Source organism: Triticum aestivum, chromosome 1B, assembly GCF_018294505.1.
Source record: "Triticum aestivum cultivar Chinese Spring chromosome 1B, IWGSC CS RefSeq v2.1, whole genome shotgun sequence".
In the NCBI taxonomy this organism is placed as follows: domain Eukaryota; kingdom Viridiplantae; phylum Streptophyta; class Magnoliopsida; order Poales; family Poaceae; genus Triticum; species Triticum aestivum.
This window is the reverse complement of record NC_057795.1, coordinates 158,013,213-158,085,301: the sequence shown is the minus strand read 5'-3', so window position 1 is coordinate 158,085,301 and position 72,089 is coordinate 158,013,213. Positions and strand designations below refer to the sequence as shown.

The 72,089-nt window shown below is 46.1% G+C and overlaps 1 protein-coding gene and 1 long non-coding RNA gene across 3 annotated transcripts; one reads left to right on the top strand and one right to left on the bottom strand.

Annotated features, from left to right (window-relative positions):
- The first annotated feature begins 29,669 nt into the window (after positions 1 to 29,669).
- LOC123113347 (uncharacterized) lies at positions 29,670 to 31,321 on the top strand. The gene has a single exon (XM_044534563.1). The coding sequence runs from the start codon at positions 30,293 to 30,295 to the stop codon at positions 31,001 to 31,003; it is 711 nt and encodes a 236-aa protein (XP_044390498.1). The 5' UTR covers positions 29,670 to 30,292; the 3' UTR covers positions 31,004 to 31,321.
- A 327-nt stretch (positions 31,322 to 31,648) lies between these two features.
- LOC123113356 (uncharacterized) lies at positions 31,649 to 35,132 on the bottom strand. 2 transcript variants are annotated; one of them, XR_006455993.1, is made up of 2 exons: positions 34,600 to 35,132; positions 31,649 to 34,028 (listed from the first exon to the last, which is right to left on the bottom strand). It is a non-coding gene; the product is annotated as an uncharacterized lncRNA (long non-coding RNA). The 2 variants fall into 2 exon arrangements; XR_006455992.1 differs by having other exon boundaries at positions 34,606 to 35,132.
- Between the last annotated feature and the right edge of the window lie 36,957 nt (positions 35,133 to 72,089).

The window sequence follows — 72,089 nt, the reverse complement described above, 5'->3', positions numbered from 1 at the left end:
CTCCCATGCATCAAAGTGGCGGCCGACAAACAACACGCTCCTCGGGAGATCTGCGAAGGCCTCTACGGATTGCCACAACTGAGTGAACTCAACGAACCCCTTGCGGCCAACACCACATTGAAGTAAACAAGCGCAGCTTCTTGAGCTTTGTGCTCGCCCCCTTATCCTTGTTCTAAAGGTCGTCATGCTCCTGGTACACGCCCTTCAGGGTCTCCTCTACTTCCAGGACCCGCACCTGGTCCTTGCCCGTAGCCACCTTTTTGGCGTCCAGATCCTTCTTGGCCTTGGTGGCCGCAGCCTTCTTCTACTCGGCCTCCTCCCGAGCTTTTGCCAGCTCAACCTTGAGCGTCTCAAGCTCTGTCCTAGCAAATGTCATGAAAAACATAGATGCGTCAGCATTAACAATTCAAGCGCATTTCAAAGTAAATTTGATAACCTTGCAACTTTTTAAGCTTACCTTGGGATAGCTCGATCTGCTTTTGCATCAGATCGAGGTCCTCCTTGGGCCTCTTAAGCCTCTGGTTCATCTCCGCTATCTCCTTAGAAGCAGAGTTCGGAGTCGAGGTTGATACCTGCAATCATAAACTCACGCCTTAGTCCTTGTTTCCAACTTCGATCCCCTGGTCGGTCCTTTTTGAAGGTTGGCCAGAGCCTTGGGGGCTACTGAATCAACGCCTTGTAATATGCTTCAATCCCGAAACCAGTTTCTTAAAACTAGCTTTGGGCTCGGGGGCTACTTGTTTTCTGTGCTTTACAAGTGCTACGCTACGATATAAGCAAAAAGTCTTCAGAAAAAATCTGTTTCCACAGGCAATTCTAAGCATGGAGGTTGTTCGTAATACAAATACAAAGAAGCATACCTCGAAACTCTTGATGAGGCCTTTGAAAACCTCCTGCATTCCGGCCTCTACGGACCGGAAGCCGTGCAGCGCTGTGCCAATCATGGCGCGGTGCTCTTCTACGATGGAGGAGCCCGTTAGGGCAGCCTCTATCTCCTCATTCCATCCCGCGGCAGCCCACCCTGGGGCGGGATGCGAGGGCGGCATAGCCTCTGAACCCACCACCTAGGTGCTAGGAATGATGGATCCCGGATCCGACATTAGTGTAGGCTGGGCCACTGTCTGGCCCAGCCCTTCCTTGGGGACCACGGGGACTGCATCCCCTTGGCCCTGTTTTGTTGAGGTGTAAACCTCGACCATGATGACTGGTACCTCAGCCCCCGTTGTGTTTGTTGGCAAACGTAGCATGCAATTTAAAAAAATTCCTACGCTCATGCAAGATCTATCTAGGAGATGCATAGCAATGAGAGGGGGAGAGTGTGTCCACGTACCCTTGTAGACCAAAAGCAGAAGCGTTTGTTAATGCGGTTGATGTAGTCGAACTTCTTCTTGTTCCGACCGATCAAGCACCGAACGTATGGCACCTTCGAGTTCTACACATGTTCAGCTCGATGACATCCCTCAAACTCTTGATCTAGCAAAGTGTCGAGGGAGAATTGCGTCAACACGACGGCATGGTGACAGTGATGGTGAAGTGATCCGCGCAGGTCTTCGCCTAAGCACTACGTGAATATGACCGGAGGCGTAAACTGTGGAGGGAGGCGCCGCACACGGCTAGGAATCAATGATGTGTGTTCTAGCGGTGCCCCCCCCCCCACCTCATATATATAGGTTCGAGGGTAGAAGAGGTAGCCAAGGGGGCACCCCAAGTAGGAGGAATCCTACTTGGGCACCTCCCAATTCGGCCTCCCCCCTTCCATATTCATCCGGAGGGGAAAGGAGGAGGGAGGAGAGAAGGAAGGGGGAGGCCGAATCCCTCCCCTTCCTTTCTCCATTCTCCTCTTTCCTTCCCTCCTATTTCAGCCTAAATGGGGCGCACCAACCACCTAGGGGATGGTTTGTCCCCTTCTTGACCCATTAGGCCCACGTAGTTGCCGGGGGGATGCCCGGAACCCCTTCCGGTGACCCGATATGTACCCGGTACCCCTAAAACACTTCCGGCGTCCGAATATCATCGTCCTATATATGAATATTTACCTCTCGACCATTTCGAGACTCCTCGTCATGTCCGTGATCTCATTCGAGACTCCGAACAACATTCGGTCACCAAATCACATAACTCATATAATACAAAATCGTCATCGAACGTTAAGCGTGCGGACCCTACGGGTTCGAGAACTATGTAGACATGACCGAGACACCTCTCTGGTTAATAACCAATAGCGGAACCTAGATGCTCATATTGGCTCCCACATATTCTATGAAGATATTTATCGGTTGAACCGTTATGACAACATATGGTATTCCCTTTGTCATCGGTATGTTACTTGCCCGAGATTCGATCATCGGTTTCTTCATACCTAGTTCAATGTTGTTACCGGCAAGTCTCTTTACTCATTCTCCAATGCATCATCCTGCAACTAACTCATTAGTCACATTACTTGCAAGGCTTCTTATGGTGTGCATTGCCGAGAGGGCCCAGAGATACCTCTCTGATACTTAGAGTGACAAATCCTAATATCAATCTATGCCAACCCATCGAAACACCTTTGGAGATACCTGTAGAGCATCTTTATAATCACACAGTTACGTTGCGATGTTTGATAGCACACAAGGCAATCCTCCGGTATCCGGGAGTTGCATAATCTCATAGTCGGAGCAATATGTATTTGACATGAAGAAAGCAGTAGCAATAAAACTGAACGATCATTATGCTAAGCTAATGGATGGGTCTTGTCCATCACATCATTCTCCTAATGATGTGATCCCGTTCATCAAATGACAACACATGTCTATGGCTAGAAAACTTAACCATCTTTGATTAACGAGCTAGTCAAGTAGAGACATACTAGGGACATGGTGTTTTGTCTATGTATCCACACATGTATCAAGTTTCCGGTTAATACAATTATAGCATGAATAATACACATTTATCATGAATAAGGAAATATAAAATAACAACTTTATTATTGCCTCTAGGGCATATTTCCTTCAGTCTCCCCCTTGCACTAGAGTCAATAATCTAGTTCACATCGCCATGTGATTTAACACCAATAGATCACATCATTATGTGATTAACACCCATAGTTCACATCGCCATGTGACCAACACCGAAAGGGTTTACTAGAGTCAATAATCTAGTTCACATCAAAATGTGATGAACACCCAAAGAGTACTAAGGTGTGATCATGTTTTGCTTGTGAGAGAAGTTTAATCAACGGGTCTGCCACATTCAGATCCTTATGTATTTTGCAAATTTCTATGTCTACAATGCTCTGGACGGAGCTACTTTAGCTAATTGCTCCCACTTTCAATATGTATCCAGATTGAGACTCAGAGTCATTTGGATCAATTTCAAAGCTTGCATCAACGTAACCCTTTACAACAAACTCTTTGTCACCTCCATAACCGAGAAACATTTCCTTAGTCCTCTTTAGGTACCTAAGGATAATTTTGACCATTGTCCAGTGATCTACTCCTGGATCACTATCGTACCCCCTTGCCAAACTCATGGCAAGGTACACAATAGGTTTGGTTTACATCATGGCATACTTTATAGAACCTATGGTTGAGGCATAGGGAATGACTTTCATTCTCTCTCTCTATCTTCTGTCGTGGTCGGGTTTTGAGTCTTACTCAACTTCATACCTTACAACTCAGGCAAGAACTCCTTCTTTGACTAATCCATTTTGAACTCCTTCAAAAATTTATCAAGGTATGTACTCATCAAAGGATTTATCAAGCGTCTTGATCTATCTCTATAGATCTAGATGCCCAATATATAAGCAGCTTCACCGAGGTCTTTCTTTGAAAAACTTCTTTCAAACACTCCTTTATCCTTTCCAGAAAATTCTACATCATTTCCGATCAACAATATGTCATTCACATATACTTATCAGAAAGGTTGTAGTGCTCCACTCACTTTCTTGTAAATACAGGCTTCACCGCAAGTCTGTATAAAACTATATGCTTTGATCAACTCATCAAAGCGTATATTCCAACTCCGAGATGCTTGCACGAGTCCATAGATGGATCGCTGGGGCTTGCACATTTTGTTAGCACCTTTAGGATTGACAAAACCTTCTAGTTGTATCATATACAACTCTTCTTTAATAAATCCATTAAGGAATGCAGTTTTGATATCCATTTGCCAGATTTCATTAAATGCGGCAATTGCTAACATGATTCGAACAGACTTAAGCATCGATATGAGTGAGAAAATCTTATCGTAGTCAACACCTTGAACTTGTCGAAAACCTTTTGTGAAAATTCAAGCTTTGTAGATAGTAACACTACCATCAGCGTCCGTCTTCCTCTTGAAGATCCATTTATTTGTCAATGGCTTGTCGATCATCGGGCAAGTCCACCAAACTCCACACTTTGTTCTTATATATGGATCGTATATCAGATTTCATGGCCTCAAGCCATTTATCGGAATCTGGCCTCATCATAGCTTCTTCATAGTTCGTAGGTTCGTCATGGTCTAGTAACATGACTTCCAGAACAGGATTACCATACCACACTAGTGCGGAACGTGCTATGTTCGACCTACGAGGTCTAATAGTATCTTGATCTGAAGTTTCATGATCATCATCATTAACTTCCTCTCTAGTTGGTGTAGGCATCACGGGAACAGATTTCTCTGATGTGCTACTTTCCAAATTGAGAGAAGGTACAACTACCTCATCAAGTTCTACTTTCCTCCCACTCACTTCTTTCGAGAGAAACTCCTTCTCTAGAAATATTCCATTCTTGGTAACTAAAGATCTTGCCTTTGGATCTATGGCAGAAGGTGTACCCAATTGTTTCCTTAGGGTATCCTATGAAGATGCACTTCTCCGATTTGGGTTCGAGCTTATCAGGCTGAAGCCTTTTGACATAAGTGTCACAACCCCAAACTTTAAGAAACGACAGCTTAGGTTTCTTGACAAACCACAGTTCATATGGTGTCGTCTCAACAGATTTAGACGATGCCCTATTTAACATGAATGCAACTGTCTCTAAAGCATAACCCCAAAACGATAGTGGTAAATCGGTAAGAGACATCATAGATCGCACCATATCTAATAAAGTATGGTTACGACGTTCGAACACACCATTACACTGTGGTGTTCCAAGTGGCATGATTTGTGAAACTATTCCACATTGTTTTAAATGAAGGCCAAACTCGTAACTCAAATATTTGCCTCCGCGATCAGATCGTAGAGACTTTATTTTCTTATTACGATGATTTTCTACTTCACTTTGACATTCTTTGAACTTTTGAAATGTTTCAGACTTGTATTTCATCAAGTAGATATACCCATACCTACTCAAATCATCTATGAAGGTTAGAAAATAATGATAACAGCCACGTGCCTCAACACTTATCGGACCGCATACATCGGTAATGTATTATTTCCAATAAGTCATTAGCTCACTCCATTGTTCTGGAGAACGGAGTTTTAGTCATCTTGCCCATGAGGCATGGTTCGCAAGCATCAAATGATTCATAATCAAGTGATTCCAAAAGTCCATCCGCATGGAGTTCTTCATGCGCTTTACACCAGTATGATCAAAAATGGCAGTGCCACAAGTATGATACACTATCATTATCAACTTTGCATCTTTTGGCATCAATATAATGAATATGTGTACCACTACGATTGAGATTCAATAAACTATTTATATTGGGTGTATGACCATAGAAGGTTTTATTCATGTAAATAGAACAACAATTATTCTTTGACTTAAATGAATAACTGTATTGCAATAAACATGATCCAATCATATTCATGCTCAATGCAAACACCAAATAACATTGATTTTAGGTTCAACACTAATCCCGAAGGTAAAGGGAGTGTGCTATGGTGATCTTATAAACCTTGGAATCACTTCCAACACACATCGTCACCTCGCCTTAACTAGTATCTGTTCATTTTGCAACTCCTATTTCGAGTTACAAATCTTAGCCACTGAACCGGTATCAAATACGCAGGGGCTACTGTGAATACTAGTAAAGTACACATCAATAACATGTATATCAAATATACCTTTGGTCACTTTGCCATCCTTCTTATCTGCCAAGTTTTTGGGGCAGTTCTGCTTCCAGTGACCATTTCCTTTGCAGTAGAAGCACTCAATTTCAGGTTTGTGTCTAGCTTTGGGCTTCTTCACGGGAGTGGCAACTTGCTTGCCATTCTTCTTGAAGTTCCCTTTCTTTCCCTTGCCTTTTTTCTTGAAACTAGTGGTCTTGTTAACCATCAACACTTGATGCTATTTCTTGATTTCTACCTTCACCGATTTCAGCATCGCGAAGAGCTTGGGAATCATTTTCGTTATCCCTTGCATATTATAGTTCATCACGAAGTTCTAGTAACTTGGTGATAGTGACTAGAGAACTCTGTCAATCACTATCTTATCTAGAAGATTAACTCCCACTTGATTCAAGCGATTGTAGTACCCCAGACATTCTGAACACATGCTCACTTTCTTAGCTATTCTCCTCCATCTTGTAGGAAAAGTACTTGTCAGAGGTCTCATACCTCTTAACACGGGCATGAGTCTGAAATATCATTTTCAGCTCTTGGAACATCTCATATGTGATACGTCTTCGTCGTATCTACTTTTCCAAACACTTTTGCCCTTGTTTTGTACTCTAACTTGCATGATTTGAATGGAACTAACCTGGACTTACGTTGTTTTCAGCAGAACTGCCATGGTGTTATTTTTGTGCAGAAAGAAGTTCTCGGAATGACCTAAAAATCCACGGAGCAACTTTTTGGATTTAATAAAAAATATTGGCAAAAGAATCAACGTCAGGGGGCCCACACCCTGTCCATGAGGGTGGGCCCCCCCTAGGGCGCACCCCCCTGCCTCGTGGGCCCCCTGAAGCTCCACCGACCTCCACTCCAACTCCATATATTCACGTTAGGGGAGAAAAAAATCAGAGAGAAAGATTCATCGCATTTTACGATACGGAGCCGCCGCCAAGCCCTAATCTCTCTCGGGAGGGCTGATCTGGAGTCTGTTCGAGGCTCCGGAGATGGGGATTCGTCGTTGTCATCATCATCAACCATCCTCCATCACCAATTTCATGATGCTCACCGCCGTGCGTGAGTGATTCCATCGTAGGCTTGCTGGACGGTGATGGGTTGGATGAGATTTACCATGTAATTGAGTTAGTTTTGTTAGGGTTTGATCCCTAGTATCCACTATGTTCTAAGATTGATGTTGCTATGACTTTGCTATGCTTAATGCTTGTCACTAGGGCCCGAGTGCCATGATTTCATATCTGAACCTATTATTTTTTTCATGAATATATGTGAGTTCTTGATCCTATCTTGCAAGTCTATAGTCACCTATTATGTTTTATGATCCGTTAAACCTGAAGTGACAATAATCGGGATACTTACCGGTGATGACCGTAGTTTGAGGAGTTCATGTATTCACTAAGTGTTAATGCTTTGGTTCGGTACTCTATTAAAAGGAGGCCTTAATATCCCTTAGTTTCCAATAGGACCCCGCTGCCACGGGAGGGTAGGACAAAAGATGTCATGCAAGTTATTTTCCATAAGCACGCATGACTATATTTGGAATACATGCCTACATTACATTGATGAACTCGAGCTAGTTCTGCGTCACCCTATGTTATAACTATTACATGAGGAATCGCATCCGACATAATTATCCATCACTAATCCAATGCCTACAAGATTTTCACATATTGCTCTTTGCTTAGTTACTTTACTATTGCCACTATTACAATTACTACGAAACTGCTACTGTTACTTTTGCCACTATTACTGTTACTTCCATACTACTTTGCTACTAAACACTTTGCTGCAGATACTAAGTTATCCAGGTGTGGTTGAATTGACAACTCAACTGCTAATACTTGAGAATATTCTTTGGCTCCCCTTGTGTCAAATCAATAAATTTGGGTTGAATACTCTACCCTCGAAAACTATTGCGATCCCCTATACTTGTGGGTTATCAAGACTATTTTCTGGCACCGTTGCCGGGGAGCATAGCTCTATTCTTTGAGTCACTTGGAATTTATATCTGCTGATCACTATGAGGAACTTGAAAGACGAAAGAACTAAGATTTATCCCTCAACTACGAGGGGAGGTAAGGAACTGCCATCTAGCTCTGCACTTGATTCTACATCTGTTATGAGTAAGCTTGCGACACCTAAACCAGCTTCTGCTATTAATTCTGATATGTCGCATGTTATTGATGATGCCACTTCTGCTATGCATGATACTTATGATGAAACTACTTCTGTTCTTGATACTACTGTGCCATTAGGTGAATTTATTGATGAACAACTTGCTAGTGCTAGAGAGAATGAAATAATCGAAACTGACTGATGAAAGTGATGATGAACATTCTCCCCCTAGATATGAATTGTCTGTTGTTCCTGAGGGTTATGTTATGGATGAAGAAACTGAAGGAAATATGCCCTAGAGGCAATAATAAAGTTATTATTTATTTCCTTATTTCATGATAAATGTTTATTATTCATGCTAGAATTGTATTAACCGGAAACATGATACATGTGTGAATACATAGACAAACATATAGTCACTAGTATGCCTCTACTTGACTAGCTCATTAATCAAAGATGGTCATGTTTCCTAACAGTAGACATGTGTTGTCATTTGATTAATGGGATCACATCATTAGGAGAATGATGTGATTGACATGACCCATTCCGTTAGCCTAGCACTTGATCGTTTAGTATGTTGTTATTGCTTTCTTCATGACTTATACATGTTCTTGTAACTATGAGATTATGCAACTCCCGTTTACCGGAGGAACACTTTGGGTGCTACCAAACGTCACAACGTAACTGGGTGATTATAAAGGAGTACTACAGGTGTCTCCAAAGGTACATGTTGGGTTGGCGTATTTCGAGATTAGGTTTTGTCACTCCGATTGTCGGAGAGGTATCTCTGGGCCCTCTCGGTAATGCACATCACTATAAGCCTTGCAAGCAATGTGACTAATGAGTTAGTTGCGGGATGATGCATTATGTAACGAGTAAAGAGACTTGCCGGTAACAAGATTGAACTAGGTATTGGATACCGACGATCGAATCTCGGGCAAGTAACATACCGATGACAAAGGGAACAACGTATGTTGTTATGCGGTTTGACCGATAAAGATCTTCGTAGAATATGTAGGAGCCAATATGAGCATCCAGGTTCCGCTATTGGTTATTGACCAAGAATAGTTCTGGGTCATGTCTACATAGTTCTCGAACCCGTAGGGTCCGCACGCTTAAGGTTTCGATGACAGTTATATTATGAGTTTATGAGTTTTGATGTACCGAAGGAGTTCGGAGTCCCGTATGAGATCGGGGACATGGCGAGGAGTCTCAAAATGGTCGAGACGTAAAGATTGATATATTGGACGACTATATTCGGAGTTCGGAAAGGTTCCGAGTGATTCGGGTATTTTCGGGGGTACCAGGGAGTTACGGGAATACGAGGAAGAAGCAATGGGCTTCATGGGCCAAGTGGTGGAAGAGAGGAGGCAGGGCACGCTGCCCCCTAGCCCAAACCGAATTGGACTAGGGGGCCGGCCCCCCTTTCCTCCTTTTCCTCCCTCTCCTCCCTTCTCCTTCTCCTTCCCTTCCTTCCCCTCTCCTAGTTGGACTAGGAAAGGAGGGAGTCCTACTCCCGGTGGGAGTAGGACTCCTCCCTGGCACGCCCTCCCTTGGCCGGCCGCCCCCTCCCCCTTGCTCCTTTATATACGGGGGCAGGGGGACACCCCATGACACACAAGTTCATCTACGTGATCGTTCCTTAGCCGTGTGCGGTGCCCCCGTCCACCATATTCCACCTCGGTCATATCGTTGACACTTTGCTGGATCGGAGTCCGGGGATCGTCATCGAGCTGAACGTGTGCTGAACTCGGATGTGTCGTACGTTCGGTACTTGGATCGGTCGGATCGTGAAGACGTACGACTACATCAACCGCGTTGTCATAACGCTTCCGCTTACGGTCTACGAGGGTACGTGGACACACTCTCCCCTCTCGTTGCTATGCATCACCATGATCTTGCATGTGCGTAGGAATTTTTTTTGAAATTACTATGTTCCCCAACAGAAACTGCTAGAGATTTTCTTGCTTGTAATGATAGATCTGATCTTATGAAGTTATTAGCTAAGCTGAAATAGAAGTCTCTGAATGCTAGAATGAAATATGACCCTACTTTTGCTACGTCACCTATTTGTGTTACCGATAAGGATTATGATTTCTCTATCGACCCTGAGATAATTACTTTGGTTGAATCTGATCCTTTTTATGGCAATGAATCTGAAACTGTTCTGGCACATCTTACTAAATTGAATGATATAGCCACCCTGTTCACTAATGATGAGAAATCTTGCTACTACTATATCCTTAAGATATTTTTGTTCTCATTAAAGGGTGATGCTAAAACTTGGTTTAATTCTCTTGATCTTGGTTGTGTGTGTAGTCCCCAGGATATGATTTACTACTTCTCTGCTAAATATTTCCCTGCTCATAAGAAACAAGCTCCCTTGATGGTATAATTTTGTGCAAATTGAAAAAGAGAGTCTCCCACAAGCTTGGGGGAGGCTTCTCTGATTACTTAATGCTTTGCCAGATCATCCTCTTAAGAAAAATGAAATACTTGATATCTTTTATAATGGACTAACCGATGCTTCCAGAGACCACCTGGATAGTTGTGCTGGTTGTGTTTTCAGGAAAAGAACAATCGATCAAGCTAAATTGCTATTGAATAATATGTTGACTAATGAAAATAATTAGACACTTCCCGAACCAACTCCTAAGCCAACTCCGAACAAAAGAAGTGTTCTATTTTTCAGTCCTGAAGATATGCAAGAGGCAAAGAAATCTATGAAAGAGAAAGGTATTAAAGTTGAAGATGTTAAGAATTTACCTCCTGTTGAAGAAATACATGGCCTTAATATACCACCTATCGAAGAAATACATGGTCTTGATAACCCGACACAGCTAGTAAAGGTAAGTTCTCTCTATAGATATGATAAAGTTGAAATCCTGTCTACTAAGTTTGCTAGCCAATGTTTGGATGAATTTGATGACTTTATGGCTAGACAAGAAAATTTCAATGCTTATGTTGGTAGACAATTGAAGAGTAATGCTTATATGATTGGACACTTGAGTGATTATATGTATAGAGTTAAGAATGAACTTAAACTCATTAGTAAACATGCTTCTATGGTTACCACTCAAGTAGAACAAGTACTTAAGGATCAGAATGATTTGCTCAATGAATATAATAATAAACATGATTTTGCTGTTAGAGTAGCAACTAGAACGGGTAAAATGACTCAGGAACCTTTGTATCCTTAGGGCCACCCTAAGAGAATTGAGCAAGATTCTCAGAGAAATAATGTTCATGCACCTAGTCCTTCTAAAAAGAAGAAAAATAAAGATGATAGGACTTTGCATGCTTCTAGTGAACCTGTTGTAGACACACTTGAGAATCCCAATGATATTTCCATTTATGATGCTGAGACACAATCAGGTGATGAACATGAACCTAGTAATAATGTTAATGATAATGTTCATGTTGATGCTAAACCTAGCAATAATGATGATGTAGAGATTGAACCTGATGTTGATCTTGATAACTCACAATCAAAGAATCATTGTTATGATAAGAGAGACTTTGTTGCTAGGAAGCACGGTAAGGAAAGAGAACCATGGGTTCAGAAAACCATGCCTTTTCCTTCTAAGCCATCGAAGAAAAAGGATGATGAGGATTTTGAGTGCTTTGCTAAAATGATTAGACCTATCTTTTTGCGTATGCGTTTAGCTGATATGCTTAAAGTGAATCCTTATGCTAAGTACATGAAAAATATTATTACAAATAAAAGAAAGATACCTGAAGCTGAAATTTCCACCATGCTTGCTAATTATACCTTTAAAGGTGGAATACCAAAGAAACTTGGAGATCCAGGAATACCAACTATACCATGCTCCATTAAAAGAAACTATGTTAAAACTGCTTTATGTGATCTTGGAGCCGGTGTTAGTGTTGTGCCTCTCTCTTTATATCGTAGACTTGAATTGAATAAGTTGACACCGACTGAAATATCTTTGCAAATGGCTGATAAATCAACCGCTATACCTGTCGGTACTTGTGAGGATGTGCCTATTGTGGTTGCAAACGTTACTATCTTAAAAAACTTGGTTATTCTTGATATTACCGAGGATGATAGTATGTCGATTATCCTTGGTAGACCCTTTTTGAATATTGTAGGGGCTGTTATTGATTGCAACAAAGGAAATGTCACTTTTCATGTTAATGGTAATAAGCATACGGTACACTTTCGGAGGAAACAACCTCAAGTTCACAGTATCAATTCTATTGGAAAAATTCCATCAATTATTATTGGAGGTTTTGAATTTCCTCTTCCTACTATCAAGAAGAAATATGATATTCTTATTATTGGGGATGTACATATCCCCGTTGAGGTAACCTAGTGCTATTCGAAATTTCTCCGGTTCCATGTTATTCGGAATGAGTTCGGTAACAAGACTTGATCAACCTTGTTAGTGGATTCCTTTTAATGATCATGAGATGGATGAAGTTAGAAAGCACAACCTTTTGTACCCTCTTTTTAATTTCTGTTATTTAGATTAAATAAAGCAAAAATAGTATTTTCTGTCTAATTTTCTGAATTATCCATGCAATAAAAAATACCCTCGAAATAAAAGTTCTCCAAATGCCCTGCAAATTAAATATGATTTTTCTGAAATATTTGAGAATATCTGGCACTGAGAACACAACAGGGGGAGCAAGCACTTGGCCACGAGGGTCAGGGGCGCGCCCTACCCCCCTGGGCACGCCCCCTGCCTCGTGGGCCCATGGTGGGCCCCCTCCACTTATTCCTGCACCCATACTCTTCTTCTTCCTCCCAAAAAAATCACTATCCAGCTCAAGCACGAGTTCTAGCTCATCTTGCTACCATTTTCGATCTCCTTGCTCAAAGCTCCATTCACAAAACTACTTTGGGGGATTGTTCTTTGGTATGTGACTCCTCCAATGGCCCAATTAGTTTATGTTCTAGTGCTTTATTCATTGCAAATTTTTGCTGCCTAGGTGACCCTGTTCTTGAGCTTGCATGTCAAATTTATATGCTCCCAAGTAGTTCTAATGCATGATATAGTCTCTAGGCACTTGTGGGAGTAGTTGCTATCAATTTTGTTGAATTCGGTTCACTTTTATTTCGAGTTACTAGAAATTTCAGAAATTTTTCAGAGGAAGAAATATGTCTAGGAAAATGTAACAAGGTGGTTCTTCAACGAAGCAAGGACCCAGGCTCGCAATACGTGAGCAGGACGATGAACCACCGAGGGAAGCTTACGTGCGGCCTTGCGAATGGCCGTCAGAGGAGTTTATGGTCAGAGCAGGCATTAAGGATGAATTTGATGCGTATGTCCGTAATGCTGACCTCGAGGACTTCATGCAAGATAAGTGCCCTCAATACTACTATTTAACTGATTCCTTTGTGAGAAGGTTTAAATTTACATCTTCGCGTAATTCTCACAATGTCATGTTTGATCTTTATGATAAATCTTATACCATGGACTTAGAAGATTTTACTACTGCCTGTAAACTCCCGCAATGGGGTAGTGTCAATGAACCTCGTAAATCTGAATATAAAGACTTTCTTGCTAGTATCACTATGGGGGAATCTAGAGAAATAGCACAAGCTACCATAGGGAGCATTCATTTTCCTGCCATACATTATTTTGCTCTCTTTATAGGTAGATGTATAAATGGTAAGGATGAAGCTTGTCACATGTGTGTTCCGGATCTTAGCGTTCTCAAGAGTGTTGTATTAGGTGATAAACAATATAACTTGGGGGCAATTGTTGCACGTAGGTTGCATAATAATGGTTTAGATGGAGACTTGTTTGGAGGGATTTATGCAACCCGTGTGGCTAATTATCTTGGTATACCCGCACATGAAAATGATATGGAGTTGCCTCCCGCTTATTTAGATTATAATGCCATGGTTAATCATCATTTTCTTGAGAGGAATGAAAAAATCCTCCAGTATCGACTAATCTTTGACAGACGTCGCGCTGTCCATATTACTCTCCCTGCTCCCTCCTTCTTTGACTATCAGGCAAAAGGAAGATATGTTATCATGAGGGAGGAGGTGAACGAGTATGAGAGGAGGACGGAAGCAGCTCGCCTCCAGGCTGCAGCTCGTGAGGCAATGGTTGCTGCATCTCAGTAAGACCCCGGTTACAACTTCGGATATCCGCCAGGCCATCCATGGGCATGGACCAACTTAGGCCAAAAGCCTAAGCTTGGGGGAGTACGTATTTCTCACTGACATTACATTCATGTTCACACACTCATTCTAGTTGTCAGTGCTCATACTTTTTCATTGTACTATCCATGCTAGTTTATTTTATTTTTCTTACTTTCTTCTTGTGTGTTTGAACAACCTTAAGAAAAAACAAAAAAAAATAGTTGTAGCATTTAGCTAGTTTACTTTCCATGCTTGTAGTAGTATAATTAAAAGAAAACCCCAAAAGATTTCTCGTTCTTATTTTACTTGTTGCGAGCTTTCCCGTGTAAATAGTTTTATTTCTTTTCTTTGGGGGTCGAGAGGAGAAGACCATGAAAATGTTGAGTGGCTCTCCTATGCATTATTGTTGATTTAACCAAGAGCCCATATTACCTTGTCTTCTCCCTTGAATTGAATGCTTGCAGATTCCAGCTTAGTCCAATGCACGTGCACTATTATTATTATCCACACCGTTCGGTCGTGCAAGTGAAAGGCAATAATGACGATATATGATGGACTGATTCAGATGAGAGAAGCTGGTATGAACTCGACCTATCTTGTTTTTGTAAATATGATTAGTTCATCGTTCCTGATTCAGCCTATTATGAATAAACATCAATGACAATTAGAGATTATAGTTTCTTATGCCATGCTTAATAGCTAGGAGCTTATAATGGTTAACCTTGCGTGCCAACATGCTATTAAAATGGTTGTGATGTGGTATGATAGGGTGGTATCCTCCTTTGAATGATTCAAGTGACTTGACTTGGCACATGTTTACGCATGTAGTTGAAACAAAATCAACATAGCCTTCACGATATTTACGTTCATGGTGGATTATATCCTACTCATGCTTGCACTCAGTGTTGATTAATTTTAATGCATGTTCATGACTGTTGTCGCTCTCTAGTTGGTCGCTTCCCAGTCTCTTTCTATCCTTCACTTGTACTAAGCGGGAATACTGCTTGTGCATCCAAAATCCATAAACCCCAAAGTTATCCCATATGAGTCCACCATACCTTCTTATATGCGGTATCTACCTGCCGTTCCAAGTAAATTTGTATGTGCCAAACTCCAAACATTTAAATGAAATTCTGTTTTGTATGCTCGAACAGATCATGTATCAACTAGGGTTGTCTGTATCTTCCATGCTAGGCGGGTTATTCTCAAGAGGAGTGGACTCCGCTCCTCACTCACGAGAAAATGGCTGGTCACCGGGATGCCCAGTCCCATGCTCAAATCAAATCAAAATAATTGCAAACAAAACTCCCCCGGAATTGTTGTTAGTTGGAGGCACCCGTTGTTTCGGGCAAGCCATGGATTGATGCTTGTTGGTGGTGGGGGAGTATAAACTTTACCATTCTGTTTGGGAACCGCCTATGATGTGTGTAGCATGGAACATATCGAGATCTCTTGGTTGTTATGTTGACAGTGAAAGTATACCGCTCAAAATATTATTTATCTCTATTTCAAAATCGAGCTCTGGCACCTCCACAAATCCCTACTTCCCTCTGCGAAGGGCCTATCTATGTACTTTTATGTTGAGTCATCACCCTCTTATTAAAAAGCACCCGCTGGAGAGCACCGCTGTCATTTGCATGCATTATTATTAATTTATATTGGGTGTGACTATGACTGGATCTCTTTTACCATGAATTACAATGTTTAGTCAGTCCTTGATCTTTAAAGGTGCTCTGCATTTATGTTTTGCGGTCTCAGAAAGGGCTAGCGAAATACCATCTTGTTATATCATATTATGATTGTTTTGAGAAAGTGTTGTCATCCGAGATTTATTATTATCGCTCGCTAGCTGATTATGCCATTGATATGAGTAGACATGAGATTTAAGTGTTATTGTGAATATGGTTAGTTCATAATCTTTGCTGAAAACTTGAATGCTGACTTTACATATTTGCAACAACAAGAGCAAACAGAGTTTGTAAAAGTTTTTCTTTATCACTTTCAGTTTGTCAACTGAATTGCTTGAGGACAAGCAAGGGTTTAAGCTTGGGTGAGTTGATACGTCTCCATTGTATCTACTTTTCCAAACACTTTTGCCCTTGTTTTGGACTCTAACTTGCATGATTTCAATGGAACTAACCCGGACTGACGTTGTTTTCAGCAGAACTACCATGGTGTTATTTTTGTGCAAAAATAGAAGTTCTCGGAATGACCTGAAAATCCACGGAGCAACTTTTTGGATTTAATAAAAAATATTGGCGAAAGAATCAACGTCAGGGGGCCCACACCCTGTCCACAAGGGTGCCCCCCTAGGGCGCGCCCCCTGCCTCGTGGGCACCCTGAAGCTCCAACGACCTCAACTCCAACTCCATATATTCACGTTTGGGGAGAAAAAAATTAGAGAGAAATATTCATCGCGTTTTACGATACAGAGCCGCCGCCAAGCCCTAATCTCTCTCGGGAGGGATGATATGGAGTCCGTTCGGGGCTCCGGAGAGGAGGATTCGTCGTTGTCATCATCATCAACCATCCTCCATCACCAATTTCATGATGCTCACCGCCGTGCGTGAGTAATTCCATCGTAGGCTTGCTAGACGGTGGTTGGATGAGATTTACCATGTAATTGAGTTAGTTTTGTTAGGGTTTGATCCCTAGTATCCACTATGTTCTGAGGTTGATGTTGTTATGACTTTGCTATGCTTAATGCTTGTCACTAGGGCCCGAGTGCCATGATTTCATATCTAAACCTATTATGTTTTCATGAATATATGTGAGTTCTTGATCCTATCTTGCAAGTCTATAGTCACCTATTATGTGTTATGATCCGTTAACCCCGAAGTGACAATAATCGCGATACTTACCGGTGATGACCGTAGTTTGAGGAGTTCATGTATTCACTAAGTGTTAATGCTTTGGTCCGGTACTCTATTAAAAGGAGGCCTTAATATCCCTTAGTTTCCAATAGGACCCCGCTGGTAGGACAAAAGATGTCATGCAAGTTCTTTTCCATAAGCACGTATGACTATATTCGGAATACATGCCTACATTACATTGATGAACTAGAGCTAGTTCTATGTCACCCTAGTTATAACTATTACATGAGGAATCGCATCCAACATAATTATCCATCACTGATCCAATGCCTACGAGATTTTCACATATTGCTCTTTGCTTAGTTACTTTATCGTCGCCACTGTTACAATTACTACAAAACTACAACTGTTACTTTTGCTACTGCTACTGTTACTTCCATACTACTTTTCTACTAAACACTTTGCTGCAGATACTAAGTTATCCAGGTGTGGTTGAATTGACAACTCAACTGCTAATACTTGAGAATATTCTTTGGCTCCCCTTGTGTCAAATCAATAAATTTGGGTTGAATACTCTACCCTCAAAAACTGTTGTGATCCCCTATACTTGTGGGTTATCAATATGCTCCATGGCGTTTAAAACATTTTTGAAGTCTCGGTTCTAAGTCGTAAAGCATGGTGCACTAAACTATCAAGTAGTCATCATACCGAGCTTGTCAAATGTTCATAACGTCTGCATCTGCTCCTGCAATAGGTTTGTCACCTAGCGGTGCATCAAGGACAAAATTCTTCTGTGCAGCAATGAGGATAATCCTCAGATCATGGACCTAGTCCGTATCATTGCTACTATCATCTTTCAACTTAGTTTTCTCTAGGAACATATCAAAAAATAAAATAGGGGATCTATACGCGAGCTATTGATCTACAACATAGATATGCAAATACTAACAGGACTAAGTTCATGATAAATTAAGTTCAATTAATCATATTACTTAAGAACTCCCACTTAGATAGACATCCCTCGAGTCATCTAAATGATCACATGATCCAAATCAACTAAACAATGTCTGACCATCACGTGAGATGGAGTAGTCTTCAATGGTCAACATCTCTATGTTGATCATATCTACTATATGATTCACGTTCGACCTTTCGGTCTCCAGTGTTCCGAGGCCATGTCTGTACATGCTAGGCTCATCAAGTTTAACCCGAGTATTCCGCATGTGCAAAACTGGCTTGCACCCGTTGTATGTGAACGTAGAGCCTATCACACCCGATCATCACGTGGTGTCTCATCACGAAGTACTTTCGCAACGGTGCATACTCGGGGAGAACACTTATACCTTGAAATATAGTTAAGGGGTCATCTTGTAATGCTACCGCCGTACTAAAGAAAATAAGATGCATAAAGATAAACATCACATGCAATCAAAATACGTGACATGATATGGCCATCATCATCTTGTGCTTTTGATCTCCATCTCCAAAGCAACATCATGATCTCCATCATCACCGGCTCGACACCTTGATCTCCATCGTAGCGTCATGGTCGTCTCGCCAACTATTGCTTCTACAACTATCGCTACCGCTTAGTGATGAAGTAAAGCAATTACATGGCATTTGCATTTCATACAATAAAGCGACAACCATAAGGCTCCTGCCAGCTGTTCATAACTTTTATAAAGCATGATCATCTCATACAACAACGTATATTGCATCATGTCTTGACCATATCACATCACAACATGCCCTGCAAAAACAAGTTAGACATCCTCTACTTTGTTGTTGCAAGTTTTACGTGGCTGCTATGGACTTCTAGCAAGAACTGTTCTTACCTACGGCACAAAGCCATAACGGTGATTTATCAAGTTTGTTGTTTTAACCTTCAACAAGGACCGGACGCGGTCAAATTCGATTCAACTAAAGTTGGAGAAACAGACAACCGCCAGCCACCTTTATGCAAAACTAGTTGCATGTCCGTCGATAGAACCGATCTCATGAACGTGGTCATGTAAGGTTGGTTCGGGCCGCTTCATCCAGCAATACCGCTGAATCAAAATAAGACATTGGTGGTAAGCAGTATGACGATCACTGCCCACAACTCTTTGTGTTCTACTCGTGCATATCATCTACGCATAGACCTGGCTTGGATGCCACTGTTGGGAAACATAGCATGCAATTTCAAAAAAAGTCCTACGCTCACTCAAGATCTATCCAGGAGATGCATAGAAACGAGAGGGGAAGAGTGTGTCCATGTACCCTTGTAGACCGAAAGTGGAAGCATTTGTTAACGCGGTTGATGTAGTTGAACTTCTTCTCGTTCCGACCGATCAAGCACCGAACGTACGGCACCTCTGAGTTCTATACACAGCTCGATGACGTCCCTTGAACTCTTGATCCAGCAAAGTTTCGAGGGAGAGTTGCGTCAGCATGATGGCGTGGTGACGGTGATGGTGAAGTGATCCGCGCAGGGCTTTGCCTAAGCACTACATGAATATGACTAGAGGCGTAAACTGTGGAGGGAGGCGCCGCACATGGCTAGGAATCAATGATGTCTGTTCTAGTGGTGCTCCCCCTCATATATATAGGTTGGAGGGGAGAAGAGGCATCCAAGGGGGCGCCCCAAGTAGGAGGACTCCTACTTGGGCGCCTCCCAATTCGGCCTCCCCCCTTCCATATTCATCCGGAGGGGGAAGGAAGGAGGAGGGAGGAGAGAAGGAAGGGGGAGGCCGAATCCCTTCCCTTCCTTTCTCCCTTCTCCCCTTTCCTTCCCCCCTTTTTCGGCCTACATGGGGTGCACCAGCCCCCTAGGGGCTGGTCTGTCCCCTTCTTGGCCCATTAGGCCCATGTAGTTGTCGGGGGGATGCCCGGAACCCCTTTCGTGACCCGATATGTACCCGGTACCCCCAGAACACTTCCAGTGTCCGAATATCATCATCCTATATATGAATCTTTACCTCTTGACCATTTTGAGACTCCCCGTCATGTCCGTGATCTCATCCGGGACTCAGAACAACATTCGGTCACCAAATCACATAACTCATAATACAAAATCGTCATCGAACGTTAAGCATGCGGACCCTATGGGTTCGAGAACTATGTAGACATGACCGAGACACCTCTCCGGTCAATAACCAATAGCGGAACCTAGATGCTCATATTGGCTCCCACATATTCTACAAAGATCTTTATCGGTCAAACCATTATTACAACATACGTTATTCCCTTTGTCATCGGTATGTTACTTGCCCAAGATTCGATCGTCGTATCTTCGTACCTAGTTCAATCTTGTTATCGGCAAGTCTCTTTACTCATTCCATAATGCATCATCCCACAACTAACTCATTAGTCACATTGCTTCCAAGGCTTCTTATGATCTGCATTACCGAGAGGGCCCAAAGATACCTCTCCGACACTCAGAGTGACAAATCCTAATCTCGATCTATGCCAACCCAACAAAACACCTTCGAAGATACCTACAGAGCATCTTTATAATCACCCTGTTACGTTTTGATGTTTGATAGCACACAAGGCATTCCTCTGGTATTTCGGGAATTACATAATCTGATAGTCGGAGGAATATGTATTTGACATGAAGAAAGCAGTAGCAATAAAACTGAATGATCATTATGCTAAGCTAACGGATGGGTCTTGTCCATCACATCATTCTCCTAATGACTAATGATGTGATCCCATTCATCAAATGACAACACATTTCTATGGCTAGGAAACTTAACCATCTTTGATTAACGAGCTAGTCAAGTAGAGGCATACTAGGGACACGGTGTTTTGTCTATGTATCCACACATGTATCAAGTTTACGGTTAATACAATGCTAGCATGAATAATAAACATTTATCATCAATAAGGAAATATAAAATAACAACTTTATTATTGCCTCTAGGGCATATTTCCTTCAGTGTTGAGTGGGGGACGGACCGGATGATGCTTCCCCCAACCCCTCGGGAGCTGGAGGGGTCACAGCAGGCTCAGACTGGAGGAAATATGCCCTAGAGGCAATAATAAAGTTATTATTTATTTCCTTATATCATGATAAATGTTTGTTATTCATGATAGAATTGTATTAACCGGAAACTTAGTACATGTGTGAATACATAGACAAAATAGATTGTCCCTAGTATGCCTCTACTAGACTAGCTCGTTAATCAAAGATGGTTATGTTTCCTAACCATAGACATGTGTTGTAATTTGATGAACGGGATCACATCATTATGAGAATGATGTGATGGGCATGACCCATCCGTTAGCTTAGAATTATGATCGTTATAGTTTCATTGCTACTGCTCTCTTCATGACTTATACATGTTCCTCAGACTATGAGATTATGCAACTCCTGAATACCGGAGGAATACCTTGTGTGCTATCAAACGTCACAACGTAAATGGGTGATTATAAAGATGCTCTACATGTTTCTCCGAAGGTGTTTGTTGGGTTGGCATAGATCGAGATTAGGATTTGTCACTCCATGTATCGGAGAGGTATCTCTGGGCCCTCTCGGTAATGCACATCACTATAAGCCTTGCAAGCAATGTGACTAATGAGTTAGTTGCAGGATGATGCATTACGAAATGAGTAAAGAGACTTGCCGGTAACGAGATTGAACTATGTATGATGATACCAACGATTGAATCTCGGGCAAGTAACATACCGATGACAAAGGGAACAACGTATGTTGTTATGCGGTTTGACCGATAAAGGTCTTCATAGAATATGTGGGAGCCAATATGAGCATCCAGGTTCCGCTATTGGTTATTGACTGGAGATATGTCTCGGTCATGTCTACATAGTTCTCGAACCCGTAGGGTCTGCACGCTTAACGTTCGATGACGGTTTGTATTATGAGTTATGTGTTTTGATGACCGAAGTTTGTTCAGAGTCCTGGATGAGATCACGGATGTGACGAGGAGTCTCAAAATGGCCGAGACGTAAGGATCGATATATTGGAAGGCTATATTCGGACATCTGAAAGGTTCTGAGTGATTCGGGTATTTTTCGGAGTACCGGGGAGTTACGAGAATTCACTGGGGGAAGTAGTGGGCCTTAATGGGCCATACGGGAAAGGAGAGAAGGGCCTCAAGGGGTGGCCGTGCGCCCCCCCATGGGCTGGTCCGAATTGAACTAGGAGGGGGCGGCGCTTCCCTCCTTCCTTCTTCCCTCTTCCTCCTTCCCTTCCTTCTCCTAGTTGGAATAGGAAAGGGGCGAATCCTACTTCAGCACAACAGCGTGGCGACGATGATGATGAAGTTACCGGCGCAGGGCTTCGCCTAAGCACTACGATGATATGACCGAGGTATGTAACTCTGGAGGGGGGCACCGCACACGGCTAAGACAAATCTTGGAGTGCCTTTGGGGTGCCCCCTGCCCACGTAGTCCAAGTAGGACTCCCCCCTTTGACACGCCCCCTCTAGACCGGCCTCCTCTTACTCCCTCCTTTATATACGTGGGCAGGGGGCACCCCAAAGGCACTCCAAGATTTGTCTTAGCAGTGTGCGGTGCCCCCCTCCACAGTTACATACCTCGGTCATATCATCGTAGTGCTTAGGCGAAGCCCTGCGCCGGTAACTTCATCATCATCGTCTCCATGCCGTTGTGCTGACGAAACTCTCCCTCGGCCTCAACTGGATCAAGAGTACGAGGGACGTCATCAAGCTGAACGTGTGCTGAACCCGGAGGTGTCATACGTACGGTACTTGATCGGTTGGATCGTGAAGAAGTTCGACTACATCAACCGCGTTATTGAAACGCTTTCGCTTCCGGTCTACGAGGGTACGTGGACACACTCTCCCCTCTCGTTGCTATGCATCACCTAGATAGATCTTGCATGATAGTAGGAATTTTTTTGAAATTACGGCGTTCCCCAACAGTGACATCCGAGCCAGGTCTATGCGTAGATGTTATATGCACGAGTAGAACACAAAGATTTGTGGGCGATAATAGTCATACTGCTTACTAGCATGTCATACTTTGATTCGATGGTATTGCTGGATGAAGCAGCTCAGACCGACATTATGCGTACGCTTACACGAGACTGGTTCTACCGACGTGCTTCGCACACAGGTGGCTAGTGAATGTCTATTTCTCCAACTTTAGTTGAATCGAGTGTGGCTACGCTCGGTCCTTGTTGAGGTTAAAACAGCACACTTGACGAAAAATCATTGTGGTTTTGATGTGTAGGTAAGAATGGTTCTTGCTAAGCCCGTAGCAGCCATGTAAAACTTGCAACAACAAAGTAGAGGACGTCTAACTTGTTTTTGTAGGGCATGTTGTGATGTGATATGGTCAAGATGTGATGAGATATAATTTGTTGTATGAGATGATCATGTTCTGTTAAAGTTATCAGCAACTGGCAGGAGCCTTATGGTTGTCTCTTTATTGATAAGATGCAAGCGACATATAATTGCTTTACTTTATCGCTATGCGATAGTAATAGTTACAAAAGCAATAGTTGGCGAGACGACCATGTGATGACACGTTGATAGAGATCAAGATGATGGAGATCATGGTGTCATGCTGGTGACGATGGAGATCATGACAGTACTTTGGAGATGGAGATCAAAGGCACAAGATGATGATAGCCATATTATGTCACATATTTTGATTACATATGATGTTTATATTTTATGCTTCTTATTTTTCTTAGTTCGGCGGTAGCATTATAAGATGATCCCTTACTAAAAATTTCAAGGTATAAGTGCCCTGAGTATGCACCGTTGCGACAGTCCTTCGTGCCGAGACACCACGTGATGATCGGGTGTGATAAGCTCTACGTTCACATATAACGAGTGCAAGTCAGTTTTGCACACGCAGAATACTCGGGTTAAACTTGATGAGCCTAGCATATGCAGATATGGCCTCGGAACATTGGAGACAGAAAGGTCAAGCGTGAATCATATAGTAGACATGATCAACATAGTGATGTTCACCATTGAAAACTACTCCATCTCACGTGATGATCGGACATGGTTTAGTTGATTAGGATCACGTGATCATTTAGATGACTAGAGGGATGTCTATCTAAGTGGGATTTCTTAAGTAATATGATTAATTGAACTTTAATTTATCATGAACTTAGTCCTGATAGTATTTTGCAAATTATGTTGTAGAACAATAGCTCGCGTTATAGCTTCCCTATGTTTTTTATATGTTCCTAAAGAAAACTAAGTTGAAAAATGATAGTAGCAATGATGCGGACTGGGTCTGTGATCTGAGGTGTATCCTCATTGCTGCATAGAAGAATTATGTCCTTGATGCACCGCTAGGTGACAGACCTATTGCAGGAGCAGATGCAGACGTTATGAACGTTTGGCTAGCTCAATATGATGACTACTTGATAGTTTAGTGCACCATGCTTTATGGCTTAGAACCGGGACTTCAAAAACATTTTTGAAATGCCACGGAGCATATGAGATGTTCCAAGAGCTGAAATTGGTATTTCAGACTCATGCCCGTCTATGATTTTTTTTGAAATTACTGCGTTCCCCAATACAGACTCCCAATGTCAGTCAGAGATAGCCCGCTCGAGGTGTTGCCTCTAAGGTGTACCTTCGGTGGGCTGGAAAATGCCTCTATAAGTTTCATTTGATGAACAGACTTTTGAAATTCAAATCTGGCTACAATAAAATACCTCCGGGGTGCCGGCTTCTCCCTCCCCATCTCGAGGAGGTCCTCGTCCTACTCATCGGAGAAGTTAGCCTTCTTCAGCAGGGTGGGCTTGCCGACAGGTTCAGTGAAGGCCTTGCATGGCCTCTTCAGGCCTTTTGGCTGCGCTTCCTCCTCGGCGCCCTCAGACGCCGCCCTCTTCCCCTTGAGGGAAGGGTTTCCTTCCCCTGTGTCCTCCTTCGCATCATCCTCATGGGTGGAGGAGGTGTGGGTCTCCTCGGATCGGGTTTTTTTAGCAAGAAAGCTAGGTCTTTATTGGTTAATACCAATGTTTACAAGAAAAGCAATTGGGTCACTCGATGTGCCCAACCAAATATGGCGTTGATAAGGGAGAGAAGCACCTGACCTAGCTAACCTATGAGCTTTAGTGTTTGAAGCTCGAGGTTCAAAAATAAAATTACAAGAAGTAAAATTTCTAGTAGTTCCTAGGGTCTCTCTAATAACACTTCCATAGCTTCCTCCCATGCCCTGGTGAATATGATTCACAACATGTTTACAATCCGATGCGATTTGGAGATGTTGCATACCCAAGTCTTGCGCCAATGAAATAGCGTCTTGGCAAGCTAAAACTTCCAAACTAGCTGGATTTGCTATGCCTTGGATCGGGTGACCAAGGTCTTCCTTGCTCGCAGGCCCGCTCTACCCCTCGGAGGTTTTGACTCCTTGGGGAGCACCACATGCGGCTCCTCTTAAGAGGGCCATAAGTTGGGACCAGGCAAAATTGTCCTTCTGTAGTACATCATGGAGGGGCCTAGCAATAATTCCAAAAATCCTTCACAAATATCCTATAATAGTCACAAAGGCCCAAGAAAACCCTAAGCTGGGTAACTGTGTTAGGAGTTACCCACTCAGCAACATCATCAACTTTAGTTTGGTCAGTGGATACCGCCTCACTAGAGATGATGTGGCCCAGATATTCTACTTGTGAAACAACAAATTGGTACTTAGATAACTTGACACATAGTTGTTCTTTCTGCAAAACAGATAGTATTGCCTCTGAATGTTACAGATGTCCTTCCAAGGTTTCACTAAAAATGAGAATATCATCAAAGAAAATCATGTGTGTTTCCTGAGAAAATGTGACAATATGTTGTTCATCAAGGCCAGAAAGGTTCTAGGTGCATTTGCTAGACCAAAGGGTATAACTAGACACTCATAATTCCCAAAATGAGTGATAAAAGCTGTTTGCGAATGTCCTTTTCACTCATTCTGATTTGTGATAACCAGATCTTAAATCCAAATTTGTGAAAAAAATTAGCTCCAAATAATTCAGCAATCAGATCTTCAATCACAGGAATGGGATATTTGTTTCTGATGGTCACGACATTGAGCTTTCTGAAATCCAGACATAATCTCCAACTTTTGTCCTTTTTGCCAACCAAGATAGCTGCTAAAGCATAAGGGCTTTGGCTCTCTCTGATCATACCAGATTTTAGAAGATGTTGCACTTGGTGTTCCATCTCATTTGTATGCTGATGAGGTAGTCTGTACAGCCTAGAGTAGGGGGGAGTTGTTCCTGGCTTGAGAGGGATTTCATGATCGAAGGCCCTAGCAGGTGGCAGTCCTTTGGGTTCAGCAAAGATAGTAGGGAATTTTTCCAAGAGTTCTGCAACTGGATCGGGGATTTTTGATTTTGTGAGAGCAGAATAGGAGTTGGAGGTGTTGAGTAGATAAATAGAAAAACCAGTTGCTCCTTTGTTGAGCAACTTTTCCATGACATTTGCATTTATCTCAGTTGCTTCTGCAGTTGATTGGAATGTGAACTTGTTCTTTGCCATCTTTCATAATAGTGATAGATCTGTTGATGTGGTCCAATGTAGTAGGACTGTGTTTTGCTAACCAATCACAACAAAGCACTATATCATGCCCAGGTAGGTCTAAAATCCTGAATGTGTGTTGGAATTTGTCTTTCCCCATAGAGAATGTTGTGTCTGGGATATAAGCACCAGACCAAACCACCAGCAGCTGCTACAGGTCTTGACTTTTCCTTAAGTACGTGTGTGATGTTTTTAGAGCAAATGGCAAATTCATAAATGTGGAGTTGCTCCCAGAGTCCACTAAAGCCATTGCTTGCTTTCCTCCAATTGAAATTAAGTTTGACATGGTGTTAACACTATCAACTTCCATAACCTGGAGTGAAATTATCATACATCTGTCCTGAGCATCTTGTGGAGTTTCCTACTCCTCGTCTGATACAGTCTCCTGATCTTCAGTCTGGTCGGTAGGTTCTTCTCCTGTTAACATGTTAATAACAGGAGCTTGCTTACATTTTTGCCCATGAAAGCATCACCACATCTCCAGCAATTTCCAGGCTCCCTTGCTCTTTGAGTGGTGGTTGGTAATTTTTGTTCTGGTAGTTTAGCTTCAAACCCGGTAGTTTTGAAGTTGTTGTAGGTTTTTTTATCCGCTTATAGTCTAGAAATTAGCGTTCTTGGGGGGGATAGATTGTTCCATATCCACTGGCAACCGATATGCACTAGTAAGTGCAGGAGGTCTGAGAGGTCTCAACTGGAATTTGATGTGAGATCTCATCCCATTCTGCATAGCATTTAATGAGCCATTATTCTGCTAGAGTATGGTTTTCCTCCTGCATTTTAGCCATCAGGGACTCAAACTGGTCTATGTATTCAAAAATAGATATGTTTCCTTGCTTGAAAGAGTTGAACCTTTCTGTTAAATCATATGACCTTGTTAGTGAAAACGTTTTAAGCACTTCCTCACAGAACTGGGGCCAAGTAAGATGTTTCTTGAGTAAGCCACATCTTCTAAGCCAAAAAATCTGCCTTGTCAACCACATACCGTTGTGCCAAACAAACCTTGTAATCGTTAGGTGCTCCTAACATCTGGCAATACTTCTCACACTGCCTGATCCAACCATCAGGATTGTACCCATCAAACTTGGGAAACGCCATCCGAGGGGCCTTAATGATGTTCTTGAGTAATTGTGTTCTCATTTCCTTCTCGTAGTTTTTGTAGTACTCGTCCCAAATTACATTTACTTCATGTGGATTGGACATGGGAAATGCAGTGGTTCTTGCTGTTTTCATTTGAGCAGTAGGAGATGCTCCTTCAAATTGAACATCTTGTGGATTGGCTCGACTAAACCCTGGAGGAGCTGATTTTTGTGCTACCTGGATAGGAGGAAGTCTATGAGCATTTAAGAGTGTGTATAGTCGAGTCTTTTCTTGTTCCAACAAGAGGCGCTTGTGCAATTCTTCTGGCAATGATCTTGGAGGAATGTCAGGTGTTTCCAGTGGAATTTCAGTTGATGGAGCTTGGTCTCTGCTAATCTCACCAGTAGTTGGTTGAGCTGAGGTGGAAGCATCATTGGAGCCCAATGTTTTCAACACGTCAGTGATAGTGGACAGTTGCTGACTTAGAGGATCTACAGCCGGACTTGGAAAATCCGGCCCCCTATATGCCCGCGGGTGTGTCCGGGCGCGTCCGCGGACAGCGCCCACCGGCCCCTCATATGTTGTGCCGCACATCCACATAACTCAAATTCCAATCCTCAAATCCATGCACGTCGATCATACGATACAAATCGTCTGAATTCAAAAGTTTGAAACAAAGCAAAGCAAATCATAGTTCAACAAATCGGACATGCCAAAATGAAATCAATGTCTGAGCATGACGGATGGCCTTCGATCACTGGTCGGACGCCGTAATCTGCCTGGGTGCTCGAATGGAAGGGGTGCGGAGATCCGGGCGCGACAAAGGAGATAGCTGCTCCACCATGTCTGAACCTCCCTGCGACGCTGTCGCCGCCTCCCTCTCTCGTTGCCGACGTCACCACAACTTCTGGGCGATGTTCTCCGCCTTGCAAGTCGCAGCCGATGAAGGGACGCCGACGGATGAGGCAGACCGCGTCTCTGTCGCAGCGGTCTAGTTCGGGCTGGACGACATCTCCGGCGATGGATCGGGACCGGTGGTGAGGATTGGGAGCAAGCATGGAGGACGGCGAGGGTCCGGGCACATGAAAGGTTGGAGGGCGGCGGGAGGAGGAGGAAGTGTTCGATGGATTTGGTGCAATTTTTGATGGGGTCGGGCTGTCGGGCCGACGTGGCGGGTGCCCCCCCCCCCCATATTTGGGCTGGATATGAGGGGTGTCAGTCAGCCCGGCTGTTTGGGGCCAGTTTAAAGAGCCCGTCTGGGTCAAAAAATCGTGACCGGGCGGCCCGTCCGGGCGTATGAGATGGGTTTGAGGCGCCTGGTTGTAGATGCTCTTAGAGTCATAACTACTGCTTGTATAGTATCAATCACTTTACACATATTATCTTGCTTAGAATTAATCGGCTTCACATCCTTGCCCAACATCCTCCTTAAGTTCATCTGTTTCTCCCTTGTGGGCAGCAAAATATGCTTTCATAGCTAACAGATCTGCTACTTCTGCCTCATCGATGACAGACTTGGTTAAGTCCCATCTTGTATCACTGACTCTGAGAGGAATTTTACTGTCGTACCACGATAACCCGAACAGAGGAGTGATACATATCGCCTCCGTAGAAGACTCCTCCAATTGCAGCATCACTCGCCATTGTTCCTGGGATTTTACCCCGAAACAAAGTGTTTTGGTAACCAGAACACGAACAGGAGCTGCCGCCGGATGATTTCTACCGCCGCCAACCATGCCCGATGGTCACCACCGCTAACGCCACCCAAAAACACCGTTGCCAGACATTGCCGCCGCCGCCGCCCAACACCGAATTAAGGGAGAGGTGGGTGGGATGATCTACGGTGAGACACACATCTCAAGCTGCCGAGGAAAGCATGTGCTGTGATTACCAATTGTCCTGTGGAATCAGGGGATCGAGGGAGCTCGCTAGGGTTTCGATGTGGATCTCGGCTAAGAGTATACGCTGGGAATATCCATGTCTACTATAAGATGAATGTTTTAAGTGTATAATTGAGTTCAACTCGGCAGAATAGATGATGGTACAAGCGCTGTGCACCAGCTCTTATATAGCCCGACAATGGTATGAAAGTAAACAGTACAGGCAATAGTGAAAGGGTACTTACCCGCAAAAAAAATAAGTGAAACGGTACAGTAACACGCGAGCACAGGAGCCATTGGATCCTCATAGCCCAGATGCTTCATAACCGTTGGATAACTGAACTTGGATAGAGTCATGTAACAGGTTCAGAACCCTGACATCCGATTCCGGCCACGACTCCGGTATATGGGATTTCTGGACTGCTCGTCCGAGTCGAGTTCGGCTCCCACTTGTTTCAACCGCCATGACCCTTGAGCTATATAAGCAGGCCCCGGTTCCGCTCTAGGAGCACAGCCTGCGACGTTCTCGCACTCAATCAAATTACTCATCAGCGTCCAAGTTCGTCCGCTGGTGTACGCGCAGCTAGAGTAGACATGGCCACCGCCGTGAACGAGCACGTCCTGCTCAGCCATCCCGACAAGCTGGTCCTGCTCGCCGAGATCCCGGCCGCAGACTCGTGCGGCTCGTCGTCACGTTCCGGCTGCTCGTCGAGCAATGCAGCGACTACGGCGGCGGTCCCGTGGACGTCGACACGATGGAGGACGTGTCCTGCCGCGTGCCGCTCCGCGACCTGGGCCGCCGGGGCGCCGCGGACCGGGTGTTCACAGACCTCGTGGCCAGGCTCGACAACCCGATGATACGCCCGGAGGTCGCGATGGAGGCCAGGAGGGCGGCGGAGCGCGTCGGGGCGAGACGCGGCGCGCTCGACGAGCTCGGCGGCATGGAGTTCCGCCTCCGCGTGGTGTTCGTCGACGATGACGCGTCCGAGGAGCAGGCAGCGTCGGACGACGACGACGATGAGAGCGGGAGCGACATGGAGTTCGGGGAATTCGACCTGAGCGGCGCGCGGAGCCTGCACGGCGAGCGGGCCGTCGCCGCGTACGAGGACGACGACGATGACGAGGACGGCTGCGGCGCCCAGTTCACGGTGCGCCAGTACCGCGGCGCCCGCGCGGGGGAGGGAGCGAACCTGCTGCTGTCGGGCTTCGAGGCGCGCTCGGACGGCCCCGAGCTGACCGAGCAGCACGAGCTGACGTCGCATGACATGCACCGCCTCGTGCACCTGGCGCTGGAAGGGGGCGCGAGCATGGAGGACGACGAGGCCTACCAGCGAGCGCTGGCCGGCGGCACGGCCGTGTCCCGGGCGTCGCGCGCCGCCATGGTCGACCAGGCGCTGCAGTCCGCGAGCCAGCAGCAGCAATCCAAGTCACCGAGCCCGATCTTTCCGATGCGTTCCGGATTCTGATGCCTGCCGGATTGCAACAAACTTTTCCTTTTTACGCGTCTTTTGGTTGGAAATCCCGACTTCTTTCGGGGAAGTTGGAAATTGGAATACTCTTTGTGTGTCTCGTGAAACCTAGCTGAATCACATTGTAACAGTATGGCTCTATCGAGTAATGACGTTTTTTTAAGAGAGAGAGTTGATTACTGATGTTCTACCCGTTGATGTTCAATTATTTTCTTTATTTATACAGGGGGAAAAAGCACTTGCTTCTTACTCCCTCCGTTCATTAATACTACTAGTGGACCCGTTGCGCCAAATGGCGCAAAGACCTGATGATTCCATGTGCGCGATGAAAAGAAATCCATGATTTAGTTAATTTAGTTATGGATGAGCACATATGACTAACAAATTTAATCTCCTTTAGTCAGGAAAAGCAATGACTTTGTCTACAATGAGATGTTTGTATATACAAATTTTAATTTGGTACCGTCGAGTCTCATTTGAAACAAAATCTATGTTTTAGTTGGTTTAGCTTTAGGGAAGCACATATGGCAACAAATCTAATCCCCTTTGATAGCAAAAAAAAGGTGATTTGTTGTCTACAATGAGATGTATATACACATTCTAATTTGGTAGCGCAATATCCCATTCAAAATCATGCCACAATGAAAATATTTCCATTTTATAGTAACTTTGTGGTTCAGAAACTACACTCGGCAAGAATTTAGATCTTAGTCACATTGGAAACCATATGACCTTAGTTATTCTGTTTACAGAGACATAAATGGGGCAGGCAGCAAGGACTTTTAATAGAGTCGTCATCAGCTCTCACAACCTGGGTCACCCTGTGTTTTCCGAAAGTCCTTCTTAACTTATTTTCTTAGCTGATCACCCTGTGTTTGAGTTTTTGTGCCACCTTCTCAATGCTGATAAAAGGTCCGTTTATAAGCGGATCTATGGGTTCAATACCCATCTGTTCACTTTTATAAGACGTTTTAGAAAGTTCAGACAGCTCCAAAAATAGTTCAAAATCAGCTGTCTAAACTTCTTATAAAAAGGGACGGCGGGAGTACTGTAAATCAAGTCTTCGGAAGGTTGCAGAGCTCTACATTTCTCTGGAATAGCTGCAACAGATAAGACTAAACCATACCATACTCAAGTTGACCAGTGCAAAGCTCGCTATAAAATAGAAACTTCAAAGACCATATCAGGTAATATGTTGATAGGATTTAGAAAACAATGTCCGAAAAACAAAAATATTTCTCAGTATATAGTAGGATATCATGCATGCAGCAATCATGTACATAGGTGTTCTCATCAATGAACTAACATCAAGCAGAAAAACTAAAAGGCGCCATTCTAGGAAAGTCTGTATATTCTACATGCATCGACCACCACAAAACTGAAAGGGAAAGCAATATTATTAATCAACAAAAAACAATTTTTTTTTCAGAATCCATGAGAATGAATGGAGTGGAAGGAGAAAATATTTATAAATCTTTGAAGGATATGAAAGAACTGCAATATTATAGGCTAACGGAATTGATCTTTTCCAGAGATGATCTTTGCTAGAAGGAAAAAACAGGTTTAACCTTGGAAGAGGATTATTTTGTTTATGGTGCAATGTAGCTTGCTAGCATTATGCAATGCAATAAAGGAGAAACTACTCTATTAACGGCAAATTATACAGTGATAGGTGGTGTTGAAAACAAAAATGATATAAAATGTACATGCCAATGTATCTTAATCATAGCAAACAATAAACAACCAACAATGAGAAAATGCATACCACATCCCAACAGCCAACAATAAGCACATGCATCACCTGCTGCTGTGAAAACAGACTCATCCCGTTGGAGAGAAGCATGGTGGAGAAAATCAAAATCCACCAGAATCAAAAAGAAATCAAGCACGCATTACACATAAAACATTTACCCTAAGTTCATGCATTAGAAAAATAAGCGAGGGCACCACATTTTCTAAAACTATAGTTTAAAGTTAGCAATCTGAACACATATCCTAGGTGCGAAGAGTATCTTAACCACGGCTCTGGTTTTAGCTGAAACTTGCTTTTTTAGATATAGCAATACATAAAAACACAATGAATATCTGAATAAGAATTTATTCTTCTGAAATTAATACGGCATGGGATTGCTATGGACAATGACGGAACATTTATGATGACACAGTTTTCAGAAATCTTTTTCATTGTCATAGTGGATCTTAGGGAAAATGGACTTTCAATCAACTGTAGATGATCACAAAATCCCAAGATGTTAGCTACCAATTCCTATTCCAATCTGTAAGAATCTTTAGGATACAAAAAATTTCCTATGCCACTAATTAAAAATCCTATTATACAACACCGACAAGTGCGACCATGTTTTCATCAAAACAATATTACCAATTCTTTTGGTTGCAATGAAACACCGAAAACCTGGCTCGAGTACATTTGAACAATAACATTGCGACTATCTACATACCTGTAAAATTACATACTCATATATCAAGCTTTCAAACTATAAGTATTTTTCAGGTCTGGACAGATTCAAGCGACTGAAAGAATATTATCCTTTTTAGTTAAAATTAAATAGCTTAATCTTATATCACATTTACATGGGCCTTAGGGTCTAGAACAGACTTATAGTTGGATAGTAATTCGTGAAAACAGAGTAACCAGTGATAATCAAATCCATTACTGCATCAAGGTACTTTTTTCACATGATCATGCCATAAAGGCATTCCAGATTTGCAGAAGAAAGGTAGGAAACTCCTACAAAGCAGCAAGCAAAACACCCAGATTCAGAGCAGCTGGGAACGAATAAATTCAGAAATAGATAATTAGTAAACATTGAGATTGCATGTGTTCTATTGCTACCTGCCTTCTCTTGTTAAGTAACTCATTCAAAGACAGATAGTAGCTCACTGATTAGTAGATGGTGGTGTTCTAGATGCTCGTCCCTTCTCACCTCGGGCTCTCTGAATAAGTGATTATGTATTACCAAATCCAATGATGGCTAGCTCCATGAAGATCACACCTGTACCACTGCAAGCAAGCAAGCCAGCTGTTAGATCTATTTGTCCATATAAGATAAGAGTAGGAATACATGCATATCTTGCTATATATGTCATACAAAATTTCATTTTTCGAATATGCTAGCCTGCTAATTGCATTGGGACAAATTTGTAGAAGAAGCTAATCAGGGCATCTCCAATGCAAGAGTGCTTGTTCTGTGCTTAGGCAATAAAAAATATAATAACGGAAGTAGCATCGATCTAGCAGTCTATCTCCACAAGGGCCTTTAGTTGAGCGCTAATCTAATTGTGTTCGCCTAAAATAAGGCAGCGCTTGTAAAAAAGGCCCAGGTGAAAGAGAAAAGCAACGAAGCGCCGGGCGCTGGGCTCGACATCGACGCTAGGAAAAATCCTCTGATCGATCGGGATTCAGCCATAACAGCCAGGAATTGAAGCATGGCGGCCCTCACAATTAATTTAACCTCACCATCCAAAGAACCAATCGGGAGATAAACCAATGATTGAGGAGGTAGCAATTGCGATGGGTGATAATAATCTTGGGAAGGAAAAAAAATTAAAAACAAGGAAAAGGAACGGATCACCAGAACCACTGCCTGATGTTGCTGGCCCAACGCCGCTGCCTGGAGCGTCGCCTTCCTCTCCTCTCCCGAGCACTTGCCTCCGACCTCCGTGCCCTTGCTTCTGGCCTCACTGCCTCCCCTGCGGGCTTGCTTGCCCGGCGGACTGGTGAGGCACGGGCGAGCCGAGGACCTGCACGAACCCCCATGCGCCGCTGCTCATCGTCTTCTCCTCCCCGTCACCCACAAGTTAGGCTGCGGCAGGAGGAGTAGCAGGCAGCCAGGCAGCGCGCGACGCGAGAGAAGAGGTCGCAGATTCGGTCGATGGAGCGGCGGGCGCAGCGAGGCCGTGGCGGCGGCAAGCCATCTTCCTCGCTAGCTCCAGCCTTCCCTCCTAGATTTAGTCGGAGGAGCAGGCGGCTTGGGAAGAGAAGAGGGGGAGGTGAGCAAGCGTAGGCGACCAGGGCTCGCTAGATATTTTGGCAGTCCATCTTCTCTCTCCAGCCGCAGACGAAGGTGAGGCACGCACGACTCGCGCACGATGCATTGGTCAGCCAGGCCCCACGCGCACATGCATCGGTCAGCCCAGCCTCTCAGGGGTGGGCGCTGTCACACCGAAAACCGAAAAACCAAACCGAACCGAACCGATCTAACCGGTTTATTCATTTATTCAGCGTACGGTTGTTTGGTTCGGTGGCAACTTTCATATCTATTCGGTGTTCGGTGTTCGATCGGTTTCCAGCGCCCACAAACCGTAATCACCGAAGAAGCCGAAATTAATTATGATGCCTGGTTTCCTGAGGCCGTACATGAGTTATTTTTGGGAGTAAAAGGCCGTACGTAAGTGTGACGTTGACTCTGTGACCGCAGCCCGTTTGTCCATCGGCCCAACACCCCCGGGTTTACTAATGCCTAATGTAATCACTCCACGTTCACAAGTATTCCCTCCGTTCGAAATTACTTGTCACAAAAATGGATGTATCTAGACTTATTTTAGTTCTAGATATATCTATTTTTAAGACAAGTAATTTCGAACGGAGAGAATACATACATCTAGCCATCACCCATCTCTCCATCCGGCGGTGCCCTGTCGGCCTCTCCACTCAAACCCTAGGCGTGCGATCAACGACTCATACAGCAGAGTATCCTTGCGGCAAGTATTTATACGATTTCGATTTGCGGATATTCTTGTGTACATGTGCAGTGTGCGTGCCTACTGAAACAAGTGGTTTAGTGCATGTGCTTTCTGATCCATATATTGTTAGACATAAGCCAAGACGCCAAGAAACGATCGAATTGGTCGCTAGCTACAAGCTCATGTACTTACGTGAGTACGTATCAGCTAAACGTGATGTAGCGGCTGCTGGAAAATCAATCAAGCTCATTATTTTATACATTATGTACTACTACAATGCAAGTCGCTGCTCATCAGTCAGGACTCTTACACATAGACAGTGAGGTGCATATACTTCGGTTTTTCGGTTAACTGAACAAACCGAACCGATATATTTTGGTTAATAAGGTTTGGTGGCTAATTTTTGTGTGATTATTTCGGTTGCCGTTTCTCCAAAACCGAAATTAGAAAAAACTGAACAAACCGAACCGTATTAACCATATTAACCGAACGCCCAGCCCTCTCTCTAGAAGCATAGATGAGCAACGCAGCACGCACCAATAACAGACAGATGGGACCAGACCGAAACAACGCCCACCTGCAGGGAAAGAAACAGGCGCACACGCAGCAAAGGAAACCATCCGCGGCTGCCGCGCACTCTCCCACAAACGGCGCGAGATGCATGCGGCGTTCAGGGAGAGGGCGCACACGCACCTCGAAAAGGTTGACCCAGCCAACCAGCCCACTGCGAGAGCCCACCCGTCATTGGTCAATGCGAGCTCACTGCGCGGTGAAAACGAGCAGCGAAAATCTAGCGGCTGAAACGAAGCAGACGACCGAATTGACCAGCATCCAACCAGCAAGAATGCATGCGATCGAGGGACAACCGTGGGAACGAGTGCTCCCGGAACCTTATATGTTAAAATAAGATGCTCTAACTTTTTTCTAAATCAAATGTACTTAGGCACATTTTAGTGTGTTTGTTCTGTATGTAGTTTATATTAAAATATTCAAAATATTTTATACGTATTTGTGAACGAAGGAAGTACCAATTACCATACGTTACGTATAGAACCAATATTACATTTATGTTGCATCAGCAGTTGAAAATGTGCATCTTTTCTACCAGACGTACTTACAAAATTATCACAATAGACCCGCAATAAAAGTCTGAGGTAAGCTATCGAAGAACGAAGCTACAAGAGTGAGAGGTGGCGTACATACTACAATAGCATGCAAGGAAACGAATCAAAGAATGACAAGATACACAAGCGGTCCTAACCTGTTTTGAACAGGTTTCTGGCATGAAAATTATCTACACCAAAAGTAAACTGATACCAATTAATATTGAATGGGAAGAGTTCTAGGAATTCACTAGCCTGCTAGGCCGTAGTGGTGGAAGCTTTCCCATCAAATATTTGTGGATCCCCCTCCACCATGACAACCTGAGGAGGGAGGATATACAACCTCTAATTGACAAAAATATGAAGTGGATTGCTGGATGGAGAGAAAAGCTCCTTCCTTGTAAAGGCAGGCTAATTCTGATCCAAGCCTGCTTGGCCAGCATTCCAATCTATTTGTTATCATTTTTCAAATTCCCTAAGTGGGCTATAGATTTGATCAATTCCCGGATGGCGCACTGTCTTGGAAATGATTTTGAGGGACATAGGAAACTTCATTTAGCTAATGGGAAACTTGTTTGTATGAAGAAGGAATTTTGAGAGCTTGGCATTCCTAACCTTCGGGAAGTCTGTTTAGTAGGGTCATGGGTCAAGAGATACTATGAAGAGGAAAGCAAACCTTGGAAAAAGATTATTGACCACAAATATATGTCTAATAGACCTAATATTTTCTCCCAAAATCCTAACCCAAACATTTTCAGATCCTTGGAAGGGGTCAGTGAGGGAGTCCTAGATTAAGGGGTCCTCGGACAGCCGGACTATATACTTTGGCCGGACTGTTGGACTATGAAGATACAAGATTGAAGACTTCGTCCCGTGTCCGGATGGGACTCTCCTTTGCGTGGAAGGCAAGCTTGGCAATTCGGATATGTAGATCTCCTTCTCTGTAACCGACTCTGTGTAACCCTAGCCCCCTCCGGTGTCTATATAAACCGGAGGGTTTAGTCCATAGGACAACAACAATCATAATCATAGGCTAGCTTCTAGGGTTTAGTCTCTACGATCTCGTGGTAAATCAACTCTTGTAATACTCATATCATCAAGATCAATCAAGCAGGAAGTAGGGTATTACCTCCATCGAGAGGGCCCGAACCTGGGTAAACATCGTGTCCCTTGTCTTCTGTTACCATTAGCCTTAGACGCACAGTTCGGGACCCCCTACCCGAGATCCGCCGGTTTTGACACCGACATTGGTGCTTTCATTGAGAGTTTCACTGTGCCGCCGCGATAAGGCTTGATGGCTCCTTCAGTCGTCTTCAACGACGCAGTCCAGGGGGAGGTTTTTCTTCCCGGACAGATCTTCGTATTCGGCGGCTTCGTACTGCGGGCCAACCCGTTTGGACATCTGGAGTAGATCGATAGCTACGCCCTTGGCCATCAGGTCAGGTTTGGAAGCTTGAACTATACTGCCGACATCCGCGGAGACTTGATTTTCGACGGATTCGAGCCCACGTCAGGTGCGCCGAACGGTCCCGATGAGCATGACTTAGATCTGCCATCGGACAGTGTTCGGGAGATCGCGCCTGCGGCGGCGCCAGGAATCAATCTAGAGCAAATCGAGCCATCCGAGGACGGGTGGATGGACCCCGCCAAGGAGGCCGCACACTCCTCGGCCTTGAAGCCGAACACGGGCCTCACCTCCTATGAGGCCGGAATCACCGGACCCTCGGACTCGACTCCGGCTACATGATCCGAACTGCGTACGACCATGCACATCGAATCTGATTGGGCACCGGTCTTGGAGTTCACCTCTGCGGATATTTTTCAACACTCGCCCTTGAGTGACGTGCTAAATTCATTAAGGTCTCTCTCTTTGTCAGGGGGCTCTTGGCCGAACTATGTCCGGCTCGAGTGGGAAGCGGACGACGAAGAAATTCGTTCCCCACCCACCACCCACTTAATAGCCACTGTTGATGACTTAACCGACGTGCTTGACTTCAACTCCGAAGACATCGGCGGTATGGACGACGATGCAGGAGAAGAACAAGAACCACCGCCTATAGGGCGCTGGATAGCCACCTCATCGTATGATATATATATATGGTGGACACCCCCAAAGAAAGCAATGGCGAGGAGGCAACCGAAGATAATCTTTTGGATAAGCAACCTAAGCCCCGCTATAGCAAAAATAGCAATACCGGCACAAGAGATGATAACAATCCGGATGGTGCCGAAGACGAAAACAATCCTGCCCAGCCGGGCTTCAAGCAGGCCGAGCAAGGAGATGGGCAAGCTAGGCCTAAAGAACAGTCAACAGATGGAGAATCAGAGGATGATAACTACATGCCTCTCTCCGAAGACGAAGTAAGCCTCGGTGACGAAGAATTCATTGTGCCCGAGGATCCCGTCAAGCAGGAGCGCTTCAAGCGCCGGCTTATAGCCACTGCAAAAAGCCTGAAGAAAAAGCAGCAACAACTTCAAGCTGATCAAGATCTGCTAACTGACAGATGGACCGAGGTCCTAGCTGCCGAGGAATATGGACTCGAGCGCCCGACAAGAAGTTACCCAAAGCGCAGGTTGCTACCTCAACTTGAGGAGGAGGCGCTAAAGCCCACACTACCAGCGCATGATGCGGCTGACCGGCCACCCCGTGGACGCGACAAAGCGGTGTACCATCCCGAAGTCCAGCCCGCACCTCGACGCCAAACAAACAAAAACACGAAGGCCCGAGGCTCCATGCATGACCCGCGAGACCAATTAAAAAACAAAGCAGGGCAGTCAAGATCGATCTATGGATCATGGGGCGCGCCCCAATGCGTGATGAGGACCGTCACGCCGGATACACTAACAAATCCGGCCGGACCGAATACAATGTAGCCCGGCACAGAGGCGCCGCACACCCCCTATGCTTCACTGATGAAGGAATGGATCACGAATTCCCAGAAGGGTTTAAACCCATGAACATTGAACCATATGATGGTACTACAGACCCCGCGGTATGGATAGAAGATTTTTTCCTCCATATTCACATGGCCCGCGGAGATGATCTACATGCTATCAAGTACCTCCCACTAAAACTCAAGGGACCGGCTCGGCATTGGCTGAATAGCTTGCCGGCAAACTCCATCGGAAGTTGGGAAAACCTGGCAGACGCGTTCCTTGACAACTTCCAGGGCACCTATGTGCATCCACCGGATGCTGATGATCTAAGCCACATAACCCAACAGCCCGGAGAGTCAGTCAGGAAATTTTGGACCCGGTTCCTAACCAAAAAGAACCAAATTGTCGACTGTCTGGATGCAGAAGCCCAAGCGGCCTTTAAGCATAACATCCATGATGAGTGGCTTGCCCGACATCTCGGCCAAGAAAAGTCAAAGTCCATGGCAGCCCTCACAACACTCATGACCCGCTTTTGTGCGGGCGAGGATAGCTGGTTGGCTCGCAGCAACAACACAGCAAGCAATCCTGGCACATCAAAATCCAAGGATGGCAACGACAAACCACGGCGCAACAAACACAAGCGCCACAAAAACGGTGATAGTGCCGAAGACATGTCAGTCAATGCCGGATTCAGTGGATCCAAGTCGGTCAGCTGAAAGGGCCATTCAACAAAAACAATTCAGGCCCGTCCAGTTTGGACCGCATACTCGACCGTCCATGCCAAATCCATGGCACCCAAGGAACACCAGCCAATCATACAAACAGAGAATGCTGGGTCTTCAAACAAGCAGGCAGATCAGATGCCGAAAACAAGGGGAAGGGGTCTCAAAGCGACAATGACGACGAGGAGCCCCGATCACCGAATATAGGAGGACAGAAGAAATTCCCTCCCCAAGTGAAAACGGTGAATATGATATACGCAAGCCACATTCCCAAGTGGAAGCGTGCACTAAAGGACGTCTATGCGATGGAGCCAGTCGACCCAAAGTTTAACCTATGGTCCTCCTGCCCAATCACCTTCGATCGCAGGGACGATCCTACCAGTATCCGTCATGGCAGTTTGGCCGCGCTGGTCCTCGACCCCATCATTGACGGATTTCATCTCACACAAGTCCTTATGGACGGAGGCAGCAACCTGAACCTGTTATACCAGGATACAATGTGCAAAATGGGCATCGACCCCTCAAGGATCAAGCCCACAAAAACCACCTTCAAAGGTGTCATACCAGGTGTAGAGGCCTACTGCACGGGCTCAATCACACTAGAAGTGGTCTTCGGATCTCCGAACAATCACCGTACCAAAGAGTTAGTCTTCGACATCGTCTCGTTTTGCAGTGACCATCAGGCACTGCTCGGATGAACCGCGTTCGCTCGATTCAACGCGGTGCCACATTATGCCTACTATAAATTCAAGATGTCTGGTCCGTGCGGCGTCATCACGGTTAATGGCAGGTCCAAACTCCCCCTCACTGCCGAAGAGTCTACCGCCGCTTTAATAGCAAGAGCAATGCATGGCACCTTCCAGTTGAACCTCGAGTCGTCAGCCAAGCTTCTGGACACCGCCAAAGGAGTCCGAACTACTATGCTGCAGGATAGCCCGGCTCGCCTGGAGCTTAATTAAAAACACTCCGGAATATGATAAGACAAGCCACATACCGCGGCTCAACCGCTCTGTGGCAAAAGCCATTTCTTGCATTTTCTTTGCAGGTTCACCATTACGTGGCGCGGAAACAGTTCGAGCACGTAAGGAAATATCTAGATATTCCCCCCATGATAATACGACTACACTCCGGATCCGAATACAACTTCCCCCCGCCTGGTCTCAGTAGGTTCCGCAATCATATTTCTTTTTATCACATTATCTGTACTCATACGCATTGACGTATTACTCAAATACAACATGTGGATTTATATGATGCTCATCTGCTGCTATTTCTTACTTACAACTCTTTTGTTAAAAGGCAGCTGCTATTCGCGATATGCCTGAATATGCCAGGGGCTTCATTATACCCATACTACGGCACAAAAGTCCGAACACCTTCACGGCAGTTCGGCACCCCAAACTTATAGCATTATATGCATCAGCTCTGAATCATGTCTTGGGTCAATAGTTGGGTTTGCCCAGCTCCTATGTTTTGGTACCTTACGTTCCGCTATATCGGCTAAGGTAGCACTGGGAGAACTACTGCGATTGTGTCCCAGTTCTTCCGGACGAGCACCTCGGTAGAGAAAGCCGAAAACTGACTATCATGATGCAGCGAGAGCTGGTCAGCTGTTCGAGAGGTTCTAGAATCTTTAAGGATTTCTTCCGCATAATGCCATAACCAATGCATCGTAAGATGGATTGGCCTTTTTCCGATCAGGCGCTTATAGAGCCCCTCGTGCGGTATTCCGAACACTAGGGGCCGCACCTACCTTCTTTTTAAAACACTCCTATGGCTAAGTGAGAGTGATAAAGCCCTATAGTCCGATTGCCTGGTTCGCTGTGCTGAACACCTCCTTTAGGGACCCAAAACTGGGATAAAGAGTGCTCAGGTTTATCCCAAACACCCCCGTACTTACTACATGGGGGCGGAAGCCGACGACTGTCCAACTCTCAGGATTAGTATATAAAACGGCCGCACAGGAGGAAAAACTTTCAAACAAACAGGCAATAAATAATAGAAATGACCTTATTTAAACATTACAAAGGACAAACATGACCGTATTCAGCGAAATATAAGGTCCTTGGTGCATTGCTCCGCCGCAAGGCGGGCTCCTTTCAAGACACCTTCGTAATACAACTCGGGCTTGTGGTGCTCCTTTCCCTCCGGCGGTCCCTCGGTCATCAACTTTTCCACATCCATCTTCCCCCAATGCACCTTTGCACGGGCGAAGGCCATTCACGCGCCTTCTATGCAGACGGACCGCTTGATGACTTCAAGTCGAGGGCAGGCACTCACAAGACGCTTCACGAGCCTGAAGTAACTGCTTGGAATCGGCTCGGCGGGCCACAACCGGATAATCAAATCCTTCTTGGATAGTCCGGCTGCCTTATGCAGTTCGATCAGCTACTTCAGTTGATCGGAGAAAGGCACCGGATAATTCGGTGCCAGATACTGCACCCAGAAGAGCTTATCCGCAGTATTCCCCTCTTTGGCCCAGTATAATTGGGCAGAATCAGAGATGCTGCGTGGCAGCTCCACAAATACCCCTGGAGAAATCAGAATTTAAACTTTCAACTTGATTTTCTCCTTTAAATTACCCGCTTTGTATATAAAAAGCCTTACCAGCCACAATCTTCCTCGCCTCCTGGATTTCCTTCAGGGCACCTTGGGCATCCCCCCGGGCATCACTTGCGGCTTGGCGAGCCTCGGAGAGTTCGGATTCTTTCCCTGATAAACTCTGCTCCAAGGTCTCGCATCTCTCCACAGCCTCTTGAAGCTCTCGCTCAGCTTCAATAACTCTGGCCTCATGCTTCTCGTGGAGAGCCTGCTCTGCGGCAGCCTTCTTCTCGGCTTCGGCCACACCCCTTTTAAGAGCCTCAATTTCGGTCATCGCCCCTAGAGCACATTATAAAAATATTTTCATCTTGCACACTTATTCATTTGTGCTAAACAAACAAGGTTTTTGTATACCTTGGTTGTCCTCCAGCTGTTTCTGCACTCGGCCAAGTTCTCCTTCGGCCCGCTCTAGACTATGCCTCAGTCCGGATACTTCCACAGCATGAGAAGCGGTAGACACGGCAGACGCCTACTTATTAAAAAAAGAGGTAGAGGTCATCAAGTAAGTCTCCTGTGAACATACATTTGATCCTCTGTCCAGTCTTTTCCTTTACCGAACAGTGTATCAGGGGCTGCTATCTATACCATGACACTCTTCCAAACCTCCTAAAAACATACCTCAAAGCCTCTCATGAGGCTGATACAGGATTCATCCTATCCACTCTCGGCAGACTGCATCTTCTCAATCACCGCACCCATAAGGGCATGATGCTCATCAATGATGGAGGCGCCCCTCAGCTCCGCTAACAAAGTATTTGGCACCTCCGGTTGGATGGAGGAAGCCGGTGGAACAGATTCACCCCATTCAGCTGATGGAGGCGGCCTATCCGTTTCAGGGGCCTTATTGATCTCCAACATCGTCCAGCTGGGGGCCGGATTTAAGATGACCCCCACCATCGACATCCACGGGAGCCTTCTCTCCCGTATGTCCGGACCCTGAAGTCTGGCCTCCTGGCGTCGCCTTTGCGACCTTCCCTCCCCCTTCGTGGCCCGGGCCCTTCTGAGACGAAATCTCGGTGTCATTCACATGTCTCGGGGAGGGGGCCTTCGGGGGGTGTCTCGCTTTCCATAGCATCCGAACCCAGCAAATCCTCCGACGAGGGCTGTTCGGCGCAGGACCTTGCAGGACTGTAAAAATATGGCTCAGATTAAAATATTATGCCACGTTAAGTCTGGACGCATAAGTATGTTCAAATTTTATACTCACGAGTTCACGAGGGGCTGGGCCCTGGGATCCCACGCTGGGCTGCTATCGGTGGCGGCAGTGGACTCCTCTCGAAGGGGAGTTTTCCCCTTTTAGGCGACTCGGCCTCCAAGGATTCGGAGGCCGTCCTTTTCTTTCTTCCCCACACGGGGGATTCGTTTTCCTCGTCCTCTTCGGAGGAAGAATGGGCATTGGAGTCCTCAGACTTTGTGTCCGGGGCACCATGGCGACGGAGGCCGCCCCTGGTCTTCTTGGCCTCCTTTTCGGCCTTCTTCTTCGGCGCCTTGTAAGGCGTCGGGATCAGCATCTTCATCAGAAGTGGGCCGGCCGGTTCTTCTGGCAGCGGGGCCAGATAGTAGATCCGCCCCGCCTTCTTCACCCAGCCCTAAGAAATTAAAGGGAAATATGTCAAGTATTTTCCCAAGGATATGCAAATGAAACTTATGAATCATCAATGTACGGTTACTTACCGAACTTGCAGGGCGGGATAGTTGGTATCCGCGGTCCTCGGCAGAGTCCGGCCACGATTTGCCGGACTTGAAAAGCACCTTCCAGATATCCTTATGCGTGGAGCCAAAGAGCTCTAGCAGGGTCTGGTGCTTGGCCGGGTCAAACTCCCATAGATTGCAAGCCCGGTGTTGACAAGGTAGAATCCGACGAACTAGCATCACCTAGACTACATTAGCAAGCTTGATATTCTTGTCTTCCTTATCTTGGACACGCGTCTGGAGCACCGATAGTTTGTCAGACGAAGCCCAGTTCAAGCCCTTCTTGGGCCAGGACATGAGTCGTAAAGGGGCTCCGGATCTGAATTCCAGAGCCGCGGCCCGTTCTTTGCCACGCGGCTCAGTGATGTAAAACCACTGCCGCTGCCACTCCTTGATGAAATCATTAAAAGTACCAGTTGGTCATGTAACATTGGGCATCTTGCTCACCATGGCGCCTCCGCACTCGGCGTGCTCGCCACTCACTACCTTGGGCTTCACGTTAAAAACTTTCAGCCATAAGCCAAAGTGTGGCGGGATGCGGAGAAAGGCCTCGCACACGACGATGAATGTCGAGATGTTGAGGAAGGAATTTGGGGATAGATCATGAAAATCAATCCCGTAATAATACATGATGCCGAGAATGAACGGGTGAAGGGGAAACCCCAGCCCACGGACAAAATGAGGGAGGAATACCACCCTCTCATGGGGTTCCAGAGTAGGGATGATATGTCCCGCCGTCGAAAGACGGTGGCCAATTCTCTTGGCCAAATACCCGCCCCCCCGAAGCTTTTTGATATCCTTCTCTCGGATGGTAGAGGCCATCCACTTGCCTCCCGCTCCGGATCTGTACATTTTTGGGAAGCCTTTTTGGGTGGAGAAGATGAACGCTTGGGCACTTGGGCTCGAGCGAAGAGGGATGGATAAGCAGAGGAAGGCGTGGGTGAAAAAGGGAGTTCTTATCCCCTTATAAAGGTAGCAGAAATCCTGCGCCTCCTCACTTGCCTGCTAAAATCGCTTATTCCCCAAGCGCCATGATTGATGGCACGGTTGGGTTACCCACACCCGTATTAATAAGAATCCCGTGATAAGGGGATAAGATCTCTATTTCGACAAGACGTGCCGATAAAACTGCCTCGTGACATGTGCGGTGGCCGGTTGAGAAAAACAGTTCGAATAATGACCGGACCGTGGCATGATGTCATTCTATAAAAGCTGCCAGGAGATTAGATTTATGGAATACTGTGCTCTCTACGGTGGTATGTGGAATTTGTTTTGTAGAACCAGACACGATCTTTGTGTTCACAATCTTCTATGAAGTATTCGGAGAAGGAAGCCACCTTGCAATGCCGAAGACAATCTACGCGACGGACTCATCGTCATTGAAGCCTGGTTCAGGGGCTACTGACGGAGTCCTGGATTAAGGGGTCCTCGGACAGCCGGACTATATACTTTGGCCGGATTGTTGGACTATGAAGATACAAGATTGAAGACTTCGTCCTGTGTCCGGATGGGACTCTCCTTTGCATGGAAGGCAAGCTTGGCAATTCGGATATGTAGATCTCCTTCTCTGTAACCGACTCTATGAAACCCTAGCCCCCTCTGGTGTCTATATAAACCGGAGGGTTTAGTCCGTAGGACAACAACAACCATAATCATAGGCTAGCTTCTAGGGTTTAGCCTCTATGATCTCATGGTAGATCAACTCTTGTAATACTCATATCATCAAGATCAATCAAGCAGGAAGTAGGGTATTTCCTCCATCGAGAGGGCCGAACCTGGGTAAACATCATGTCCCTTGTCTCCTGTTACCATTAGCCTTAGACGCATAGTTCGGGACCCCCTACCCGAGATCCGCCGGTTTTGACACCGATAATCATGTCTATCATCCAAGCTTTGAAGTTTGGATATAGACAGAAAGTTGGAGTAGGTGACAAGATCAGATTCTGGGAAGATACCTGGTTTGGCACCTCTGCTTTCTCTATTCAATTCTGTCCTATCCTCTATCTGCAATGAGGAAACGAAATTTATTAAAAATGTTTGGGATGGTAGGCAGCTGAAACTTTCCTTTAGAAGAAATTTTGATAACAAGCTTATGGAAAAGTGGTATCAACTAGTGGAGATAGCTGGTAGTGTGGTTTTTTCTAGCAATCCTGATGCTCTGGTTCGGCAGCTTGAAAACAAGGGGCACTACTCTACCATCTCCCATTATCATGCTATAAATTTTAGAGGGGTCCAGCCAGTGTTTGTGCCTCCTGTTCTAACTTATTCCAAAATCAAATGTATTTAGACACATTCTAGTGTGTCTGTTCACTCATTTCAGTATGTATTAGTTTGTATTAAAATATCTAAAATATCTTATATTTGTGAATGAAGGAACTACCAATTACCTTATCTTACGGATAGAAACAATATTACATTCGTATATGAAAGTGCAACTATCCCTGGGTGGTTTTGGTAATTCCTAACAACATATAGCTCATTGAGCTAATGCTATTTCAAAGATAAATATTTCAGGAAAGCTCAATGATTGGCATGGCATGGATGAGAAAAGTGGATCCCTCAAAATGCTAAGGACAAAAGGATTGGCTCGAGCTCAAAGCACAAGACTCTACATTTTCTATTTTAGTGATCCAAGATCACATTGAGACTATAGGAAAAGCCAATACTATCAAGGAGGGATGAGGTGTCGCTTAATGAGTTCCTTGCTCAAAGTGCTTAGTGATATGCTCCAAAGCCCTCAGCTACTTTCTCACATCCACATATGTTCCAAACCAAAAGTCAAACTCGGCCCTACCGAAACTGTCTATCCGGCGCCACCGAGTTCTGTTGACATAGCCACTGCCACAAACCCTAGTCTTTTCGATCACACCGATAGGGATCTCGGTCTCACCGAGATGGGATTGTAATCTCTTTGTTTCCCTTCATAACATTTCGGTCAAACCGAGATGAGCGATCAGTCCCACCGAGATTGCAATGCAAACTCACTGTTTCCCTTTCGTAACATTTCGGTCAAACCGAGATGAGCGAATTAGTCCCATCGAGTTTGCCTGACCAACCCTCTGTGTGTCTATTACCATAATCGGTCTCACCGAGTTTGTGTAATCGGTCTCATCGAGATTACGTTATGCCCTAACCCTAACCATATCGGTCCTACCGAGTTGACATGTCGGTCCCACCGAAAATCCTAACGGTCACATTATTTACTAAATCGGTCCGACCGAGTTTCATGATTCGGTCCCACCGAGTTTGGTAAGTTGAGTGTAATGGTTAGATTTTGTGTGGAGGCTATATATACCCCTCCACCCACTCTTCATTCATGGAGAGAGCCATCAGAACATGCCTACACTTCCAACATACATTTTCTGAGAGAGAACCACCTACACTTGTGTTGAGATCAAGATATTCCATTTCTACCACATAAACGTTGATCTCTAGCCTTCCCCAAGTTGCTTTCCACTGAAATCTTCTTTCCACCAAATCCAAATCCTGTGAGAGAGAGTTAAGTGTTGGGGAGACTATCATTTGAAGCACAAGAGCAAGGAGTTCATCATCAACACACCGTTTGTTACTTCTTGGAGAGTGGTGTCTCCTAGATTGGCTAGGTGTCACTTGGGAGCCTCCGACAAGATTGTGGAGTTGTACCAAGGAGTTTGTAAGGGCAAGGAGATCGCCTACTTCGTGAAGATCTACCCTAGCGAGGCAAGTCCTTCGTGGGCGACGACCATGGTGGGATAGACAAGGTTGCTTCTTCGTGGACCCTTCGTGGGTGGATCCCTCCGTGGACTCGTGCAACCGTTACCGTTCATGGGTTGAAGTCTCCATCAATGTGGATGTACGATAGCACCACCTATCGGAACCACAGCTAAAAAATCTCCGTGTCAACATTGTGTTTGCCCTCTCAAACGCCTCCCTTTACCTTCATATGCAATTGTTTTACATTCCGCTGCTATACTCTTAAAATTGCATGTGTAGGTTGATTGCTTGACTTGTGCTAAGTTGCTAAAATCTTCCAAGAACTAAAATTGGGAAAAGGCTAGATTTTTATTTGGTCAAGTAGTCTAATCACCTCCCCTCTAGACATACTTTTGATCCTACAAGTGGTATCAGAGCTTTGGTCTCCATTTGCTTTGATTTCCATAGCTTTTGGTGGTCATAGCCTTGGTTTCACAACCTAGGAGAGTATGGCGTCTAGCGAGGGAAATTACCATCGTAGAGGTCCTTACTTTGATGGTACTAATTTTGCTAGTTGGAAGCATAAGATGAAAATGCATATTCTTGGACATAACCCCGCCGTTTGGGCTATTGTGTGTATTGGCTTGCAAGGTGAATTCTTTGATGGGAGAGAACTGAACCGTGAAGCTACCGCAGAAGAGTTGAAGATGCTGCAATACAATGCTCAAGCTTGTGATATCCTCTTCAATGGATTGCCTCGAAGAATTCAACAAAATCAGCCGTCTTGAGAATGCAAAGGAAATTTGGGATACTTTGATTGACATGCACGAAGGTACCGACTCTGTCAAGGAATCCAAATTGGATGTGCTTCAAAGTCAATTTGACAAGTTCAAAATGAAGGATGGTGAAGGCATCGCTGAAATGTACTCTAGGCTTGCTCTCATCACAAATGAGATTGCCGGCTTAGGGAGTGAATAGATGACCGACAAATTCATCATCAAGAAGATCCTAAGAGCCTTGGATGGAAAATATGATACCGTGTGCACATTGATCCAAATGATGCCTAATTACAAAGATCTCAAAGCCAACGGAAGTCATTGGAAGAATTGTTGCTCATGAGATGTCACTCAAGGATAAGGAAGAGCTCCACAACAAGTCAAGTGGTGCTTACAAAGCCTCATGTGAAGATCCCACATCATCAAGTGAGAAACAAACCTTCAATGAATAATTGAGCCTAATGGTGAAGAACTTCAACAAGTTCTACGAGAGTAGAAGCAAGGAAAGAAGTTCCAAGTCAAGGTCCTGCAATGACAAAAGATCTTCTAGCCGTGAGCGCAATTGCTACAATTGTGGAAGACCCAGACATATTCCAATGAGTGTATGGCTCCCTACAAAAGAAGAGAAGATTCTCCAAAAAGAAGGAGTAGAAGAGAAGAATCACCATCAAGAGAAAGAAGGAGTAGAGATGATCGTTATGAACGAAGAACATCCCGGAGAAGCAAGGATTCGGAAAGGAAGGACAAGTCATCAAGGAGCTACACAAAACAAAGACATCAAGCTCATGTTGGTGAATGGGTATCCGGCTCCGACTCCGACAATCACTCTGAGAGAAGCTATCACTCTGACTTCAAATATACTCAAAATGAAGGTGTTGCCGGTCTAGCACTTGTGTCAACCAACTCCTACTACATATTTGACTCACCAAATGAAGGAATTGGAAGATGCTTCATGGATAAAGGCCCAAAGGTATCACACCCCGAGTATGTTAATTTCAATAGTGATGAAGATGACTTGTTAGGTGATGATGATTTACTTGTTGACAACTCTAGTGATGAATACTATGATGAAACGTCAAATAATCATGCTATCAAGATAAAATGAATGACAATGATAAGGAGAAGATTGAGCGCCTAACTAAAGAACTAAACACTCTTAAGTTAGCTCATGAAACTATCTGGGAAGATCATCGAGAACTTTTAAAGACTCATGAGAAGTTACGCTTTGAAAAGCTCAACCTTGAGTAAGAGCATGAGTTAGGCAATCAATGATGATCTTCGCAAGAAAAGTTCTTCTTACATTGCCAAGCGTTTACTCTTATCCACTTACATGCCACAAGTCAAGTCTAGTAAAAAGAGCAAGAAAGATTCTTCCTCTAGTAGTAACAATAATCATGCTAAATCCAATGTTGTTGCTTCTAGTAGTTCTCTTGATTCCACTAATGATTCTCTTAGCCAAGTTACACTTGAGCAAGAAAATAGCTTATTGAAGGGAATTATAGAGAAAGGTGTTTACAAGAGCCTTGCCAGAAGTAAGCAATTCGAGGAAATTGTAAGCAAGCAATGAAGGCACAAGAAGAACCAAGGTGTTGGTTTTGAACGAAAGTTCAATGCCAATGGAGTTGAGTGGCAAGAACATCAATACCCCAATATGAAGTTTGTTCCTTAACAAGAGAAGTATGATCCTACTTCTTTCAAAGGAACACAAGCTCAAGATGATCTTCCACCACAAGACCACAAGCAAAAAAGGCAAGGACAAGCTTCAAGAGGAGATTGATGCATTTGAAGAAGCTCCTAAGGCCTTGGTCAAGTGGGTTCCCAAGACTACATCAAGTTCTACTTCATCGAGTACAACTACAACTCCAAGGATTCCCATCAAGATGACGTGGATCCCAAAGAAGAAGAACTAGATAGTTCCTGAGGTTGACTCCGCCAATATACTTCACTCATATCATTTTGGCAAGGACAAGTGCAATCAAATTTCACATCTTGCACTAGTTCAAGGAGTCACAAACCCTCTTGTTGGTAAGACAAGGGACAAGGTAACCTAATGCTTTCATGGACATCATCTTGTGTGTGCATCACTCTATGTCTACGGATATCCTTGTTTGTTCCTTATGGGACTAACCTGTGTAGGTATTGAAAGTGCAACTCACTCTAATGGATTGCTCCAAATGATCTACATCAACATTGAGCATCCACATCTTCAACACCTACATGAAGTCATCATCGACAAAACCCAAGGTTAGTTCCTCCCTCTTAGGGGGTATCTCACATCTAGGGGGAGATTTACTCTAAGAAATGAGCTAAAGCAACTCTAATGGTGTGAACACAACAATGCTTTATGTAAAAGTGGTAACCCCACTTGTGCTTAAATGATGAGTATGACCTATGATCAAATGTTCTCATTTGACTCCTAAGTCAATATACTCATATATAGATGACCTAGTCATCGCCAATTGCTTGATAGATGCTAGAATTGGTTGTGCATGCTTTGCCACATATTTCATTTGCCATTTTATTGTGTGAGCATGTTGGTTGCATTTACTCATTCGAGGACATCCACTTGTTGTTTTGATTGTTTGGTTTCTTTCCTTTTGCCAAGTGGATGGACAAGAATGCCTAAGAACCTTCTCTAGCTATCTATGCTTTTCTTGTCTCAAACTCTATTCATGCTACATCACAAAGTTTGACCAAGTCAGATTTGAACCACTCTGTGAGAGGAGCACTCGGAGTCCCTGATTCGTCACAGACTTAAACTTCCAGAACCTCTTTGTGCATTTCGGTCTGACCGATTCACACTTTTCGGTCATACTGAGATCACAAGGTTGATCTAGGTTTTCAACCTCGGTGCAACCGATTAGAACCATTCGGTCACATTGAGTTGCAGTAACTGCTTGCAATTTTGCATCTCGGTGCCACCGAGTTGTTCCAATCGATCACACCGACAGGGTCAGGCTATATATATTCGCGGGTTAAATTTTGGAAAAATTTCTGAAACCCTTCGCCCGTGCATAGCCTGCTCTGCCTCTTCGGGTCTCTGGATCATCCTCTTTGCCGCCAGCAACCTCCCGCCACTGGTCTCGACTGCCGTCAACGGCATTCTGCCCCATCGTTGTCGCCGTAGCAAGTTCACCACCGAACTAGGGTATGAACTTAAAACTTTGTGCTATTCTTTAACTCCGATTCCTAGCACATTGCTTTGCCATGATTCTTGCCATGTTTGAAATCATTCTATTCAGTGAAAGCATTCCATAGATTAGATTAGATTTGAAAATTTAGGGTTAGGTTTCTGCCGAACTCATCTCGGACCGACTGAGTTGTAGAAATCGGTCTCATCGATTTGGCTTAAGCCATTGCACATGCGATTTTCGGTCTGACCGAGAATTGCAAATCGGTGTGACTGAGATTGATTCTTTGTGAAACCCTAGCAGTCTCGGTGCCACCAAACTGTGACTCGGTCTGACCAAGTTCACTAGTTTTGGTTCCAAAAGCTGCTTTGGTATCACTGAGTTTACAAATCGGTAGCTCCGAAATGCTTTCTATGGAAACTAAAACTAAGTTTTTGACTCAATTGTTTTGCAAAAACCTCTGTACTTTGTGATGCTCATCTACTCTACCTCATCTATACCTATTCACAGGGTCTGCTGTCAGTAAGTTTGTGAAATGTCTGATCAAAGTGACAGCCAGAACAAGTCAGAAGAACAAGCTCAGATGAGTGAGGGCACTAGTCCCTCAAACAGTTATGATGATGGCAGCAGGAGCACACCCAGCAATTTGCCAAAAGCAGCCACCAGGTCAAGGAAGAAGAAAACCTCAGATTCTGAAGGTGAGGATTATGTGGCTGTTGAGGATGAGGCCACTTCAAAGAAGAAGGTGCTAAAAAAGGAGTATGGCACAACTGCTACCACAAAGCCAGGCATGAACAAGAAGGCACCTGCCAGGAGAGTGCCTACATCCAAACCTAGGAAGGTTGCCACTAGTGAAACTATGAAGTTCACCATTGAGTCTAATGAAGAAGCTGCTGGCCAAGACAAGAATAAGAAGAGGGTGAGAACCACTAAATTCCAAAGTCCTTGGCAAGCCCTCTATGAGGAGATATTCTGATGAGGAAGAAGAAGAGGAAGAGGATGCTGCACCAACACCCAAAGCTCAGAAGCTCATGGGAGATGCAATTAAGTCAGGGGCTGCTCCATCTAAGCCCAAAGTTGCTCCCAAGGCTGCTGCTCTAGCTCCCAAGCCTAAACCCAAGAGGAACACAAGAAATATATCTGCATCAGAGAAGAACAAGGCCCGAGTGCCTGAAGCTGCTGAAGAAGAAGATGATTCTCTTGTTTTGAGGAAGTTGAAGCCCAAGATTCCTGACCATAATGATGCTCATCCAGTAGCTGAAGACATGCACATCAGAAAGGATGGTGGACTGAGATTGCGGAGACAGTCAGATCCATATGCTGTGAGGAGAAGAACAGCAGTTGACTACAGATTTCACAAAAAGGAGCAACAAGATTTTTATGAGATAATTTTGCTTGACAAGAAGCCCATTGTATGTGACATGAGATGGATCAACTAGGAGTACATCAAGAAGAATGAAGCTCACTATCCAAGAGTATATGACAGCTTCAAATCATGTGGAGTTGATGAATTTGTTGCCCAAAAGCTCACCAAGTGGAATGATGAGCTCATCATGAAGTTTTACTCCACAACTCACTTCTACCCAGATGGGAAGATCATCTCGATGTCTGAAGGTACTAGGTACAAATCCACTGTTGAAGAATGGACCGAGTTGATCAATGCTCCAAAAGAAACTGAAGATGACTTGGATGTATATGCTCAGAAGAAGAAAGACCACAACTCTATGGCACACATGTATAGAGAGATCCCAGATAAAGCTTTGGAAACTCACAAGCTTGGATCTGTACACTTCTTGTTGTCTGGTATGCCTACAATCAACCGGATCCTTAGGCACACATTGCTACCCAAGTCTGGAGATCATAAGATGATCAGAGGTCATGCTATCAACTTTCTGCATTTGTTTGATGTTCCTCAAAAATTCAAAGTCATGAGCCTGATTGTGGAAACAATCAAGAGAACAGCAGCTGATCAGAAGAGAAGTTGTGAGTATGCTCCACACATTTAGGAGCTCATCAACTCAAAGATGGGCACAGGCACATATCCTTTGGATAAGGAGCATCTACCCCTATACCCTGAGTTTGAAGATAACACAGTTGATATGAATGAGGAGGAACCATCATCTGTGCAAGCACATGAGAAGAGAGAGAAGGCAAGGGCGGAGAAAGCTGCAAAGATGCCAACTGCTGAAGAGGCATCTCAAGTGTTCCCGAAGAGCAAGCAAGATCAGCTTGGCTACTTGATTGCCTCCACCTTGAGGATTGAGAAGGGCTTGGCCACCCTGACTCAAAACCAGGAGAGTTTGGAGAGGATCATTGAGCAGAAATTTTATGCTCTTGATGTGAAGGTCACTGAGATCCAAACTCCAGTTGAGCAACTTCAGGAGGATGTGGAGGAGAAGAAGGGCAGGTCTACTACAGATGCATTTGCTAGAGTGCCCAGAGGACAGAGATCTGTTGCAGTGCCTGTTCCAGATACTAGAGCTACATCATCTGCACCAGCTGCCACAACTTCAGTGCCACCAGCTCCAGCAGCCACTCCACCAGCTCCAGCTACATCAACTGATGCTTTCGTCCTTGGAGTCATCTCTACACCACCTCATGAAGACCAAGCCTGAGAGTCGTTTAGCGCTATGCATTTTTGAACTTTTTGGTAACATGTTTCCAAAGGGGGAGCAAAACGTATAGATCACAGGCTTTGAGAGAGAGTGTTGCTTTTTATCTCTCTTGGCTTCGAGAGAGAGTGTTGCTTTTTATCTCTCTTGTTTTTGGTGGTTGAAATTCTTTATTGTGTGTTTACTTGATACACTATGTCTTTTGTGAGATACTTGGATGATCATGTGTTTGATCATATGCTACCTTAATGCTTGTTGGATGACATTATCTCTTATATCCTTATATGATCATTCACTTTGCTTGGTGATGAGTGCATGTGTTCAATTATTATCATTTTGAGCGCTCCACCAACATGTATGTGACATGAAAGAGTAACCCATGGTCCTAACACATTGTGCATTTGCAGTCCAAAGCAAATTTTAATAGTGCACAAATTTAGGGGGAGCTCTTGCTTATCACATACTTCTCAAAGCAACGATGTTTTTCAATCTTATTATCATTTGTCAAAGCTTTGATCTATATGTTGTCATCAGTTACCAAAAAGGGGGAGATTGAAAGTGCAACTATCCTGGGTGGTTTTGGTAATTCCTAACAACATATAGCTCATTGACCTAATGTTGTTTCAAAGATAAATATTTCAGGAAAGCTCAATGATTGGCATGGCATGGATGAGAAAAGTGGATCCCCCAAAATGCTAATGACAAAAGGATTGGCAAGCTCAAAGCACAAGACTCTACATTTTCTATTTTAGTGATCCAAGATCACATTGAGTCTATAGGAAAAGCCAATACTATCAAGGAGGGATGAGGTGTTGCTTAATGAGTTTCTTGCTCAAAGTGCTTAGTGATATGCTCCAAATCCCTCAGCTACTTTCTCACATCCACATATGTCCCAAACCAAAAGTCAAACTCAGCCCTACCGAAACTGTCTATCCGGCACCACCGAGTCCTGTTGACATAGCCACTGCCACAAACCCTGCCTTTTCGGTCACACCGATAGGGATCTCGGTCTCACCGAGATGGGATTGTAATCTCTCTGTTTCCCTTCATAATGTTTCGGTCAAACCGAGATGAGCGATCGGTCCCACCGAGATTGCAATGCAAACTCACTATTTCCCTTTTGTAAAGTTTTGGTCAAACCGAGGTGAGCGAATCGGTCCCACCGAGTTTGCCTGACCAACCCTCTGTGTCTATTACCAAAATCGGTCTCACCGAGCTTGTGTAATCGGTCTCACCGAGATTACATTATGCCCTAACCCTAACCATATTGGTCCTACCGAGTTGACATGTCCGTCCCACCGAAAATCCTAACGGTCACATTATTTACTAAATCGGTCCGACCGAGTTTCATGATTCGGTCCCACCGAGTTTGGTAAGTTGTGTGTAACAGTTAGATTTTGTGTGGAGGCTATATATACCCATCCACCCACTCTTCATTCGTGGAGAGAGCCATCAGAACATGCCTACACTTCCAACATACATTTTCTGAGAGAGAACCACCTACACTTGTGTTGAGATCAAGATATTCCATTCCTACCACATAAATGTTGATCTCTAGCCTTCCCCAAGTTGCTTTCCACTCAAATCTTCTTTCCACGAAATCCAAATCCTGTGAGAGAGAGTTGAGTGTTGGGGAGACTATCGTTTGAAGCACAAGAGCAAGGACTTCATCATCAACACACCATTTGTTACTTCTTGGAGAGTGGTGTCTCCTAGATTGGCTAGGTGTCACTTGGGAGCCTCCGACAAGATTGTGGAGTTGAACCAAGGAGTTTGTAAGGGCAAGGAGATCGCCTACTTCATGAAGATCTACCCTAGTGAGGCAAGTCCTTCGTGGGCGACGGCCATGGTGGGATAGACAAGGTTGCTTCTTCGTGGACCCTTCGTGGGTGGAGCCCTCCGTGGACTCACGCAACCATTACCTTTGTGGGTTGAAGTCTCCATCAACATGGATGTACGATAGCACCACCTATCAGAACCACGGCTAAAAAATCTCCGTGTCAACATTGCGTTTGCCCTCTCAAACTCCTCCCTTTACCTTCATATGCAATTGTTTTACATTCCGCTGTTGTACTCTTAGAATTGCATGTGTAGGTTGATTGCCTGACTTGTGCTAAGTTGCTAAAATCCGCCAAGAACTAAAATTGGGAAAAGGCTAGATTTTTATTTGGTCAAGTAGTCTAATCACCCCCCTCTAGACATACTTTCGATCCTACAGTATATCAACACCCGTTGAAGTTTTTTCAAGTTTTCTACAGTACGTGCTTACAAAATTATCACAATAGACCCGCAATAAGAGAGTCAGGTAAGCTATCAAAGAATGAAGCTGCAAGAGTGAGAGGTGGCATACACACTACAGTAGCATGCAAGGAAACAAATCAAAGAGTGAAAAGATACACAAGTGGTCCTAAACTATTTTGAATAGGTTTCTGGCATGAGAACTAACTATACAAAAAGTGAATTGATTCAAATTAATATTGAGTGGTAGGAGTTCCAGGAATTCACCATCCTGCTAGGTTGTATTGGTGGAAGTTTTCCCATCAAATATTTAGGGATGCCCCTCCACCATGACAACCTAAGGAGGGAGGATATTCAACCTCTAATTGAAAAAATTATGAAGACGATTGCTGGATAGAGAGGAAGCTCCTTTCTTAATGGTAGGATAATTTCGATCGAAGCTTGCTTGGCCAGCATTCCAATCTATTTGTTATCCTTTTTCATATTCCCTAAGTGGTGTATAGATTTGATCAATTCCTAGATGGAGCACAGTCTTTGGAATGATTTTGAAGGACATTGGAAACTTCATTTAGCTAACGGGAAACTAGTTTATATGAAGAAGGGAATTGGAGGGCTTGACATTCCTAACCTTCAGGAAGTCAATCTCTATTTGGATATGAAGGGAAAAGCAAACCTTGGTGACGGTGTCCTGGACTAGGGGGTGCCAACCTAGTCGGCCCATAGTCCTTAGGCTGGGCCTGCAGGCCCTCATTCTCATTTGGGTGGACTCCGGAAGCTACACACCTGGACGTTATCAAGACTGCATCTACCGAAGACTTGCCGTATACTCCAAGACATCTCTTGCCGCCTCCATGCGCATCCCTGGATACCGGCCATGTAACCCTAGATGCCCTACCTGGCGTATATACAAGCCAGAGGGTTTAGCCTTTAGAGGGGATCCAATCACAATTACGATCACCTAGCCCTAGGGTTGGATCTCCCCTTATGATCTCGAGATAGATCAAGCTCGTACTCGATATATCATCATCAATATAATCAAAGCAGGACATAGGTATTACCTCTTCGAGAGGGCTTGAACCTGGGTAAACACATGTCTCCTCCGTACCTGTTACCACCAATCCGAGATCCACAACTCGGGACCCCCTGCTGTCGGTGTCAAAACTGGCGGATCTTGGGTAGGGGGTCCCGAGCTGTGCATCTAAGGCTAATGGTAACAGGATGCAGGGGACACGATGTTTTACCCAGGTTTGGGCCCTCTCGATGGAGGTAATACCCTACTTCCTGCTTGACTGATCTTGATGATATGAGTATTACAAGTGTTGATCTACCACGAGATCGTAAAGGCTAAACCCTAGAAGCTAGCCTATGATTATGATTGTTGTTGTCCTACGGACTAAACCCTTCGGTTTATATAGACACCGGAGGGGGCTAGGGTTACACAGAGTCGGTTACAGAGAAGGAGATGTACACATCTGAATTTCCAAGCTTGCCTTCCACGCAAAGGAGAGTCCCATCCGGACACGGGACGAAGTCTTCAATCTTGTATCTTCATAGCCCAACAGTCCAGCCAAAGTATATAGTTCGGCTGTCCGAGGACCCCTTAATCCAGGACTCCCTCAGTAGCCCCTGAACCAGGCTTCAATGATGATGAGTCTGGCACGCAGATTGTCTTCGGCATTGCAAGGCGGGTTCCTTCTCCGAATACTTCATAAAAGATTGTGAACACAAGGATCGTGTCCGGCTCTGCAAAACAAATTCCACATACCACCGTAGAGAGCACAACATTCCACAAATCTAATCTGCTCGCAACTTTTTATGACATCACGCCACGGTCCGGTCTTTATTTGAACCGTTTTTCATAACCAGCCACTACACGTGTTGTGAGGCAGTTTTATTGGCACGTCTTGTCGAAGCAGAGATCGTGTTCCCCTTATCATGGGATTCTCATCAATACAGGTGTGGGTAACCCAGCCGTGTTTGTTTAATATGACTCCTCGATTTTAGGCAAGTCCCAAACGGCCACGCGGGGGACGCTTGATATTCGTCCTCTTTATAAGGGGGCCAAGGCCTGTCCTTTTCTTCCCACGCTTGATCCTTCCCCTCCCAAACCCCGAGTTCCAACACCCAAGGCTTAAGCTAAGAGCTTCAGACCTTCAACCATGTCTGGATCCAACCTTCAAGGCCGGTGGATGGCCTCCTCCGTCACTGAGGAGGACGTCAGGAAGCTTAGGGAGGCCATGTATCTCACCGTTGAGATTCTGCATAGGCTGCCTACTCAAGGGCAGGTCATCCCTACTCCCGAACCCAACGACAGCGTGTTTATTTCCCACTTTCTCTGAGGGCTAGGTTTTAGTACTGATCCCTTCATGAGAAGGCTCATGTTCTACTATGGGCTAGATTTCCATGATCTAGCTCCGGATTCCATCCTTCACATCTCGTTGTTTATCGTCGTGTGTGAAGCCTTCCTCCGCATCACCCCCCACTTCGGCCTATGGCTCAAGACCTTCAATGTGAGGCCGAGGGTGATTGACGGGCGTCACGCGGAGTGCGGAGGTGCTATAATAAGCAAATGCATCGACGCCCCATGGCCAAAGGGTTCCTTCACAGAAATTTCTGATTTATGGCAGCAGGAGTGGTTTTATATCACAGCTCCCCGAGGTAGAAAGCGGGCGATTGCCCCAGCGTTTCGCTCGGGCCCTTCGCCGCAACTGGCGTCATGGGTCAACAAGGGGCTGGATTGGGGCCGATTAACGATGTGCTGACACGGCAAAGCCGCATCCGAGACCTCCTCAAGAGGGATGTCAGTCTTGTCAAGATAATGCAAGTAATGCTGGTTCGTCGGGTCCTACCCTGCCAACGTCGCCCTCTCCGTATGTGGGAGTTCAACCCGGAAGGACCACGAACCATTCAACAATTCTTCGGCATGACGCTCAAAGATATGTATGGGTCGTTCTTCGGATCACGAATAAAGTGTCCGGACACCACCGAGGACGTGGGTCTCAACTGCAACTGTCCGGATACCCAAGTAAGTAATTCTGCTTCTGAACACACCGTCCTTTATGTTTATTATAACATCATTCTGAAAACTGCTCTCTGCCAGGACTGGATAAGGAAGGCGGAGAGGATAAGGTGTTCGACCCCTCTTCCCGAAGGCTCGCCGGATCCTTTGTTGACCAGGATGCTTGAGCGCGCGCCGTATCAGGTGCCATCAGGAGACGACGAAGGGAGGAATAGAGAAGCCACAGGGGGGCCTCACATGTTATACATCCAAACTGGGGGAGTGAGTGCCTCCACGAAGGAGGATCGGGGAGGTGAACCTAAAATCCCCTCTCCTAAAGGTAAGAAAAGGGCCGCCTCTAAAGACTTGGAAACGGAGGCTTCCAAACGAGGGAAGAAACCCTCGCCAAGGGACCCTGCCCCAGAGGGCGTCCTTACCATACATCGCTCGCAACGGGGCCAGCCCTCCACCGAGGCATAAGTAAAAGAGTACTTTGGTAAATATATCACGTTTTGTCTCTGAGAATAATAACCGAAACATATTTGTTGCAGTTCGGCTCGCAGCCCTTCTCCATAGAGTTCGTCTTCGGGGGATCTTCTTCCGGAGATGATGGAGAGCAAAACGCCTCCTCCTGCCTCCCCGCCACATGGTGCGGACGACCCCGAGGTGTTGTCACGGAGGATTTCTCCTGATCTGCCGAGGCCGGAAGTTGACACTTCGGCTGCCCGAAGTTCGGAATATTCGGCTCCCAAGGAGAGCGATAGAAAGAGTCCGGGATTGTCCGGCATACAGCCGGACACACTGATGGGTCTTTTGGAGAGAGCGGCCATCTCAGAGACACATCGTAGCCTAATGGGTATGGTGATTGAGAGGATTTCCTCCGCCAAAAGCGGTTTGAATGAAGCCTTCACAAGTCTGCTGAGCGGCTTTGAGGTACGCAAAATAATACATGTATTTCTGATGGTACCGCACATGCTAGGTGTGCTCTGTATAGATAGTAGCCCCTGAGACTCTGGTTGCCATCCGGAGGTGGCAAACGGAGGATCGTAATCCCAGGTAATAATCGCGCTGCTTTTATGTGCAGGCGGCTGATTGTCCGGCGGCTGACCGGACTGCTGATTTTGTCGAACTGAATCGACAGCTTGACGTGGCGGATGCCGACATTGTGCTTGTTAACAAGCGGCTTGACGAAGCCCAGGGTATGTATATTCGGCTTATAAGTAAATTGTAAGAGGAGCATTATGCTAGTATCTATAATATACTGTGACTGCAGATGGAGCTGCTGCCATAGAGACCCTTCGGGCATAGCTTGCCCGAGCCAAGGAATAAGCTCGAATAAGTGATGCGGCCGCCCTGAAGGTGGTCGAAGAGTTGAGAGCCGAACAGGCTGCTCATCGCTAGAGCGAGGAAAGGATAACCGAGATGGCTGTTGAGCTGAAAGATGTCGTCGACCGCTATGAGCTCCTTGAGAAGGATATCCAAGCGGAAGCGGCCGATCATAAGAAGGCCCTGGAGGCAGCCAAGGAAACCCACTCTGAAATGAGAGGGATAATGGAGGAGCTCCATGAAGCCGGAGATATCACGGCTGGGAGGCACTATTTGTTGCGGATGAAGTTCGGAGATCCGAAGTATGCCCCTCTGGATCAGTTGTGGAGTGCTGCAGACGCGTATGCAGACCTGGCAAAGAGTGCTGCTGATGTGACTGAGTTTTACAAAGATCAGAAAAACCATCAGGTAGAAAGGTTATTCTAGTCGCAGTTTAGTGCCCCGACGCGTCCGCTGCCGTTGAATGAAAGGATGGCCGCATGGTCCAAGCTCCATAGATTGTCCAGGCTTGCTATGAGGTCTGTCGTGGATCATCTTTGGCCACGTGGACTGAGGGAGTCCTGGATTAAGGGGACCTCGGACAGCTGGACTATATACCTTGGCTGGACTGTTGGACTATGAAGATACAAGATTGAAGACTTCGTCCCGTGTCCGGATGGGACTATCCTTTGCATGGAAGGCAAGCTTGGCAATTCGGATGTGTAGATCTCCTTCTCTGTAACCGACTCTGTGTAACCCTAGCCCCCTCCGGTGTCTATATAAACCAGAGGTTTTAGTCCGTAGGACAACAACAATCATAATCATAGGCTAGCTTCTAGGGTTTAGCCTCTACGATCTCGTGGTAGATCAACTCTTGTAATACTCATATCATCAAGATCAATCAAGCAGGAAGTAGGGTATTACCTCCATCGAGAGGGCCCGAACCTGGGTAAACATCATGTCCCTTGTCTCCTATTACCATTAGCCTTATACGCACAGTTCGGGACCCCCTACCCGAGATCCGCCGGTATTGACACCGACATTGGTGCTTTCATCGAGAGTTCCATTGTGCCATCGCGATAAGGCTTGATGACTCCTTCAGTCATCTTCAACGACACAGTCCAGGGGGAGGTTTTTCTTCCCGGACAGATCTTCGTATTCAGCGGCTTCGTACTGCGGGCCAACTCGTTTGGCTATCTGGAGCAGACCGATAGCTACGCCCCTGGCCATCAGGTCAGGTTTGGAAGCTTGAACCATACTGCCGACATTCGCGGAGACTTGATCTTCGACGGATTCGAGCCCACGTCAGGTGAGCCAAACGGTCCCGACGAGCATGACTTAGATCTACCATCGGACAGTGTTCGGGAGGTCCCGCCTGCGGCGGTGCCAGGAATCAATTCGGAGCAAATCGTGCCATCCGAGGATGGGTGGATGGACCCCGCCATGGATGCCGCACACTCCTCGGCCTTGGAGCCGAACACTGGCCTCACCTCCTATGAGGCCGGAATCATTGGACCCTCGGACTCGACTCCGGCTACAGGATCCGAACCGCATACGACCATGCCCATCAAATCTGATTGGGCACCAGTCATGGAGTTCACCTCCACGGATATTTTTCAGCACTCGCCCTTGGGTGACGTGCTAAATTCATTAAGGTCTCGCTCTTTTTCAGGGGACTCTTGGCCGAACTATGTCCGGCTCGCGTGGGAAGCGGACGATGAAAAATTCGTTCCCCACCCACCACCCACTTGATAGCCACTGTCAGGGACTTAACCGACGTGCTTGACTTCAACTCCGAATACATCGACGGTACAGACGACGATGCAGGAGAAGAACAAGAACCACCGCCTATAGGGCGCTGGACAGCCACCTCATCATATGATATATATATATATGGTGGACACCCCAAAGAAAGCAATGGCGATGAGGCAACCGAGGATAATCCTTTGGATAAGCAACCCAGACACCGGCGTCATAGGCACTGCTCCAAGCCCCGCCATAGCAAAAATAGCGATACCGGCACAAGAGATGATAACAATCTGGATGGTACCGAAGACGGAAACAATCCTGCCCAGCTGGGCTTCAAGCAGTCGAAGCAAGGAGATGGGCAAGCTAGCCCTAAAGAACAGGCAACAAATGGAGAATCAGAGGATGATAACTACATGCCTCTCTCCGAAGACGAAGTGAGCCTTGGCGATGAAGAATTCATCGTGCCCGAGGATCCCGTCGAGCAGGAGCGCTTCAAGCGCCGTCTTATAGCCACTGCAAAAAGCCTGAAGAAAAAGCAGCAACAGCTTCAAGTTGATCAAGATCTGCTAACTAACAAATGGACCGAGGTCCTGGCTGCCGAGGAATACGGACTCGAGCGCCCTACAAAAAGTTACCCAAAGCCCAGGTTGCTACCTCAACTTGAGGAGGAGGCGTTAAAGCCCACACTACCAGCGCATGATGCGGCTGACCGGCCACCCCGTGGCCGAGCCAAAGCGGCGTACTAGCCCGAAGTCCAGACCGCACCCCGACGCCAAACAAGCAAAAACACGAAGCCCGGGGCTCCATGCATGACCTGCGAGACAAACTAAAAAACAAAGCAGGACAGTCAAGATCGATCTATGGATCACGGGGGCGCGCCCAATGCATGACGAGGACCGTCACGCCGGATACACTAAGAAATCTGGCCGGACCGAACACAATGTAGCCCGGCACAGAGGCGCCGCACACCCCTTATGCTTCACTGATGAAGTAATGGATCATGAATTCCCGGAAGGGTTTAAGCCCGTGAAAACTGAATCATATGATGGTACTATAGACCCCGTGGTATGGATAGAAGATTTTTTCCTCCATATTCACATGGCCCGCGGAGATGATCTACACGCTATCAAGTACCTCCCACTAAAACTCAAGGGACCGGCTCGGCATTGGCTGAATAGCTTGCCGGCAAACTCCATAGGAAGTTGGGAAAACCTGGCAAACGCGTTCCTTGACTACTTCTAGGGCACCTATGTGCGTCCACCGGATGGTAATGATCTAAGTCACATAACCCAACAGCCCGGAGAGTCAGCCAGGAAATTTTGGACCCGGTTCCTAACCAAAAAGAACCAAATTGTCGACTGTCCGGATGCGGAAGCCCTAGTGGCCTTTAAGCATAACATCCGTGACGACTGTCTTGCCCGACATCTTGGCCAAGAAAACCCAAAGTCCATGGCAGCCCTCATAACACTCATGACCCGCTTTTGCGCAGGCGAGGATAGTTGGTTGGCTCGTAGCAACAACACAGCAAGCAATCCTGGCACATCAAAAGCCAAGGATGGCAACGACAAACCACGGCGCAACAAACACAAGCATCACCAAAACGGTGATAGTGCCGAAGACATGCCAGTCAATGCCGGATTCAGTGGCTCCAAGTCCGGTCAGCGGAAAGGGCCATTCAACAAAAACAATTCAGGCCCGTCAAGTTTGGACCGCATACTCGACCGTCATGCCAAATCCACGACACCCCAGGAACACCAGCCAATCATACAAACAGAGAATGCTGGGTCTTCAAACAAGCAGGTAGATCAGATGCCGAAAACAAGGGGAAGGGGTCTCAAAGCGATGATGATGAAGAGGAGCCCCGATCACCGAATATAGGAGGACAGAAGAAATTCCCTCCCCAGGTGAAAATGGTGAATATGATTAACACGAGCCACATTCCCAAGTGGAAGCATGCCTGTCGGTGTCAAAACCGGCGGATCTCGGGTAGGGGGTCCCGAACTGTGCGTCTAGGCGGATGGTAATAGGAGACAAGGGACACGATGTTTTTACCCAGGTTCGGGCCCTCTCGATGGAGGTAAAACCCTAGTCCTGCTTGATTAATATTGATGATATGGGTAGTACAAGAGTAGATCTACCATGAGATCAGAGAGGCTAAACCCTAGAAGCTAGCCTATGGTATGATTGTTGTTCGTCCTACGGACTAAAACCCTCTGGTTTATATAGGCACCGAAGAGGGTTAGGGTTAGACAGAGTTGGTTACAATGGTAGGAGATCTACATATCTGTATCGCCAAGCTTGCCTTCCACGCCAAGGAAAGTCCCATCCAGACACGGGATGAAGTCTTCAATCTTGTATCTTCATAGTCCAGGAGTCCGGCCAAAGGTGATAGTTCGGCTACCCGGACACCCCCTAATCCAGGACTCCCTCAGTAGCCCCTGAACCAGGCTTCAATGACGACGAGTCCGGCGCGCATATTGTCTTCGACATTGCAAGGCGGGTTCCTCCTCCGAATACTTCATAGAAGATTTTGAACACAAGGATAGTGTACGGATCTGCAAAATAAGTTCCACATACCACCGTAGAGAGAATAATATTTACACAAATTCAAACTGCTGACGTATTCCGTGGCGTGACATCACACCATGGCCAAGACTTTATTCGAATCGTTTTTGCTGTCCCACCTCAGCATGTTTAGCGAGGCGGTTTCCTTGGGACGTCTTGTCGAAGCAGAGATCGTGTCCCCTGATTCCGGGATTCTCATCAATACGGGCTGGGTAACCCAACCGCGCCATTGATTATGGCGCTTGGGAGATAAGCGAGTTTTACCAGGCTGGTGGGGATGCATAGCTTCGTCTGTCCATATAAGGGGATAAGGATCCACTTTTTCACACACGCCTTCTTCTTCCTTTGCTCATCCATTTCCGCACACTCGAGCTTTAGCACCCAAGTCCGCACATCCCACCTCAACCTTCTCCAGCCATGTCAGGAGCGGGAGGCAAGTGGATGGCCTCCTCCGTCACGGAGGGGCACATCAAAAAGTTGAGGAAAGCCGGATACTTGCACAACGACATTGCGCACCGGCTTCCATACGAGGGGCAGCTCGTCCCCACCCCCAGGCCCCATGAGAGGGTGGTGTTCCTCCCACATTTCCTCCGCGGACTGGGCTTCCCACTCCACCCATTTGTCCGGGGGCTCATGTTCTACTACGGCCTGGATTTCCACCATATGGCCCCAAACTTCATCCTCAACATCTCGGCGTTTATCATCGTGTGTGAGGCCTTCCTCCGCATCAAGCCCCACTTCGGCTTATGGCTGAAGACCTTCAATGTCAAGCCGAAGGTAGTGGGCGGCCAGCAGGCGAAGTGCGGAGGCGCCATGGTGGGCAAGATGCCCAACGTTATATGGCTCGAGGGCTCTTTCGTGGAAACCATCAAAGGGTGGCAATCGGGGTGGTTCTACATCACCGAGCCGCCTGACCCTGAATGGGCAGTGACCCCCAAATTCCGATCTGGCATCCCCACACGGCTCACCTCCTGGAAAGAGAAGGGCCTGACATGGGGTAATTCGGAAGAGCTGACCGGACTCCAAACCTGCGTCCAAAACCTTGTGAACAAGAAGCTCAAGCTTGTCAATGTAGTCCAGGTCATGCTCATCCGCCGTATCCTCCCGTGCCAACAACGGGCCTTCAACTTGTGGGAGTTTGATCCGGCACAGCACCAAACCTTGAGCAGGCTCTTCGACACTACGTACGAAGATGCCTGGAAGGTGCTGTTCAAGGGCGCCGAGGCTCCCGCATCCGCTACCGAAGATCGCGGATTCAGCTCGCAGCATCAAGCCAGCGAGGTAAGCTATTTTACCCTTTACAGGACACTTGTTTTTCATAGTTTGACTCTATGCGGGATCTAAACTCCCTTACCTTTGACAGGCCTGGCAGAAGACGTCCGGGCAGGTTAACTATGTGGCTCCCTTGCCAGAAGACCCAGCGGACGCCCGATTGACGGGGCTGCTGGTTCCGGCACCTCACGTGGTGCCGGGGAAGAAGGCCAAGAAGAAGGCCACGGGAACTCGAAGGAGTTCCTGGCGCCAGGTGTTGTCGGACTCATCGTCCGATGACTCCAAGGCGGACTCCTCCCGCGAAGACGAGGAGGAGGAAAAAGAGGCCTCTCCCCCAGCGGGGGGAGAGAAGAAAAGGAAGGCCGCCCCAACTGTGGAGGCCGGAGGGTCCAAGAAGGGAAGGACCCTTCCTCCGGACTACTCCACCAACGCCGACGACGGCAAAGAGTGGCCACCGAGGGCTAAGCCCCTGGCGACATCGTAAGTGTCCGGATACCAGAATAACTCATGGCGTTTCGTTTGTTGTATAGAATATCCTAACGCCGAATATAACCCTGCAGCCCACCCAAGGACGGGCTCGACGTTTCAACGAGCGGCTCCCTGGCTTCGTCGGACGTGAATAGCACTTCACTTCCGGCTGCCTCCTCTCCTTGCACTGCGGATGACGCCGAGGTGGGGTCCCAAAAGGGGCCCAGCCTGGAGGAGGAGGTCCAAGAGGCGCCGCAAGGCAACCTCTCGGACTCCAGGCACAAGGGGGATCAAACCCCAAAGGGCTCTAAGTCCGGCCTTGGGCCGGACTCCGTATCGGAACCTTCAGTGGTTCCGAAGTCCGGCAGGCGGCCCCTTCGTAAGAAGAGTGAGACCGTGACACCGGTGACCTCCGTCCAACCCGAGGCACCGGATAGTTTGCTGGAGGCGCTTAACGGCGCCTCCATCTACGAGGAGCACCGCACTGTTATGAGTGTGGTGATCCTGAAAGTTCAGTCCGCCAAGAGCGGGGGCTGACTAAAGCCTGTGCCAGCCTTCTAACAGGCTTTCAGGTATGTATTTAAGATATGTAAAAATATGACCGCATAGACAATAGCCCCTGATGCTCAGTTTGGTGTTTGGAAAGAAAAGCCGAACTGAGGATCTAAAAAGATGTACGCAGGAGTCTAACATAAGTATGTCAATATGGGGAGTGCAGGCTGCGCTGCTGACCTCTACCGCACTGACTGCGGAGGTCAATGCATTGAAGCAGAGCCTCGAGCAGTCCGAGAATGAGCTTGGCCTTGCCAAAAAGCAGCTCGAGGACAAGGAAGGTAAGTAATACCTTATGGAAGTATATAAAAGATGTGGTTGCAAAAAATAACAGGAATAACGTGAGAATTGTAGGGGCCACGAACAAGGTGGCGACCCTGAAGGAAGCGGTGTCCAAGGCCGAAAGCAATGCGGCCGCGGAGCGCACCGAGCGAGAGAAGCAGGAGGCGCGGGTGGCGGAGGTGCGGCAAGAGCTCCAGGTTCTCGTGGAAAAACACGAGAGTTTGGAGCGTGACTCAAAGACTCGAGAGTCCGAGCTCGCCTCGGCTCTTGAGAGCGCCAAAGCCGCTAAGGCCGAAGCCCAAAAAGCCCTCCAGGAAATTGAGGCAATGAAGAAAATAGCGGCGGGTAAGGCATTCCTCATGCAGAGCAAGCACGTGAAAGTGAATTACTTGTTACTTACCCGAATCCGGAGCTCTCCAGGAGCATTCGCAGATCTACCCCGCAGTGTGTCCGACGCCGCCGCATTCTACCGGGCCGAGGAGGTGAGCTCGACGGAGAAGTTGTTCTGGTCTCAGTATGCTGAGGCCGGACACCCGGTGCCCTTGAGCGACCAGCTGAAGCAGCTGGTCGAGCTCCATAAGGTGGCCGAACAAGCCATGAAGGGCCTCATAGTTCGGCTGTGGCCTGAGGAAGCCATGCCTGGGAGCTACTTCGGGCTGGTGAGGAGGCTGGTGGACGCCTGTCCATGGATTGAAGTCGTCAAGCGCTCCGTCTGTATCGAAGGTGCCCATAGGGCCCTTGCCCGTGCTAAAGTACATTGGGGTAAGATGGACGCCGAGAAGCTTGTGACGGACGCTCCACCGCCGGGTAGGGAGTATCGCAAGCCCGAGATGTATTATGAGGGCGTCCTGAAGGGTGCCCGCCTTATAGCGGGTGAATGCTCCAAAGATGTAATTTTTGAGTAAACTCACATTTGTTATCCTGTACGCTTGAAAACTTGTTCATATGCGCTAAGCAACGCTTGTGAATTTAAAATATTACCTTCTGTGCGGCCGTTTATTAAATTTGAGAGATGGCGAGTCGTCGGCTTCTGCCCCCATGCCACGAGTGCTAGGGTGTTAGGGATAAACTTGAGCACTCCTTTTCCCATTCTTGGGTCCTTCGAGGGAGGCGCTCAACGCAACCGGACTATAATGCTTGAACACTCTCACTTAGCCATAGAATTCTATAATTTTAAATTTCGGTGAAGCCCCTAGTACTCGGAAGGCCGAATTCGGGGCCCTGTCCACGCCTGGGCCGGACAAAGCCGACTCCTCGCTCTAAGCGGCATAAGTCTTTAGGGACTCGAAAACCTCTCGAACAGTGACCGGCTCTCGCCCTATCACGACGGTCAGTTTTAGCTTTCTCCACTGAGGTGCTTAACCCAGCTCAACCGGGGCACAATCGCAGTGGTTCTCCCAGCGCTACCTTAGCCGATATAACGGAACGTAAGGTACCAAAACATGGGAGCCGGGCAAACCCAACAATTGACCCAAGACATGATTCGGAGCCGATGCATATAATGCTATAAGTTCGGGGTGCCGCACTTGTGAAAGTGTTGGGACTTATCACACCATATTTTGGGGTACTTAAGCCCCTGGTGTATTTGGCCGTACCAAAGTGTACGGATGCAACATGTCATAAGTGAACATATATAGATAAAAAAGGGAATGCAATAATAGGCAAAAGCTATGCATTGTTTATTCAAAAGAGCTGCGGTAAAAGCAGAACGATACAAATAGTGCGATAAGCAATGGACGGGACTATTTGACCTGTCCCCCTCCAGGGGCAAGCTGCGGGATGATATGTGAAACAAGTATACTGCTCGTTATAGAGACCACCTGGACACTCGACGTAGCTTTCTGCTTCCCTGGCTGTTGCATCGTGTGTTCAGCGATTCTACTGCCGGACAGGGCTTCTTTAGAAAGGAGTCCTGAAAGTAAGAGAAAAAAGAATGACACAATCGGGAGCCCCTGGTGCGGTTGAGCCGCATTCTGGGCTTGCCGTGGTCGTGCCCCTCCCCCTATGCCCATGGTATTTCCAGAGCATAATTATGTACGCGTAGTACTGGTTTCGCAATTTCGCGAGGGCTGGGGTTGGGGCCGCATTTCTACGCGTGCTCGGGACGTGCCAGGCGGTATTGTTGTAGGTTACTTCGGGTGCGCTTGACGGTGTCCAGACGTTTAATAGCCGGATTCGAGAATTGCCTTGAGAGGCTGCTTTGTATTTCCGCCACGAGGGCCGCCGTATGCTCCTCTGTTCGGAGAGAGCGTTCGGTGTTTCCGTTGACCGTAATGACTCCTCGAGGGCCTGGCATCTTGAGCTTGAGGTATGCGTAGTGCGGCACCGCATTGAACTTTGCAAATGCGGTTCGTTCGAGCAGTGCGTGATAGCCGATGCGGAACGGGACTATGTCGAAGATTAACTCCTCGCTTTGGAAGTTATTCGGGGATCCGAAGACCACTTTAAGTGTAACTGAGCCTGTACAGTTGGCCTCTACACCCGGTATGACGCCTTTAAAGGTCGTCTTTGTGGGTTTAATCTTTGAGGGGTCTATGCCCATTTTGCGCACTGTATCTTGATAAAGCAGATCCAGGCTGCTGCCGCCGTCCATCAGGACTCTAGTGAGGTGAAATCCGTCAACGATTGGGTCTAGAACCAATGCGGTGAATCTGCCATGGCGGATGCTAGTGGGGTGGGCCCTTCGATCAAAAGTGATCGGGTAGGAGGACCACGGATTGAACTTTCGGGCGATTGGCTCCATCGCGTATACGTCCCTTAGTGCACGCTTCCGCTCCCTTTTGGGTATGTGGGTTGCGTATATCATGTTCACCGTCGCTCTTGTAGGGGGAAGCCCTTCTGTCCTCTATTGTTCGGCGGCTGGGGCTCCTCTTCATCATCGCTATGCAGCCCCTTGTTATTGTTTTCGGCATTTAACTTGCCTGCCTGCTTGAACACCCAACAATCCCTGTTGGTGTGGTTGGCTGGTTTTTCGGGGGTGCCGTGTATCTGGCACGAGCGATCAAGTATTCGATCCAAATTGGATGGGCCCGGAGTATTTCTTTTGAATGGCTTTTTCCGCTGATCGGGTTTAGAGCCTCTGAATCCGGCATTGACTGCCATATCTTCAGCATTATCGCCATTAATGCGGCGCTTGTGCTTGTTGCGACGCAACCTGTCGTTGCTGTCCTTGGTATCCGAATTTCCAGGGCTCTTGGTCATGTTGTTACTACGAGCTAGCCAGCTGTCCTCTCCCGCGCAAAAGCGGGTCATGAGTGTTGTGAGGGCTGCCATGGATTTCGGCTTTTCCTATCCTAGGTGCCGGGCAAGCCACTCGTCGCGGATGTTATGTTTGAAGGCCGCAAGGGCCTCTGCATCCGGACAGTCGACAATTTGATTTTTCTTGGTTAGAAACCGTGTCCAGAATTGTCTGGCCGATTCCTCTGGCTGCTGAATTATGTGGCTTAGGTCATCGGCGTCTGGTGGTCGCACATAGGTGCCCTGGAAGTTGTCGAGGAATGCGGCTTCTAGGTCTTCCCAACAACCAATTGACTCCGCTCACAAGCTGTTAAGCCAATGCCGAGCTGGTCCTTTAAGCTTGAGTGGGAGGTATTTGATGGTGTGTAGGTCATCACCACGGGCCATGTGGATATGAAGGAGGTAGTCCTCGATCCATACCGCAGGATCTGTTGTGCCATCATATGATTCGATGTTTACGGGTTTGAAACCCTCGGGGATTTGATGATCCATTACTTCGTCTGTGAAGCATAGTGGGTGTGCGGCGC

What these genes read in the sequence shown, in the direction of transcription:
- LOC123113347 (XM_044534563.1), top strand. Translation starts at nt 30,293, where the DNA reads ATGGAGGACGTGTCCTGCCGCGTGCCGCTCCGCGACCTGGGCCGCCGG.